The sequence below is a fragment of the Camarhynchus parvulus genome, chromosome 1 (genome assembly GCF_901933205.1).
Source record: "Camarhynchus parvulus chromosome 1, STF_HiC, whole genome shotgun sequence".
NCBI lineage: Eukaryota > Metazoa > Chordata > Aves > Passeriformes > Thraupidae > Camarhynchus > Camarhynchus parvulus.
Genome location: NC_044571.1, coordinates 68,149,466 through 68,212,261, shown reverse-complemented (window position 1 = coordinate 68,212,261; position 62,796 = coordinate 68,149,466). Strand labels below are relative to the sequence as shown.

At 37.4% G+C, this 62,796-nt stretch overlaps 1 protein-coding gene across 2 annotated transcripts; it reads left to right on the top strand.

The window, feature by feature from the left end:
- Window positions 1-14,432: 14,432 nt before the first annotated feature.
- Window positions 14,433-61,670, top strand: B3GLCT (beta 3-glucosyltransferase). Of its 2 annotated transcripts, XM_030954559.1 has the most exons (15): window positions 14,433-14,719; window positions 22,677-22,738; window positions 25,049-25,088; window positions 28,009-28,118; window positions 39,379-39,455; window positions 41,924-42,035; window positions 43,598-43,734; window positions 44,567-44,630; window positions 47,144-47,275; window positions 48,273-48,342; window positions 52,294-52,407; window positions 54,025-54,124; window positions 55,086-55,205; window positions 55,737-55,881; window positions 59,033-61,670. In XM_030954559.1, the coding sequence occupies exons 1-15, from the start codon at window positions 14,632-14,634 to the stop codon at window positions 59,198-59,200; spliced, it is 1,539 nt and encodes a 512-aa protein (XP_030810419.1). In that variant the 5' UTR covers window positions 14,433-14,631; the 3' UTR covers window positions 59,201-61,670. The 2 variants fall into 2 exon arrangements, with proteins under 2 accessions (XP_030810419.1, XP_030810427.1); XM_030954567.1 differs by lacking the exons at window positions 22,677-22,738; window positions 25,049-25,088.
- Window positions 61,671-62,796: the final 1,126 nt, after the last annotated feature.

The window sequence follows — 62,796 nt, the reverse complement described above, 5'->3', positions numbered from 1 at the left end:
CCCCACTTTAATACACTGGGCATCCTCTCTAGAGCTCTTTGTCACGTTGTTGTGGGTATCTCCCTCCTGCGCTGGCAGGCGAAATATGCTAATTGTACGCACCGCTGGCTCCCTGCAGAGGGCTTTTGTCTCGGTGTGCCACAATCCGCTATAACATAAGTGTTCTATTGCCTCCTAGCAGTCCAGATCTAGCCTTTTGTACAGGACCCCCTTCCTGCTAGAAGAGGCCTTAAACTTCTGCATTCCGTACGGAGGTGTGGGGGGTACACAGACCCTGATTTCGGTTGTCAGCAGTACATCCATCACCGAATCAATCCGGTTGGAAAAGACCTCTGCGATCATCGAGTCCAACATGTAACGGAACCATAACAAGCAGACCGTGGTACTGAGTGCCTCATCCAGTCTTTCCTTAAACACCTCCAGGGACAGTGAGTTCACCACCTCCCTGGGCAGCCCATTCCAATATCTAATTGCCCTTTCCGTGAAGAAATTCCTCCTAATGTCCAGCCTCATATGCCCCAGGCACAGCTTAAAGCTGCCTTTCAGGTCCTGGCTGTTACAAAGGGCAGGGAGAGATGATAGCATTCACTGTCCTGAGCGTCCCTGCACAGAAGAGGCAAGATATTTCCACCCCCATCCCCAACACCCCTTTCTAGGAACTGTGATTCAGCAATTTCTGATAAAGCTTTGCTTCAGTGTTGAGTAGCATTCAGCTCTGCTGGATTTTGACCCCACTTGGGGGTGTATGGGGAGGATTTGGTCTCCTAAAATAGTGTTTGCCTGTTTCAGAGACACGGGGCTGAAAAATCCATGAGACCAGCGTGACTAACTAAGGATGCAGCTTCTAACTCCAGAATGAGCTGATAGGTTGGCCTGATAGATGTGTGTGTGTGAGCTGGTGAAGTTTCATGTCCTTACTTGACATGGTAAATATTCATGGTAATGTATTTCCAGCTTTGAATGAGGAGACAGACTTCATCAAAGTATTTAGCTGCTTAAATATCCTGATACAGAAATGCTTAAAGTACTTAAGTGGCCTTCCTGAGCATCCAAAGTCCTTGTATCCTGGATAACACTTCTGTAGAACTTGAAGGTGAAAAACCAGTCTTTTAATTTATCAGTTCACCTGTGTGTCAGCTGTCACCCTTCCTGACAAGAAGTGGGGTACCTAGCATTTTCAGTGATTGTTTAGGAATTTCTGTTCTGAAAAATTATGGACATGCAGCATATCTGGTGGTTTAAGTGTTGCCATAGATGATAAAAGTAGATACCAAACATTCTTTCTGCTTTTTCTCTTTTGTTACAAACTGTTTATCCTTGAATAGAAAAAGAAGAAAACTTGACTGTTTGCCCAGATTGGCAGCTGCTCTCTAAAGGGAGGAAAAGATCAGCAGCGAATTTGGAAGTTACTCTGCTGGCACCATCTCTGATGGTGCAGTGCAGTGGTTGAGTTATGCCTTCAATGAACTGGAATCCCAGTATAGGAATAAAGTTTATTTTTACTCAGCCTAGAGCAGAAGCACATATTGGTAGTGACTCGCTATGTGTTCCCACTGTGGAACTGTAAATGGTGTTGAGGAGGAGTAGAGGGGAGATGAGAACTGTTGAGGGAAGTAAAATTGGTAAGGCGCTGCTAGAGATGGTTCCTATCTCTGGGCCTGGGGCAGCTGAGGCCATGGTGAGGGCTGTTCTGGAAGGACAGGCCAGTGCTGCATGCTGCCAGCAGATCTGTGGGCTGGAAACCCTGTGGCTGTGGGCACAGCCTGCTGCCAGCAGGGACTGCTTTGTGCAGGGATAAGTTTGAATGTTCTGGTGTGAATAAGAACGCCCTGTTTTTCATCAGAAATACAAGATCAAAGAGGCATCAAGAAATGCCAAGACACTGGCTGGCTGAGGTTAGCACACTGGTGAGGCCTGGCAGTGAGAGCACTTGTATCTGTCTGTCCAGACTGATGCTCTGGATAAAGCCAGCAGGATGGAAATCCTTAAAACCCTGATTTACCAAGGGCTGTAGAAATGTCATGATAAGCTTTATTTCAAAAGTCTAAGAAAAGATTCTGAAAAGTCTTAGTTCTTTCTTCCAGCAATGTGGAGAGTGTGTGTGTCTTCCTTCTAAACTAGAAACAGGAAGGGTTACGTATGGACAGTCAATCTTCATGTAGGGTGGGTGGGGAAACACTGTAACCTCTGCTGGTGTTAGTGTTGGAAGACTAACAGTTCAGAACTGAGGCTAACCAGTGTGCTGCCCTTCTTTTTGGGTGTCACATCAGCCTTTACTGGATGTCCATGTGGACAGCAATGCTGGCCTGCTGTGAAGTTTCTGTTCAAGTTCTCCTTGGTCATGTAATCTGTGATCTTAGTGCTGCTGGGAAGGGGAAAGGAGAGTTCTGCTACTCCTGCTTTCTCATTGTTCAGTGGGGTATTTGGTTCTTGCATAGGAGTGCTCTGTTTTAACCTTTGTGGTTTTGCAATGCATCAACTATTGTAGTTTGTTACCAGAATATAATGACTGAGCTGTGTTTTTCAAATTTTTAAGGTTGCCTGGCACATTTAGGATGAGTGTTGCTCAGTTTACCCAAATATTCTCTCTACTTTGGTGTTTAACTTATGATAAATGAAGAGAGAGTTTGGTGACAAAAAGTTGCCTTTGGTGGATTTTTCCTCACCCCTCAGTATATGCAGGGAGTTGAGTTCTCTAAGTGCTCTTACTGTGGCACTTAATGGCTTCTGTAAACATGCCCACATCCTGACCTGGAGAAAAGAGCAATCTGACCTTCTTCAGTGCGAGCAATGCTTTAAAATGGTTGCTGATCAGGCCTTTAAAAATTATTTTCATATTTGATACTGTGGCCTCTACTAGAGCATTGATAAGGGTGTTCAGAAACTGGATTTAACTTGGGAACAGGAGTTATCTCATCTGTTAAACCAGTCCTAGTGTTGGTAACCTGCCATGGGGAGCAGAGATAGGATGACATTAGTGTCTATACAGGGAATGTTACCATTATAAAACATGACCTCAGTCAGCTAGAGGATGGGCTAATGTCCCTGTGGAAGGCCAAGCATAGGCGCTTATTCCAAATTAACATAGGAATCAATTGAGTACTTGAAATTTCTGCTGTGTTGCCAGAGGCCCAAACAGATCTAAAGGACCTCTTCTGGGACAGTAGAGGTGGCATTCTTTGTACATAATCTTCATATTTTAATAGAAACAGAAAACAGGAGAACCCATCCCAGTACAGGCAGCAACATGGTAACATTGCACTCCAAGTAAATAGGTCTCTGTCATTTATCTGGGGACTTTATATATGTTCTCACTTTCCATTTGGGGATTGAGCTGCATTCCAACCAATGCTATTGTTCTAATCTGTTTGGAAGTTGCCTGTGCCAGCTTTACTGCAGCTGCCTCTCTGTAAATGTGAGCAGTTGGCCCTTGTGATAGCACATGCTGGTCAATCAAAGCTTCTGCACTGTTTCTGTCTCTCATCATTTGAGAAGGTCTTTAATGCAACCTAATGAGATTAGGGTTCATTTGTTCCTGGGTTCCCAGCTAAGTTTTAAAAAGGTAAAGAGCATTTCAGGTCATTGCTTATTCCAGAGAAGGACTGCCATTCCTATCAAGCTGTGGTTCTCTGGAAATACGAATTAGTTCACTAGACAGCTCCAGTAGTCTCACCCTTGCGGTACAGTCTGGTACTTCAGTTCTTGCTTTACGCTGATTTTCATGCCACTGTGTTACCACTGTATGGTATTTATTTTCATGTATATAAACATGTTGTAAATCAAGTGAAAAAGAGGATTGTGTCAAGGAAAATTATATGAATTGCCAAAAGTCTATCCAACTGTGTGAGTTGGATCCAACATATGATGCTTGTATTTTCACTTAAATTTTTTTTGTCTCTCCTGCATAGGAAGTGTTAATAATTTCTACAGTATTATCTTTGCTAATACCTCCATTCACATTCTTATCCTTGAGAAAGAGGAAAATTGAAGAGGATATGTCACCAATGTGGTAGTGTAAGTAGCCTGAAGCATAGCAATGTATGGACACTGCTTTCTGAGTGTTTGAAATCTGAGCTGAGCTGCTCAGAGCATCCCTACTGAGGGGAATATCCACTTTGTACAAAGTGCACAGGCTTTTGGGTAAGGCAGATAAACTTAACTTGGTAGATTTATTTTTGCATGCTTCCTGATAAGAGCTTCAGCTCTTGGCAAATTCTAATGAGGCTCTTTGCAGCTCTGGCCATGTGTCAGCACTTGTACACACAGCACAGCATGGACCCAAACCCCAGAGTAACCAACAGGGTGATGATGGCTTTATCTTCCTCACACTCTGAATAAGACTCTTAACCCAAAGAAACCTTCTTAATCTGAATACAAGGGTGTTCCTTTTCTTGTGACTTTTTTCATTTTCATGTCTATTAATAGATCTGTATTCTTATAAAATGTGAGTTAAAATGGAGCACACTTTATTTTTGAGATTAACATGAATTCCTCAAAACCTGTAGCTGTGAATGTTTGCTTTGATGGCTGGGAAACTACTGTTACTGTCTGATGTTGATTATTTGTATTTAGAAAAGCACAAATTAGGGCTGAAATTAATGCAAAGGTGGAGAAGGTAAGTTAAAAGTTACAATGCCAAAGTTATTGTGAAATTCTTAGTTTTGTTCCCTTGGGCGTTTCCATATTTTCATCCTTTCACTTAAACAACTGGATTGTCCCACTGGAAAATGTTAAGATTTTAGGAAAAATTACATTTACTCTTTATTTACTTTGTATTTAATAAACTTAACACAGCAAGGTAGGTGTACCATAAATGCTTTAAGATCCAAAATTATGGAGATTGGGCACATTCAAATAGTACTCAACCTGGAGTGGTCATGAAACTCAAATACTTTAATTTGAGTGATTTTATGTTTACAATTCCCTCATACACTTTTCTCCTTTTGCTTAGACACAAGATGTGTCTTAAATAAGATAATCAGGCAATATGATTATGGTTGAAAACAAAATTAATATAGGTGACCAGCTGAACATCTCTAATAGAAGAAGGAGAGAGATGGATGTTTTTTAAGTAAATATGGAACTAGACTGTATAAACTCTCAGAGGCCTAAGCGCAATTAATAAAATAAATGTACCTGTAAAAGCAGAAAGATTGCAAATCCCCTTTAGACAGTCTGGATTAAAAAAAAAATCAGTGGAGTTTTGACTGGTTTTTGTATATGAAATGAAAGGAACTGAATGTTATTTTTAAGTAGGAAATGCAAAGGGTTGCAAATGAAAATAAGGGATGAGGGGAATGGAGATAAATAAGCTAAGTTATTACTACTTGATCTGATAGCAAACCATCTGGCAATATGCTGCCAAATCATTATGTATCATTTATATGACTCAGTGCTAATTAGATGTGCATGGATTATGCAGACTTCTTGTGCTTTCAACATTGATAGAATGTTTTAAAAATATCACTTACATTATTAGCGTGACATGTGCTTGTTATGAATTTCTGACAGTAATCCAAGCCATTTTTTCACTAGAAAGTATCCAAAGCACTTCAAAGACTGTTCAGATTTTGACTTATTTAAAAAATAGAAACAAAAAAAGAAACCCAGTATAATATCAGGATCTTCTGTCCAGACACTAAGAAAATAATTTCTTTTACTTTTCCAGTAACTTTCAGAAAATCTACTGACTGAGTGGTTAGGCCTGGACAGCATGAAAAGTTAACTAAGTACATAAATATATATACTCTACAGGTTACAGTAAACATGCTTAGAGAGATCAAGTAATAAAGCATCTTTTTAATGTGTGTGTACATTGCACCGCGTCTATAGATACACAAATCAAACATTTTTTTTCCAAAAAGAAATGTAGGTATGCAATTTCCCCACTTTCATTCTCATAAAGTCAATAACTGCCACAAATTGAGGACTACAAAATTCTCATTTGGGTGTGTATAGTACCTCTATATCTATACTTAGAACCTATTAGCAATTATAAATATATGTCTATCTTAAATATGCTGCAACATAAACCTGTTAATAAAATGTATTCTGAGAGTTGAAAACTTCACCCTGTTTTCATATGAAAGCTACAAAAATCTATCGGATGGAAGATGAAATTCTGAGAAGTAAAATGAACAGGCTGAGTGATTAATAGGTGAAATTTTTCAAGGAATGTGTCAAAGGTGGTGCATCTAAAACTACAGTTTATTTTAAAAAAAAATCAATATGATGACAAAGAAATATTATCTGCATTTTGAAAAGTAAAGGCCTCTGAAGGGAACTTGTTTATTTGTCAACTGAACATAAGACTTGGTTGTGAATATGGTAAAAATAAGGCAGCACAAACCCATACTTGCATAATGAATTAGAGAGTGCAAAGAAGGAAGTAATATTTGAAAAAAATTCAGAACATTCTAGTACAGGGAAACAGATCTTAACACAATAATACTTTCTGTGATGTGAGTGCTTTAGTAAATATGCATGACTTGGCATGTGTAGTTTGGCATTTACATTTATAGATTATTTGGAAGAGTCGAAGAGAGCCCAAAGAGCTGGGTGAATGCTTTATAGCATAGAACACATGATCTGCAAAGTGGTATAAATAAATATTTATAGTCTTAGAATTACACAAGAAAGAGGTATATGCTCATTAAAGCATTTTTCTTAATTTCGGAAGAAGTCACATAATGTTCCTCTAGTAGAGAGAGGAGGGCAAAATTCCAAACAAAAGTGAGATGTACACTTTTAACAGTAATTGTCATTAATGATTTCCTGCTGAAGTTTTCCAATATTATAAAGTCTTTATTTATAGTTACAGCCTTTCTAAAAAGTTACTGTCCTTTGAACACAGCCTAGATACATCCATTTATTAAAACTGTGTTATTGTACAAGAATTTTCATTTTAGCTGTGTAATAGTGAAGTCCCTGCACTGCTTGAAACATGCAGAAACTGATCTCTGTGAGAGGCCCCAGCTGAGAGGGCTGAAAAAGTGAGAAAATGAAATAATGAGGGCCTTAGGAAAATGTTGGTAGGTGTTTTGACAGCTTGAATGGATTTACCTGAGCTATGCTAATATTCATGTTACAGAGAATACAAGCTGAAACTAAAATAATATTTGCCTGCTTGGAAATTTACCACATCTGTTAATCCTATGCCTGAGCCAAGCCTTCACACAGAGTTATGATTACTAATAACATTACACACAGCTTGTTGAGTTTGGGGTTTTTTTGTTCTTGGATCAATAAAGGAAAATAAATTTATGTATAACTTCTCGACATTGGGTGGCACCATTGCCTCATATAAGCCTTCACAGTGTTGGCTCTTCTCCTTTTTTCCTTTAGCATAACTATATAAGGCAAGTCAGAACGCAGAACTGGTTGCCTTCTCTCTTCTCTCTCTCTCTCTCTTTTTTTTCCTTTTTAGTTTGATTTTAAGTAATCATCTTGCTTTAAATAGTAACTGATTTTTAACCAAGAACTGATGTTGTGCAGTTTAGGGAAGTGGTGTTTTGATTTCAAGTGCTGAAATGGAAAGATATTCTGTGCAGCCAGACTGCTTTCATGTGCACATGCACCAGCCAGCCTCTGATGGAAGCTGTACACTAATGCAAAAAGCAGGAATAGCACCTGTGTGGTTTATGGTCTTTGATAAAATTCAGTTGAAAACAATTTTTAAATTCAGAGCTGATTTGTGTCTGTAGCAGGGCTGATATATCAGATACCACTATGTGCTTCTTAAGGTGAAGATTTCTCTAGGTTTACTTTTAAGTTGTATTTAGGTCTTTTTAATTGGATCTTGATCTCCTTCCTGGCAGGGACAAAAGCTTTGCTCCCAATAAGGAGACTGTTATAAAAACTTACAAGAAATACACTTTTCCTTATGAATTTTTTCCAGGGTTCATTAAATTTATTGTACAAAGTACTCAGTAGATAACTAACAGTATTTTGTCTTCACATTAATGAAACCATCAGAGACTGCATTTTGAAAGTTTTCTGACCAGTTACACAGCAGTGACTACTGTGGAAGTAGTTCAGTAATGAACCAGTAAAAAGAAATGCAGTTTTTCCATTAATTTTTACTTTATGGCTGTGCATGTCATGGTAATTTTCTTAGGATTGGTTGTGTTTTCTGTAGAGCTGTGTAAAAACTTGGTGCTGCTGTGATAACCAGTGTGCCATACTGCTTGGTCACAAAGCACCTTTTCCAGACTCTTAACTGGGTGGTTTTGATTTAGGACTGTGTATTTTGAGGGTTTGGGCAATGTTTTCCTAGATTATGATGCCATCAAACTCTGAAACTTCTTTGACTTTTGTAGTTTCTCTGTGTCATGTTGACTTGGTGTTGTTGTACTTGAATGGTTCCGTACCAGATGTGTCATTCTGTGCTTTTTTTGATCCAGTTCTGTTTGACTTCCCATATCCAAAGCAGAATGAAAGGGTCCTAAGGGAGCCATTGTGGGTGGACATCATCTAAAACTGCTTTGAGGCTAATACAGGCTGTGATGAGTGCAGTTGCTCTGAAGTGACATCAGGCTGTAATGGCTCCTAAGGGCCACTCCATAACTGAAAACGTCTGAGTGAGAAGTGCTCCAGTTCCTACTGTCTGTTTTGATCACTAAGCTGCTTATCTGGTTAACTATCCCAGCCCTTGTTTCCCCTTACGTCACTGAAAAGGACGAGGCAGATGTCCACCTTTGAGTCAAGACAATCAGAATGCAGAAGTCCTTTTCAGACAATTAAATCTATTTTTATTGCATAGAAGATATTTCATGTGGCTTTGTTCATATCGAGGGATGGTTGTTAGGTGACTTATTCATAAACAAGGACGGTTGGCAAGCAAAGAATTGAATCATTTTACCTTTAATAATGATTGATAAAATGACTTTAAACTGCTGTTTTGCCTAAGTGGGAGGCCTCAACAGGCAGCAAATACCAACTTCTGTTGTTGGTAGTGAGAGTGAGTTTACATATCCAAAGTTGACTGTTTTTGTCTGCAGGTGAGTGTCAGGTAGGTGTTGTCTTTTTCTATTCTTCTCCCTACCACCTCAGAATAAGAGAATCATTAAGCTGGGAAAGAAGTTGTGAGGTCATCTGGTCCAACACCAGCTCAAAGCTACTTCTGGAGTGCCACAATTTTCACACTCTGCTTGTTCAGTGGCATGTGCACACCTGAGCTGGTTCAAAAGAAAACTACTTCAGCTGAAGAAACTGGGTGTTATGCACCTGCCACTGTTTAGAGTGTTCACATCTAAGTATACAGCCCCTTTGCTTCTTGAGATTACTGGCATTAAAAGCTGTAAGATGGACATACCCCAAAATCTTTGTGTCACCATCTTATAGGATGGATTTTTCCAGTGTCTAAAGCCTCATTAAGGCTTCAGCCTCATGCTGGCTGAACGTCTCTAGATATTACTGTGACTGTCTGTCTCTTCCCCTCTCAGGGATTCTTTTTCTTTTTCTTGGCTGCCAAATTGGGATGTCATAACAAGGTTTGAGTTGGTTTCTGAACTATCATGGTTTACAGGTCAACCATAATAAGGCAAAACAAAGTATATGGAAGTTTTTGTGAGGCAAGGGACATCTTGAGGCACAAATCCCAGGAGATGATGCAAGTTAATCAATGCTTGAGTGATCATGATATTTACAGCTCAACAAACCAGCAGAAATGTTAAAGACAAATACATAGCATATTATTTAACCACCCACTTCAGTGTTTCTTGAACAGCTTGCCTCATTCTTTTTCCCTGCCACTATGACTTAGTACATGGCCGAGAAAAGTGGTTGATTCTTACACCACCATTTCTTTTCTTGTAAGAATTACAAGCTGGGGAAAGAAATTAATGTAGCCACTAAGCTCTTTAAAATTTATGGAAGCATTTTGTTCATATGTTCTTTTGCTCAGTTAAATCCCTTATTTTTCATCTATATTTTGACTTTCAGTTGACAAGGTAATATTTCCACTAATTTATTAAAGGATAGGATCAGGTAGTTTAGGACAGATTTTTTGTATTTTTAAATAGCTACATTTCAGCAGGGAAAATATAAAGAGCTCAGATGAGCTTGGTAGAGGCAGTTATGTGTCAGATGGAAGCAGCAGGAGACCAAACAGGAGAGAGCAGCAAGTCTGACAGTTCTCTAGACAAGCTGTTCATTTGACCAAGGGAGTGGGAGACATGCCCTTGGCTTATAATCAAGACTGAACAGCTTCAGTCCTCTACACCTGCCTATAGAATTTTCTCCTTGACTGTTTCCAGTACAGTAGACAGGAGCATCTGATAATCTCATCACCTGAACTCTGGGGACCTGTGTTAAGTTCCATAGCTTGATAGATCTGCTTCTTATCTGTAGCTTGTTCTGTAATTGTTCAAAGATGTGGAAATTCCTGTGTCCTGCCCCCTCCCCTTAGTGCATATATTCTGCCTCTTGGACAACACTAAATGAGCACCAGAGGATATGCTGCAGATGGTATTTTCACTGTTTCTCTGCCAGAAGACAGAGGAGCTGACCGGCAGAGACAGCTAAGCACTCATTACTACCCCATAGGAAAGGAATTGTCTTTGATCCATCTTTACAATCTTGTAAGAATCTGTGGCTGATTGCTTCACATCGAGTGTTTTTCCAAGTCCTTTCTACAGAGTGTGTGATCTAATAACAGCAGTCTCTATCATGAAAAATTGCTTGGTTGAACTCTGTTCCAGGGATTCTTTGCTGCAGCCTCACACCAGTTCTCTATAAAGCTTTGATTGAAGGCTCCATGACTTGGCTCAAATGGAGTCCTCCAATTTTAATTAAGAAAAAGCATTTCCCAGGTTAACCCAGGAAGAAGAGAGACTAAACTCAGACTACACTATGGGCTGCCACAGGGGTTGACTGGAGTGCTGAGTTCCCTCAGTGATTTGGTTGTCAGCTTTACGGCATGCACATGCTGGTACAGCAACATTATCAGCTCTCCCAAGCAAGATGGGGCACGTCCCAAGACTGAGTCATGTTTGGAGTGTAGGGGGCATTCCCTGCTGCTGCAGGTTTCTCCCAGAGAGAGCTGTTTGGAGTGGTCCAAAGGGGACAAGCGAGTGTAGTTCAGATCTGAGTGCTGCAGAGAATCAGAGCTCCTCTGCTCAAGCCCACTGCCTCGTGTTTGACACATGTAGATGTATTCCCAGGGTACCAGTATTTTAGGGTACATAATAATGGACTGGAACTGGCATTGAATAACTGCCTTGAGTAGCTGAAAGCTGAGAATCTCTGTTTCCAAATGCATGCTGTAATTCAAAAAGTAATTGTGTGGTTCTGAACTCATTTGGATTGGTTTTGCTTGTTTCCACAGGATTAGTCATCACTTAAAGTTATGCCCCTCCTTAGGTAACTTCCTGAGTAGGACAGAGGGGTCTAATTGCAGAAGCCTGAGGAAGAGCTGGAACAGAACTTCACTTGTGATTTGCAGGGCTGTCTCTGACAGAGAGGTTTTCTGCCCAACCTATTGAAAGAAACTACAGAAACTCTCATTCTTGGATGAAACCTTTCTCAGATGGCTAAAAGAACAAAGTAGTTGCAGTCATGTTCTCTAACTCAGTAATTGCTCTTGTGTCTGATTCATAATTTCTCTGTTTCCCCATATTATAGTCCTTCCATAGAAAGAGATGACACAGACACCAGGGTATCAGAGGCACTGCTGCAGTGCCTGCACAAAGAGCAAGCTACCTTTGAGCCACAGGCCAACCTTTGCATTTGATATGCATCTTTCTATCTATCTATCTATCTATCTATCTATCTATCTATCTATCTATCTATCTATCTATCTATCTATCTATACCTGGCAGCATTTATTTATTTGTATTTGCAGCCTCCCTCTTTCTAATCTCAGAGGTGAGACAGCAACAGTGCTACATTTGTATTATTAAGGAATTTAAAATATATGTAATACTATAAAGAAAGGAAGCTTGCTGGTGTTTTAAACCTGTATGTTCCTTAACAGAAAGTTCATTATTTTCAACTTTCCTGAGATGGAAATTCTCAGTGGGGTAGTTAGAATAACAAACACAATCTGAGTGTGTAAGTAGAGTAGAATGCAAGGAAAAGCTTTATTTCATACTTCCTCCTCACAGATCTAAATATAAGATTTAAAACACTTAAGTGCTATTTTTCTTAAAAGTTGGAGAACACCATGTTTCATGGTAGAGTTCCATATTTCTTGGGAGTTGTTACAATGGAATTTTTCTTATATTTGTGACAAGCCATAACACTTATTACATCAAAGTAAAAGGCTGGGGTTTTTTTCCCTTACAGACTCGCTGCGTGGAGAAACATTGGAACATGAATATATCTTAACCACTTTGAAAGTGAAAATTCTGATGTTTATCCCAGATGTTGTGGGCATGATCCTTGTGATGCAAGTTCTTAAAGAAACCAGCACAAAAGAGAGAAATGGAAGAAAGGGTGGGAAATGCTGCTGAAACTTATAAGGAAAGTCAAGCAAATGCAGATATACATGTTAAGCAAAAGGGTTCATATATTTTTATATTATTGTAGTTCTAGAAATGAAAGGATAACTTTATGCTTCTCTCTTACTTTTTTCCTGCTAATGATGAGCATGCACATAAAATCAGAAATAGTATGTAAGTTTCTACTTAGTTGGCATCAGAATTATTATTTTTGAGGTCAGTAACATTTCATGAGTCGGAACAGCAACAAGCAGTTGTACTGTAAGGCAAATAACAAGGTGTTGTTCATGCTTGTGCCTCATTTTCCCTTCTCTTGTGATATCAGGGATGTGTGTTTAGAAAATACATAAAGCAGGTTGAGTCAAAGAAGTCTGGCTAACATGTTTCTATTGCAATACTTTTAAATGAAAGTGTGAGGTCTGCTACCAAGTTACTGTGATATAGATGTTCCTGCCTGAGCTTGCAGTGGGAGTGCGCATTTATCACTGTGAAAAGGTGAATTCATTTTCACTATTACTTTCCTGGCATATTTAAGGTCTCCTATTGTAACCACTTGACCTTGAGGAAAAGAATGCCATAAATCTAAAGGTTGCAGTGTTTTGAAGAAAGATCCAAGTTGGGTCCCGTGCTGTTTGGCCTTGCTGGATTAAAAATAGTTCATGGCTTACTTGGACTCTGCACCATTTTTCTCCAGTGAGGTCAGTGCATATTGAATGGTTGGGTTGCTAGGAGGGGTCTGTGTGAAAAGTATTTGATGGGAAAATGTGTAGAAATAGACCTGGTTGGAATTCATGTTCATATGTAGCCAGCATGAAAGGAATTGTTACATAGGGGCACCAGGTGTTACACCCAAAATCATGTTTAAGAGCGAAGAGGAAGCATACCTTATATGTTATATGTCAAGAATTTTTAGTTTCTTGCTACTACAGTTGAAATGTGAAATTCTGATAATTATCAATACAGATTTAATTGTTTCAGGAAAAGGAAAGAATAACATTCCACTGAAAATTTTCTACACACTGCTGAGTTTCTGGTCCTATCACTGCTTGCCTTTTTGAGGCTTCTCTGGGTCTGAAGGACAGCAGTTTAATTCTGGGGTGTATGGAGGAACTTATAGCAAGTTGTTGACATGTGGAGTGCTTCACTAGGACAAATCTGACATTCCCGTGGATGATTTCTTCTTCCTTGGGCCAGGATTCATGTTGGGTCATTTTTTGTTTACTAACAAGGTTTCACATCGTTGCTCTTTCTTCTTTGGTCTGTGGCTCTGTTATATCCAAATTTACTGTCTGTATCGTGACATATATGCACGTTAGAATCTACTTTGTCCTCTGTGCTACCCCTAAAACCAGTTTTGTGCAGCTCCAGGTCTGCATTTCTTTAGCCAAATAGGGTGAGTCATTTTAGCTGTGGAGTCTCCAGCGCCAGGGCTGTGCTCCAGGTCCCATGTCTGTACTCCATGCTGCACCCCATGCTGGCACTCCTGGTCAAACAGGTAGTGTAGGAAAGGCTATCTGAAGGTGCCACGTGCTCTCTTGGGTAAGGGTTTGTGGGGGTTGGTCTAGGGATGAATTAGGTCCCTTGCTTTGGTGGATGAGGTTCCTGTTGGAGTGCTGGGTAACATTTCACAGAATAACAGAACCAATGAGGTTGGAAAAGACCTCTGAGATCATCGAGTCCAACCCACGATGGAACACCACCATGACAACCCCACCAGAGCAGTCTCCTTAGTCGTTGACTCCACCACCTCCCTGGCAGCCCGTTCCAAGGCTGGTGAAGAAGAGTTAACGGCTAAGGAAAGCTGTGTTTACTGGGATTTTTTGGGGCAGGATGCTCACTCCCTGTCCCGGGGGTGGCGGGTGTCCCGTGACGAGCGCCCCGGGAGCGCGGGGAGCCGCGGGAGCGCGGGGCGCTGCCTCTCCCGCTGCTGCCGCCAGAGGGCGCCGCGGCCGCCGAGCGCCTCCCCCCGCTGCCGGCGCTGGCGGCCGGTCCTGCCGGGAGGAGGGAACGGGAAGGCGGCAGCGACAGCAGCAGCAGGAGGAGGGCGGGCAGGCAGGCAGGCAGGCGGCGACCGCGACACCGCCACCAGCCGGAGGCCGCTCGCCCGCGCTCCTGCGGCAGAGGCGGGCAGCCGGGCGCACCGTGCCCTCCGCCTCCTGGCCGCGCCGTGCGGCTCCGCGGCCCCGCCAAGATGTCTCGGGAGCCCGGCTGCAGCCGCTGGCTCCTCTTCGCTGCCTGCGCCCACCTCGTCTTCCTTCTCTCGTCGCTCCGCGCCCGGGGTGAGTGCCGGGGGCCGGGCCGGGACGCCATGGCGAGGTGAAGGGAGGAGACCCGGGACGCTCGGCCCCTCCGAGGAGGGGATGGCAGGGAGGAGGGCACGGAGAGCTCGGAGTGGCGCCGCAGCCGCCGCCGCTGTTTTTCCCGGCCGCTGTGTCCCGCCCGGCGCGGGAGGCGGGCGGGGAGCCGAGGTGCCCCGTTCCCGAAGTTTGTTGGCGATCCGGGCTGGAGCGCGGCCGGGCGCTGCGGGGTCCCTGCGCGGCCCCGGCTGCGGGGGCAGCGCCGGGAGCGCCTCCCGCCCCCGGGCGGGGTGCGGGGCCAGGGGTGCGGGCAGGGACAGCCCGCTCCGGGGAAACCGGCCCTGGGAGCCGGGACAGCTTCGCCGAGCCCAGCGCGGAGCACTCGTGCCTGTGTCTGGGCAGCGCCACACTGACGGAGTGCTCTGCTCAGGGCGGGGGGAAAGGTAAAACCGCCCGCCTGAAATGCCAGCCCAGAGGAAGGAAATATATTACTGTGTTGTAGAGATGTTCTTCGTGTGTCTAGTCAGCTGGGTGAAGATGAAAGGATAAGGATTATTAGAATGTCAGGCTTGGGTTGCTACGGGCTCCTGGAGTTGGGAGCTGTTGGCGTGAGTGTAAGCGGCAGAAGTAAATGTTTACATCTGTTCTCTTTCTCATTATTTCTATACCCGAATATTTCCATCTCTTTCAGCATAGGCTTGTCAGTTTGTTGTGAGCCTTTGGATTTGATGCTCTTCTACTGCTATGGCTTGTGCATCAAAATCATGCAGGGGAAAATTGGTGCTAATAAATCACGTTTCCAGCAAAGTAAAACTGTGATATTTTGGTTTTCCTTCTGCTAAACATTTTTCCTTTCACAGACACAGCTTAGTTTTTGGAGGAGTCCTAATACTTTACAGCTCTTCCTTAAGCTGCACTTCATTCTTTCCAGGATGAGTAGTTTTGCTCCAGTAAGGTACTATAGCACTTCTGATGGCAAACAGATTGTAATCACTGTCAGAGAATAGCAGATTCAGTTTTTCCCATATCTGTATTTATTGTACATGCATAGATACCTACCTTCATGCAGGTAGAAAGCAGAAATGGAAACACTTGTGTTCTTGTTTAGCAGGTCTTGATTAATCCTTTTATGGGATTTATTCACCAGAAGCTTCCTGCAGTATTGTGGTTTTCTTTTGGTTTTTTAATACCCATTTATGTTACAGTCCGTCCTTTCCCAAATAACCTATGCTTTTGAGATGGCCTGGATAGTAAATTTGTTCTTCAAAAACAGAAATAATTTGGATTGCCTTCCACAGAGGCAAGCAGCTTGTCTGTCAGTAGTTAGGTAATTTCATAATTCCATGTTGCAAGTGGCAGCTTACAGAATGGGAAAATGTATTCAGATGATTTTGTATGGAGTGACTTCTAGGCAATCAGAAGGGATCATGATGCTTTTTCTTCTACTGTTTTTGCTTGCCTTTTATGAAGATAGTGGTGCACACAGCACTCCTTTAGCCATTCCAGTGGTTCAAAGTGGTGATTTCAGCTGCCTTCTTCCCATATGTGCCATTTGTGTAAAGAAATATAAGTAGTTGCTTTTATTTTATGAAAAGCTTCAGATGCTGCAAATTTGCTTGCATCAGCCTCTCCTCTTCCTCCTCCCCCTGCTCTCTCCCCATTTTGTGCTGATGAATCTGTAATACAGTTTTATCTGGCTAGACCAGAGTCTTTGATGCTGATAGGGTGGCAACAGTGAAGAAATATTATAAAAGCTTGCATATAAATACACAGAACTAATTTATAGTGCTCACAGGCTGTCTCGTAATGGAAAATCCCATCTCTTTGACTGACAATATTAGTGCAGATATTTTCTCTGCAATCATGTCAATCCATAGAACCTTATGTTCTTTGAAAACTTGTGAAGGGGAAGAAACCCACCAAAACAAAAGTAGGCCTTTCATTAAATTATTATTAGAAGTGTAAAGAAATTCTGTTTTAATTGTTTTCTCTACTGCATACAACGTAATCACTGTCTGTCATTATTTGAAGTGGTTTTTATTATCACAGTTTTGCCATACATTAAGTCATAGAATTGTTACTTTTTTGTAGCTCATTGAAACTGACCCACAGCTCATGGAGGTGGGTGGAACAACGCTGGGGTCAGTCAACCTTGAATCAGACTGTGAAAGAGGAATATAACAGGAGTATTGCTTTTCTGTCTCAGGTGGATTAGTCTGTGAAAGCAAAGAGTTAACTCCTCAGTTTTAACATCCTTGGTACTTCAAGGACATATAATTTTAAACATTTGGAATTTGTTTATGCATGAAAGAGTATTACCAAAGAAAGGATTGCTTCTACATCTCAAATGTGATATGGTATAATTGTATGTATTTATACAGTGTATTGTGTTTTAATGCTGCAGTGTTTACATCCATTTTTCTATCCTGCACATATTCCTGCAGTTTGGTTGCTGAACAATGAAAATAATTGCTGAGTTTTACATTCTAGTGTTATAAGCAAGTCTATTTACTTATTAAAATTTTAATGGAAATAATGGAACACTTGACAAAAATAAATAAGAATTGAAGGAATTGAATAGGAATTCTCATATTACATCTCCAGGTTTTGAATGGATTCAAAAATGTTGTCTAGCTTTTCCAGTGGATTTTAGTCATGCTCTTGAAAAAGATAAGATTGGTGGTAATAAGATTGGTGGCAATATAGAACTTTAAAGTCTTTCTAAAATTTCTTTTCTTATCCTCAGTTCTTGGCCATTTAGCAAAAGGAGGGGAGGACTGGTGATTGTCACGTTCTGCTGCTGTCTGCTTGTGCCAGATGACACAATGTTAATGCACAACGTGTGTTAACCTTCAGAGTACACAATGCGTTAAATAATGAAGTGGCAAATACAAGATTACAGTTGCATTTAAGATGTTGCCTTGCTGTTTATTTTCTGCTTTGGATAGCTTTGTTTGCAAGAAACTGTAAAGTTAATCACCCTGGTCTTTTGGTTACTATGGTAGCTACAGGGCTTGAAGTTTTACCAGCTAGTAAGTTTCTTCTTGCGATGTATTTTCTCTGTGCTCTGCGGCAAGTCCAACTGAAGTATGCTTACTTTGTATTAGAAAACACAAAAGGACTAGGGAAAATTCTGCATTTTTCAAAGGTACCTCTAGTTCCACAGATTGATGTGTGCTGTAGGGAGTTATACTGAAAGAAATCCATTACAATTGTCTGAATTAATAATGATGTTTGGGCATGAAAAGTTACTGGTTTGTTATAGAAGTATCTGATAGCTCCTAGACATAGGTCATCCTTCTTTGTGCATGTATGCCTTGCACACAGCAAAAATGTATCCTTACAGAGAATTTATAGTTTCTGCCTGTGTTGTTCAAGTGACCTGGCCATGAGCTGCATCTGGAGTTAGAATTTTTCTATCAGTGGTCCACTCCTGGGAACATCTTTTTCAGAAACCTCTTGGAAGTGAATTGCATGTGAATGGATTAATCTGAGAGTTGTCCATTTGTGCCAAGGCACTGTATTTTCTACCTACCCTGTTGTCCCTTTGTTGATATGTTGTAGGCCAGATAAATTTACCATGTTCTTTTCCTGCTGCCCTTTTCCCTGTAAATCCTTAAAAGAGGATATTTATTTCCATGCTGAGAGATCTGGTTGCTTAGCCAGAATAGTCTTGGCCACAGCTGACTGCTGAAGACTGCTTTATCAAATTAGATGTGCATAACAGATTTGCCAATCAGGTGGAAGAGTGTTGCTAAGATAAATTCATACAGTCTCTGTGCATGAAAAACTTCACTACTGTTGGGTGAAGACTCTTGAGGCTTTTTTGGTGGTGTCTTCAGGGGTCTGTTAGTCTCTTTTGTGAATGGTTTCTCTGTAGTTTAAAAATAGTCTGAACAGTTCTTGTCTTATTAAAATGTATTAGCTGGAAAGAGTCTTCCTGATATACTTAATGCAAAAGATACCAAGTCATTTAAATGTGTTTAATTGTTAAAAAAGGAGGGGAAGCTGCCTTAGTAAAATCACAGGGAAGAAGAATAATGATATAGCAAGAGACTTTAGCATTCATTGCTTGTATTGGTTTGTTGAATAAATTATATGCGTGAGTGTTGAAATTGCTCTGACAGGGTCAGAGCTGGTTGATTTTCAAGGCTCTTCTCCTACAATAATGATCCATCCCCACATGCAGGAAGGCAGGCAAAGATGGCAGGAGGCCCACATGCACAAACAGGAGTTCCTGACAAAGCTCAAACATAAAAAAGGAAGCGCACAAGAGATGGAAATACAGTCAGGTAACATGGAGACCCTGTCTGAGAGTGCAAGTATGCCATTAGGAAAGCCAGGGCCCACCTGGAGCTGAATCTAGTGAGAGATTCAACTTGTGAAAGGTAAGGAAAAGGGCTCCTGCAGGTGTATCAGCAAAAGGGAGATTAGGGAAAATAATAATGAGCCTTCTTATGAAGGTAGGACAGGGTTAAAAGAAGGACATGAAAGAGGGCAAAGAACTTGGAACCTTCTTTGCCTTGATCAATATTGTTAAGACTCACCTTCAGAAATCCCAGGCCTCTGAAACTCATGAGAAAGTCTGGGGCAAAGAAGAGTTACTCTCACTGGAGGAGGACTGGTTCAGGGAACATTTAGACAAACTGGACACACAGGAGTCCACAGGACCTGATGGCAGGCTCATACAAGTGCTGGTGGAGTTTGACGATGTCAGTGCAAGACTTGATAATATTTGAAAGGTGATGGTGACTGGGGGAGATTCCTCAAGACTAGTAGAATATCACCCTGTTCTTCTACAAGGACAAGGATAAGTTGGCTAGTGGTACCTCAGTCTCTGGGGAGGTGGTGGAGAAAATAATCCTCAGTATCACTGCCAAACAAGGAAGGACAAGACAAACACGTGAAGGACAAGAGGATGACTGGGAGAAGTCACCATGTTTTTATGAATGGACAGTCGTGCTTAACAACCCAACGGACTTCTGTGATGACATGACTGCCTTCATAAATGTGGGTAAAGCAGTGGGTGTTGTTCATCTAAACTTCAGCATGGAGTTTGAGCTCAATCCTGTCTTCTGTAATGTCATAACAAACTGGTGGAAGTATGGGCTATGTCTGTGGATAGTGAAGTGGATAGAAAGCTGGCTGACTTGGGCTCTGATGAGCAGCGTGGTGGCTCCAGTAGGGTTTAACCTTTCATTAACAACAGTGGGGTGTGCACCCTCAGGGAATTTGCAGAGGATACACAATGTGCAGTGGGAGTCGATGGCACCAGCTAGTGGTGCTGCCATTCAGAGGGAGCTCAGCAGGCTGGAGAAGCAGGCAGACAGGAGACTTGGGAAACTGAGTTCAGTGAAGGGAAATACAAAGCCTGGCCTCTGACCAGGAAGTGCCCCATGCTACATTGCACACGGGGGGCACATTGTCTGGGAAACAGCTTTGTAGGGAAGGACTTGAGAGTCCAGGCATGCAGCAAACTGATCGTGCACCAGCAGTGCGCCATCGTGGCAAAGATGGCCAGCAGCCCCCTGAGCTGCACGGGGAAGAGTGTTGGCAGCAGGGCAAGAGAGGTGACCCCTCCTGTCCGCTTAGCACTGGTGTGACACACCTGGGGTGCTGCATCCAAGTCTGGGCTCTCCAAGAGAGACATGGACATACTGGAGTGAGTCCAGCAAAGGACCATGAACATCATTGATAGATTGGGACCCCTGACGGACAAGGAGAGGCTGAAGGAGCTGGATCTGTTTAGCTTGGAGAAAAAAAGGTTCAGGGAGAAGCTCCAACATGTAAATACCTGGTGGGATGCAATAAAGAAGACAGAGCCAGACTGTGGTACTTAACAGGACATGAATCAGTTTACACAAATTGAAATACAGGAAATTCTGTTTGAACATAATTACTTCTTTCTTTGGTTTTTGTTTATTTCATTGTTTGGTTTTTTTTTTTTTAATCTAAGAATGAACATTGGAAGAGGTTGCTCAGAGTTTATGGAGTCTGTTGTAGGAAATAATCAAAACCTAACTTAGGACAAGGTCCTAAGGATACAGTTCTGGGGGGTTGAACTAAATGACCATTAGGGATCCTTTCCAACCTCAACAATCTGTGGTTCTGTAATACCAGGATGAGTAGGTTGTTTAATTAATATCCTGAAGAGCTTTATCTGTGCTCTCAAAGATGTGATGTGAAATAGGTGATCTGATTATTGTTTGATTTGTTTCAAAGACCATGTGTGTTAATATTTTATAAAGCTTAGGAGCAGTGTGGCATGGGTTATTGAATGCACTCTGGTGACAGAGGCAGCATCTCTTGTCAGTCACAATTGTCTTAGGTTTCATGTGTCATTCCTCAGGTGCATATTAAAACCTGAAAATTAGGCTTGTGAATAAGCTGAATTTATGAGGTGACACGTCTTCAGGTTAATACTACATAATTAATACATTTCCTGGAATAAGGATGTTATGTGTTGATCTTGTAATTGGGACTGTGTCAAGAAGAAGGTGTGGATCTGGTTGCTGTAGGGGAAGCTACTCCTTATCTGAATCTGTAAATACTGTTATATTGGGAGACAAGAAGGAAAATGACCTTGAGATTTGCTCACTTGGTTAGACCCTGGTGCTTTTAACATGCATTCAATCCTTGTACTGGCCACTCATTTAAGAGTTGTGGGTCCCTTCCAAGTCAGAATGTTCTGTGATTCTGATTTATGTCCACCATGAGTCTGCTGTGTTAGAATGATTTTTGCGATGTCTGGATCTAGCTGTGTGATTTGAGATGCAGGGTAATCAGGACCTGAGATGTCACTGTGAACCTCAGCTCCTGGACACTTGATGAAATTTGATCTCCAGCTGGAAGAACATAAGGATGTAGGTGTTCAGAGATGGGGCACCCTAGACCCAGGACAATCTTGTCTTGCTGTCCTATAGTGTAGGTTTCTAGTGCATCAAGGGAATGATAATGGCCAACAATTCACTCTGAAGTCAATTTCAAGCAATAAATAATTTAAATTTGTCGTGAGACAATCCACTTGAATCTGTTTTCTGCCCCAGTTTTTAAGAAAATCATCAATTTGACCATGAAGAATAGTATCTTGAATTCCTTCCAAATTGTAACAATTTGCTTTCATTTGCATCTCTTTAGTGATTTTAAGAAAAGGATTTCTTGAGAAGAATCTTAGCAAGGCTTTCTTATGTTAAATGGAGCTACTTTTAGACATGAGCAGGCTGAGACAAATTGACTACATCAACAGCAAAAAAAGTAGCACCAGAACCCATTTTATGATTAATTTTTCTAATACAAACCAGAAGTGTATGCAAAGGGTGGTGTCACTATAAATAGTTTAAGATAATGTTACTTCTGTGCAGAATAGTTCTGTGGGGTCCCCGTTCTTTTTGTAAACATTTATTTGGGTCTCATACTTTTACAAGTTTGAATGTTGTTTAAAGGTGGCTGGCATTCAAAGCCTATGATGGGCATCTTCACTTTTGATAGAAATTTCTGTAAGCCACTGTAAGTTTCTGTGGTTCCAAGAGAAGCCTTGGTAATCCAAACTTTAACCTAAAAACAGTGCACTGCAGGTCTCCTGGGTGGTAGCACATTAAGCTGTTACCAAGTGAGCTACTGGACTGAACAGATTTTTTTTTTAAGGGATTTATTTGCCTTGAAGCCAAGAAAAGTTGGCTTCATATCAGAGTGATTTTTTTTTTTCAGTGATGGTATGGGACTTGTCAGGCAGCAAATATATAAATTCTATAAGAATAGACTCTCACGTTCACAAAGATTATTACAAATACAGTGTGATTTAATGTGAAAAATCTACCTTTTTTCAGGTAGGGAGAGAGGGGGGTTGGTTTTTTTGTGGTGTTTTTTTTTTTTCTGCAGAATTTTATCAGTTGTTAAAGTGAGCTCCTGTAATATGAAAGAAGTCTATTTTTTCTTTCAGCTTTTGCTGTAAGTGTAGTTTCTGAAGGTGCAGAAGATGAGACTGAACTACCAGTGCTGCAGGTAATAAATTTTAATTGCTAGAGCAGGAACATTTTACAGACATTATAAAATAAACTGGAATAAACCTGAGCAAAAAGCCTAATATCTGTGGCATTGATTATTTTAATTATTGACTTCAGTAGTACCAAATTTCACGTGATGTCTTTCTGTTCTGGGTCATATAAGTTCTTAGTGCTATTGCTGTTGAGAAAAGTTTTTGAGTATATAACCTTTATTAATTCAAAGTTTTTCAGTATATAAACTCAAAATATATAAAATTCAAAACTCAAAATATATAAATTCAAATTAATTCATTTTTCTTCCTTCTTGGTTTTGTTAAATATAGAATGCATTGAGAGGGAAATGGCTGCCACTCTGCCAAATTAGCATTATTACATATTACCACTCAGGTCACGGCTCAAGCAAAGCTCGTGTATGAAATTTCAAATTAACCAGATGAGGAGAACTAATGGTCAGAGCTAGCCCTAGCTTTAAATAGCATCCTGATTGTTAGGTGTGTATGCATGTATGTCATTTCACAGACTTCTGACTACCATTTTTATATGAGTACATATTTGTAACAGATATTTGTGTATGTATAAAAGAAATTTAAGGGAGGAAAATAAAAAAACTGGAATGAATCGATAGTTAGAATCTATAGCTGCCATTTAGATCTAGTGATTCGACATCAAATACAATAGCAGTGTAGTCAGAAGTATATATTTCTAAATAATTTTTGGTTTTGATGATGATTGCTGTAACTACAGTAATTTTTCTAGGTGAAAAATATCCCTATTGCAAACTGCTGATCTGCCACAGTGTCTGGAAGACTCTGTTGTCATTCTGTTGTCATTACTGATAGATTGCTGTTTGTTAAATTCCATGGCTGTCTCAATCCAGCTGTTACCTTCTTATATAGGATATAATTTATGAAGGCTTTCGTAATATTTTAGATTTCAAAACCTCCCCTCAGATGAGATCAGAGGTGCTTCCTAGACCTCTTCAGGCCAAAATACCTTTTTTTTTCCTTTTTTAAAAAAAATAATATTAACAGGACTATAACAGGCAACAACTGTTTTGTGTTTTAATGAAAGTAGTTTTAAATATGGCTTACTCTTCACACAGTGTACCACAAAACACATAGGTTTTTGTTTGCATGGAAAATCAATATTCCTGTGTTTTTTCTGATACAGATTAGCTTTGAATGTTAACTGTGCTATATAACGCCAGTGTTGTGTATAGATATCAAAATAAGTTGATAGTATAACACATATTTTAAACTTTATTGACCCAGGCAGCAGGAAAAGGATCATATGAATGGATGCAGTTGCAGTAATTTTTGGAAAGGTTTTACAGATGGCTGCCAGGGAAGTTGGAGCTTATTCATTTCAGTGTAAAAGTCAGAGGAAAGATCATCTGATGCAAGTAGAGCTAAAAGGATTACATACACCTGATATTTAAAAAAAAGGAAGGGGGCTCAGTATTTAGAAATAGAACTTGTCTCAAGGGTAGGAAAACTATGTATGAGCTTATTACTGAGGAAATGTATGGCATTTCTTATCTAAAAGTCTTAAAACACTGGAACCAATATAGGTCTTACAATATTCTTATGCAATTAGTAAAGATGAGTTTGATTTTCATGTGGACAAACCAAATCACTGGAGTGCTGTCACCTGGGATAAATTGTGCAACAAATGAAGGCTCTGTTTTCCTTCCTACTATTTTCTAAGGCAGTGCATAGATACCTGATGTTTGTCATACCTGAGTAAATTCCAGTGGAGTCATGCTATGTGCAACAACCTTTTGATATTTGTCTTGATATGAATTGCATTTGAGTCTTCCTTTAAGAATTGATAGAAGATAGATTTGATAGATAGAATTGATAGATTCCTTTAGGTTTGATAGAAGCTTGATAGTAGATTAAATTAATAGTGTGTTGGGTTTTTTCCCCCACACTGAACAGGTGTGTTTTTATTGTAGAGCTCCATATTCCAAATCTAGTGCTCAGGAGATACATAATAAAGAAAAAAGACACTGTTAGTAATAATTTGAAGAGCTCTGGTATAAATTGAGTCATGGAAAAGCATTTTCTCTTTTTTTTTCTTAGTCTTACTGTATTTTCTGAGTAATAGTATGCAAGCATATAGGATATCTCCTGCAATTCTTGATGATGAATAACATTTTATGTTATTTTTCATATTAGTTTTTGAGTTAAAACCTCTGTGTATAATTTATAATGTGATGAGTGTTTTGACTCCCAGTGTGCTTCTGTAGAAATATTTGAGGCTTTGTGTATATTCTTACTTGGTTTTTTTCCTTTCTTTCTTCTAGAACTCTGAAAAAAGTAGAACAATTAGTAAAATAGGCAGAGGTAAGTAGAGTATAGGGCTGTTTCACAAATACTTTTTTTTTTCTTTTCTTTGTTCATGTAGTCTCATCAAAGAGAAAATTCTAAATCTTTGATTGTACTTGCAGTTCTTGTAGTTAAGTTTTCTGTGCACATGTGCACTTGCAATGTGAAAAGGATGAATTGCTTTTTGTAGTGCACTATAGTTTAAAATAAAATGTTATGATACTTAGCTGTTCTTGTAACAATTTAAGATGAAACTGAATTTTCCAAGGCTATTGGAAATTGCTTGTAAAAAATTATAATTACTTTGTAATATCTAGAAGCAAGTATTTAAGAAGCGCGTCAAACATTGATAGGTAAAATAGTGGTAAAACCACTTCTTGCTGCTGGACAGGTGATGAATAATGAAAGTAAAAATTCTGCAAGGTTCTGCCTTCTCTGAAGGCCAGTCTGATGTCCTTCTGGCAAAAAGTTAACAGACCTGACTTGCATTCTCTGCACTGTAACTGTGGACTTTTCACTCTGCTAAACCCTCAGGACTTGGCTCTTCTTGTTCTAAAAGGACCCAGCTTAATTATGTCTGTCTTCTGGCATTTCCTAATGTAATAGTTGTCAATGCTCTCAGGGTATGAGGAGCACTGGAGAAAGTAAAGGTTTTGTGGTGTCTTTCCTATTACTACTGTTAAAAACATGTAGTGGATTAGATGAACTGCTGGTCTGATGCAATACATCATTTTTTCGCCTCTTCCTAATAAAGTTATTTTGGTTTGAGGTTTGGGTTTTTTGGTTTTTTTTAAGGTCTTTCAACCCATTTCTATAGGTAAAATGTAAGGGCTTTAACAGAATGTATTTCTTAATGGTTCCTAGTTCCTCTGATATTTCATTCTTCTCTTTTGAACTATTATATACAGATCAGTAGCACCTTTGGAAATTAATCTTTCAAAAGACTTCTTTCTCTTGCTTCATTGGCTGTTTCTCAGCTTGAGAAACAATTGAGGTGTTCAATATTGTAACTATTCTCTGTTGACATTTTCATACACTGAATATGTCTGTTATTAACAACTTTACCTATAGCACAGGAAACTATTTCCATTTGATTTAATCATCAAACTAGATGTTATCTCACTCCTAGAAAGAATGCTAATGTGGAATATCACAGATGTTGTTAAATGTACCATAAGTGAAACTAAGTGTAGTTCAGATGCTTCCATATCTGTAAATATACTGGTACTAAAACAGCAATTACTAAAAACAAGGTAGTGTTTGCTTTTTGTCTCTGTAGGTGTTTTTGGTGTTGTGCACGTAGGTTTAGCCCTTTGACTCTCATTAGCATCAACAAAGTGTAGTTTCAGTTTTCACGCACTGATTTTAATTTTTGCACAGGAAATCCAGCAAAGATCTTGCTAGGTAGCAATTAGTTGCTATTCAGAAGTTTTTATTATGCATGGGATTTTTAAGCAGTTTGTTTGGTGGTTCAGAGCATGAACACTGTTGATTCCTACACTGTGTGGGAAAAATGTGAAATGAATACTGATATCTAAACCAATGCTTTTTCAACCTCTGTAATATAACACCAGAAACTTCACACAATTTAACAATTGTCTTGATGAATAAGCTAATAAATTGAGGGAAAATAATATTGAGGGAAAAGTAGAAAAACATCTAACTGCAGCTTTGAGCTATCATAGGTCTAAATTAACAAATAACTGTTCAGAGCAACAAAGCAGTGAAATCAATCCTCAGGTGTTGGACATAGCAATCTTTTCATAACCTTAGTGCAGATATTAATGCTCTTTCTGTTCACAATGTTTTGCTTGTGATCCTTCTTCATGGGCTCAGTTTTACTCTTTTTCCTTGCGGTTACTTCTTTCCTTCTTCAGACTTTCCTTCTTCCTTGTTTGTTTGTTTGTTTTTTTAAATGTGATTTTGTTCCTTCTTCTCCACAATTTTCAACATTCTGTACAGATCTCATGGGCATTAGTTTCTTTCCTTGTGGCACTGTCTCAAGTTATTATATTCTGAGTTTCCTGGTACACTTTCTACATGGTATCTGTAAATTTCAGCCTTTTGTGGCCAAACAATCCTCCTCACTGATTAGTTAAAGGTCTTGAGTGGGTTAAACAGCATAGATCAAACTTGGTAAGAGTTATGGAAAAGGCATCTGTCCTCTTCCTTTTATTGTCTCATCCTTTGTTGTTGTCTGCTGTGCTCTGCTTCTGAATGGGATCATATCTTCCTGTTTTCTAAGATTTCCAAGTATTGAGGGATTATTCTATCTCCTATTAACAAGAAAATTTGGCTACCTGCTTCATCATCTACTTGTATTTCACAATAGGCACTTTTATAATCCATAAATGTTTGCAAAGCTACTTCACTATCTTCTTTTAAATTTCCCTTGGTCTTCTCTCCTGTTTAAACTTTTTTGTTATGATGCCCTTAAACAGTGTGAAGACACGTGTGAGATATTGGTGCTGTCATATTAGATAAGAGTATCAGCTCAGTGTTCTTGTGTGTGTGCCTCTCCGCCTGATGTTTGTTTCTGGGTAGAGTTTTAAACTTTTTGTTTGGGAAGCAGCTTTTCTGTTTCATGTTCATGTGTTTCCTGGTGAGGGGAGATGCTGGTCTGTGAGGAACACCTTTTAACTCTGGTTACAAGGAGTGCTGGTGTCTTGGAGAAAAAGCAACCTCATGAATGTGACTGCTGTTAACTGTTGCACGTCTTCCAGTCATGCCATGCTCTTTTAAAATGAATCTGGAAAAGGGCTGGTTTGGATTTTTGTGTGTGTGAAATAATGCCTTTTTGCTATTTCATGAAATATTTCTATAATTAAAGTATTACTGTGTAATAGATTCCTATGTACATCTGGGTTCTCACTAGCTTCAGAGCAAATCAGAAAATAATTTCTTTTATCTTTAAATCTTCTTATTTTCTTGCTTACAGAATTAAAAGGAATTGTATTTGTCATCCAGAGTCAAAGTAATTCTTTTCATTCCAAGAGAGCAGAAGATCTAAAAAGAGATATTTTGAAACAGGCTGTAGATCTTGGAAAGGTAAGTTGAGATAATAATAAGTGCACCTTGTTATATATTCTGTTGCCGTATTTTACTAAAAATATTGGGGTTTGTTGTGCCTTTTTTCAAATCCATTCTATTTATTTTCTAATTGCTTTCTGTGTGCTTATAAGAAAACTATTTCAGTGGTTATTTACTTATTGTACACTGTGATTTATCACTACTTTAATTTCAACTATCAACCTTTTTGTGTAACAGCTGTTTTTGTTTCGATGGCATTTGGTGCAAAAGGGATAAGAAAGACTTGGAAGAAGGCAGTTTTTCGATATGACTATAGTGTGTTTACAAAGAAAAAAAGATGCATTCTTTATGAAGTGAAAAACATAACAATGTAATTATTAGTTAGAATAATTTTAGATATTTTAGAGTATTTTAATGGAGCCAGTGAATGTGCTGTAATGTAGATTTTGTCAGAATTCCATTGCACAGCTGTGACATGGTGGCAGTAGAACAGAAATGTGTGTGGACAGTAAATTCCTAAGGCAGGATTCCCACCTTCCTGCAGCAGCAGTTCTCTACACCTCTCTTTTCCCTTCCCTAACTATTCCTCTGCAGACTCTCCCCTTGACCTGCTGGTGGGTCACACTGACCTGAGAGCTGCTTGTTGTACTTTACATTCTAATGGGAAATTTGATTTGTAAAGCATAACCCTAGAAAAAAGAGGTTTTTAAGAAACTTACACTGAAAGTTCGGTGTGCATAAACAATGCTTTATTTTCTTCATGTTTTATAAATACAGAAAAAATTAAGAGTGGCTTACATCCCCTCATATGAAATAGCTTTCTGTGAGGTTATTTGACCTATTTTTCATTTCCACATTCTTTGTTGTAAAGGAAAAAGAAATCTGATATAAATTGTCTTATGTACATTAGTCTTGTAGTGCCTAAATCAGATTGCTGGATGTTTTAGGCTTCATTTATCCAAGCTTATCAAACCTGTTGTAATTAAATCCATTCTAAACGCAATTTTTCATCCCTTAATGAAATCAGTCATGTGAACAGCCTTTGTTCTGCAGAGTTCTGCTCTTTCAGAGTCCTCTTCGGAATTGAGACAAGTGTTCAGATACAATGTGTGCAGAGAGGATTATGGTGTCAGTTGTTAAATCCGAGGATTTTAGCTGAGTTCTGTAATTGATGTTGCAGAATATGAGTAATAAAAAGTTCAGTAAGTAGAAGTACAAATGGTTTCAGTGGGGCCCAAATATAAGCATGTTTTGTGGGAAAGAGGCGAAGTAATTTTGTAATCAGAGTTATACCTGAAATTGACCTGGCTTCTAGAGACCTTTATTGCCTATTTGAGAAGATGCCTTTATGGAAATGCTGAAATGATGATGCTTTTCCACTCTTAAAGTTACCTCTTGAACAGCAGTCATGGTGTCTTGAGAGAAGCAGCGATGGCAATCCCACCAATAATCTTATATCTGAAATTTGGGAAAAGGGGAAAGCCATCAGTGTATAAGAAAAAAAAATGTATGGGCATAATCAGGAGGTTCTTGGTACATCTTGATTGTTTTGGTCAACTCACAATGCCACTGTGAGACACTCCCCAGTAATGCTGATTATGGACATGGGGCAGATCATCTCTGCAACCCTGCATATCAACATTTGAAGCTGGCATTTTTCACTGCAGAGAATACACATGAAATTAGTTTCAGGCAAAAAAGTTCAATCCTTGTGTTTTCAAAGACAACTGCTGTATGAAAACAAAAGACTGAATCATCAGGTTCACTCCTCTGTTGTTACAGGCCCAAGCAATAGATGTTTAGTCCATAAGGGTTCATTAGTTATTTTCTGCTAGTCTGAAATGAGAAATGAATCCAACTGCTGGATTTGTGTTACTTCATTAAACTAGCACATATGCCTCACTTCAAAATGGATTGAGTAACTGACATTAATCTTAACAAGTGATTTGTCCATTTATTTTCTTTCATGGTGCACTTAAAACATTTTTTTAATGTGAAACTAATCTGTAATCCCAGTCACCAGTAGATGTCAGTATTTTGTTCTTGCTTAAAAACATTTTCCCTAGCGATTTATTGAATATTAGCCAAAACTCTTCAGTTAGAATTTAGCAATGACAAAAATTCATTTCTGTTTCTACCAATCTTCTTAATTTTTTGAGATTATGGAACATTTAACCTCTGTAAATTAGACCTTCATAAGAAGCACCAAATAAGAATAAGGAAGCTGTTGGGAGTGTAAAATGGTAATATTTGGGACTATGCCCTTTCTGTCTAAAAAAGTCAAAATCAGGATTACTTTTTTGCTATTACTTTCAAAATGAGAAAAGAGGTAAAATAAAGTTTTTGAAAAATTACCTTTTTAAGTAATGTTAGGTAGTTTAGGTGCAGTCAGTGCTTTTTAATTTCCTGTGATTGTTTAGAAGACAAAAGTCTGTATATTTCCCTATGAAAACTGGTCTAGTAGAGTAGGAGATGTTTTTTGCTTTGGGTCCTGGAGGGTTCTTGCATTGAACACCCTTGGCCAATTCAAAAAACTATAACTTTTCCTGAAAAGTCTAAAGATCAAATGGGGTCCTATTAATAATGTTGTGGTTATAGGATTTAGTGGAAAAACTTCTTTTTCAAGGCAACTGAGTTATTTTTAAACTGATTTGTATATTTAGATAAAATAGATAAATTTGCTTGAGACTTTTCAAAATTAATGCCATAAATTCAATGCAATCCATAATATACCTCTTGCTTCAATTTTCAGTTACTTGCTCAAATTCAGGACTCTAGTATGAAAATCCTGTTTACTTCTCTCCCTCCTGTAATGGCTTCCCATTTCATGGAAGCCACTTTTCAGCTGAGACTGATCAGGCAATTCATTTTTTTATCCTGCAGTTTTAACAAGATTTAACAGATATTTAAGTGAGGCGTTGGGCTACATTCTGACCTTCCCCTCCATCTCTGTGTCTACAATAATTTGTCTTTATGGCAAGGTTTTCCACCATATCTAGATCAACCCTATTTTTTAAATTAAAACAGGCACGTTTAAACATCAAAATTTCTCATATTACTAGATTGATTCCCTTTGGTTTTCTGTGTAAAATAGTAGTGTGCCCTTTATTTCCTTCTTAGCAACAACTTTCTCTTTTTTTTTCCTACAAGGATTTATTCATTCTTTTGTTTACAACATCATGCGCAACTTTAATATTTACATTTATTTCCCAAATCTGTCCATAAAACTACACTTTTATTATGTGGGGAGAGCTTGCAGTATAAAACCCTAATAAGAGTGTGTGTTTAAGTGGTCAGTGTATGAAGTTCCTATTTCTACTTTTTTATCCATGTTAGCACCTGTGTTTGTTTTATGTTATGTTACTTATTCTGCTTGCATACATTGCCCAGTATCAGTATGCTCTTGGTCACTTTTCTTTGTTTTTCTTTGTAATGCTTCATTCCTTTTAGGATTTGCATTTTAAAGTCCAACTGCTCATTCTGGGGCTTCAATATCTGGGGGCTCCTGTTGTGAAATGCTTCTATACTCTCTTTGTAGAAAGGTGAGGAGCATTCAAAATAAAACCCTTTGAAAGTGGTCCAGGAAAAGTGTACAAAAGATACTGCTTAGTTTGGAAAATGTATTTCGGAGTTGTCTTAACTCTCTTCAAGGTCAGCTTGCAGGGCTTTACACATTTGAGTGACTTTTGTTTTATCTTTGCTTTCCTCCAGCTGTTCTCCTAGCTTTTTGCTTTAATTGTTTGATCTTTGACTTTCTAATATGCCCTTGCTTCTCATTCTGCAAAGGTACTGGCATCCTTTTGACAATTGCTAGGCTTTGTTATCAGCAGAATTGATGCCTTGCTCATTAGCTGTTGGAACTGTAAAAGTTACCTACAGTTTATATTGGAAGGTGAACAGGATTGTTTTCCTCTAATGGATGCTCAGCAGATTTGAAGGAATTTGTGGCAGTCGGATAATTCTGCACTAATGAGATCTTTTAAATGTTTTAGCAGTGATCAGTGGGCTGCCCTCAGCCCTGCCTTGCACATCATAGACCGTTTTTATATCACTGCTTTTACCAATCAAATATGTGATAGCTTCCTTCACTTTTTTAATGCAGAAAATAGGACCTGTCACCTCACAGAGATGTCTTGACATGTCAGAGCAAAATATAAACAAGAAATTCAGAAGTTTAAAGTGCTTTAGGGTAAATGTCTCTCTCAGCCCCTTCAGCAGCAATTTCTGCATACCTAATAGGATTTGAACAAACCCATTTTACTAAGGTATTTCTTTTCTTAGTAAAGAATAAGAGATGCTATAAAGAATAAGAGATTGCTTCTCCTCCACTGTTTTGGTTATATTAAAATTGCTCAGTCATCTTTGAATAGAATGCTGAAGTATGCATGAGACTAGAATTACTAAATCATCAGATTAAAATCATTACCTGGTGACAGTTGTTTTGTTGTTGTATATTCTCCTGAGCATCTATACTTGAAATACATTCACCAAATTTCTTGCCTTGTGGAAGCTTTTTTCTGCTCTCCTGTTCCTTCTCTTCTTCCCTAGTTAAAATAGGTACATTAGATTTACTTGGCCAGAGCCTGTTGTGGGGAAGGGACCTGCTCCCCCATGGATCACACTGATTTAGCTTGGGAGACAAAGGTCTCAATCTTACTGCCAGTGAAAGATGCTTCAGGCTTTCCATGAATATAAATCTAAGAATTTAAAGAAGCATCTGAACCCCTTAAATTGCTTTATTTCATTGCTTGAATCATAGAATCATTAAGGTTGAAAAAGATCTCCAAATCATCAAGTCTTTGAATACCACCACACCCATTAAACCATATCAGGAAGTGCCACATCTGCTCAATTTTTTGAACACTTGTGGGGATGGTGACTCCACCACTGCCCTGGGAAGCTTGTTCCAATGCCTAATCACTCTTTCAGTGAAGAAATCTGTCCCAATATCCAACCTGAAGTGTGTTTATGCACTAGTTGTGATTGAGAAAAAATTTGCTTTTAAGTAAAAACTCACTTTACACATGAATATTATCAACTACAATACTAAAATCCTATCTTAAACACATTCTAGACCTTACTTGGACCAGGCAACATAATTATAGTGGTTCATCTCTAATATTGGCTTTCCTGAATAATAGCTATGTACTGTATACCACACATCTGTCTTTCGCATCATTGCATTTATTTAGAATTCTTGTAAACTGTGAGCTGTGGAGAAAGTATTCCTCACTGCTTTTTATTCACTCAAGTGAAGAGCAAACAAATGGCACTTTACTGCAATATGTTGTTGTCATCCTAGGCTAGTGTCTTATTATACACATCTGTGGTAGCATTTATAATAAGCACTCAAAACTTTTCCAGATTTTTCCACACCTTTTTATTTGTCTTGTTACAAAATAAGGTCTGATTGGTTAATTTGCACACAGTACTTGCTGTGGTTTTTTGCACACAGTACTTGCTTTGGTTTTTTTGCTCTTGATTTGTGAAAGCAGGGTATTTGTGAAATTTGTGAAAGCTGTGGCCTTTCACTGAACTCTCTGAAATTACACATAATATATTATGAAAACTCAGTTCTTTTTTAAAATGATAACCGGGCATCTGAGAGTAGAAGAGAAGTAGAAATTCTCTCTAATGGAAAATAGTACATTATACTTTATTACTTTGGGCTTCCTGAGGAGCAGCGATTATTGGAAACTGTGCCTTATTAGAATCATGGGTTTTGTTGTTGTGGGAGTTTTTTACACCTTATTGTGGCCTTTCAGTACTTAAGGGGGGCTTATAAAGAAAGAGGGGAACAGACTTTTTAGAGAGCCTGTAATAATAAGGAAAGGGTAAAATTTTTAAACTAAAGGAGAGTAGATTGAGACTCAGCATAAGGAAGAAGTTTTTTACAGTGATGTTGGTGAAAAACTGACAGTTTGCCAGAGAGTTGGTTGCTATCCCATCCCTGGAAACATTTAAGATCATTTTGGTTGGGGTTCTGAGCAACCTGATGTAGCTGAAGGTGTCCCTTCTCACTGGAGGGGCCTGGACTAGAGCTTTAAATGCTCCTTGCAACTCAAAACTGTTCTAGGATTCTATGAATGAAGCCTAAAGGAAGAAATAGAGCAGGAAATCAAAAGGACTGGACAACTTTGGAGAAGCTCCTAAATAACAGACGTGTTAAACAGAAGCAAAGTTCTTTTACAGTAGTAATGTATAATAGTACTTTAAATCATCCATGGGTTTTATTTGAATGGGATTATTGAAATAATATTTTATCTTGGATTCTTGGAAATGAGGCTCTGATAAAATTGATATTTATGTCTTTAAAACATGAAAAATAATTTAAATATGTATTGTAATTTTCAATATTTAAGGAAATTGTTAGAATATAGAGAAGATGAAGTGTTTGGTACAATGTTTGAAGCTGGAAATTCCCAGTAAATTGTCTGACCTGCTGGGCTTAGAGGTAGAAGATTTGCTATTACTTTCTTTTACTATTGCTATTGGTATTACTTTATTTTAGAAATCCTTCAGGATGTCTACAGAATTGGCATGTTTCTGAAAATAAAGCTGTAGGGAGACTGCAGTATGTATTCCACAGCTCTACTTTGTCAAATTAGTCGTAACAGATGACTGTAAGAGCTTGGCTTATTTAACCTCCCAAGGGAAGGCTGAGAAGGTAGGCTAGCTCTGAATGTGTCTTAGGATTGATTACTGAAAAGAAGATAAGAGAGGAGGGAAAATGCTGTTACGTGCTTGAAGGGTATGTAGAGATAGGAAAACATTTCTGAGTCTGGACCTGTGCAGTTCAGCAGAAGGGCTCAGGGTTTAGGTCCCTACCCCTCAGCTTTGGGGGGAGTTTAAAAGGCAGTTTAATGAGCTCACAAAGCACAGAGATAATAAATGCAAGACACCTACAGATATGAGCAAACTGGACTCATTAGGAGCAAATTCCTGTACCCTACTTTCTTTTTCTCCAGTGTATTACAAGATGGCTTTTTGCTCTGCTCAGGTGACTCAGTAATATAACAATGAACAGATTACCATCGTGTTTTGCATTTCACTGCAGTTCTGGATCTGTTTCTATGCCTTACTTGCAAAATCATCTCACACGGGACATATAACTAATAGTGCTGAGCAAGATCTAGTGTGAGTTGTGTTCTAATAAAGTGTGTTCTCACAAAAGAATACACTTAGGGCAAGGTTTAGTTATGCTTAGATGAAATTCAGTGAACTACTTTGTAGGAAAACAAAGCAAACACAGTTCTGCTAGAGGATCATGGAGGATGTGACCTAGCCTGGAAATCCCATTTTAGCTGGGGTGGATCTCTGCCATCCTGGGTGCATACAGAAGCCCATTTTGGCCTTGTAGTCTATGAAACCATAGCATTTCATTTTGGTTTTACCCTGTATGGTTTTGTTCTTTTTAAATTGCACATTTCTCATATAGGATTTGGTAGATTGATATGAAATTCCATGTAGTGCAGAAAGAATACAGATACTTGTTTCAGGTTAACAATTCTCTTACTTAGTTCTTAATTATTTTATTCTGAATTACCTTTTCTTTATTGGATATGCTAGTTCTCCAAGTCTTTTTCATGTTAATGAAGAGAACTTTCAATATTTAGATTCAAAAACCAGAGTTCTCCTGATGATTTAGTGTGAAATTGATTGTGTCATTCATACTTCAGCTTGCATTAAAAATACTAGATGATTTTAAGGTACAAATGAGGCTGTGTGAGTCTGTGTCTTTGGAATTGGCTTGAAAATGTGGATCTAACCCCTTTATTCACACTTAGTCTTTCATTTGTTTAACGTTTGCCATTGTCATCTGCGACAGGTATTGCTGATCTTACTCTGCTGATAGAGTAGGTGGTATTTGGAGTAAAAACATCTCATACTGTATTTCAGACCACAAGCAATTCCATTTCTTGGTTTTGCTTTTTAAAGTCAGCTCAGTTGTGTAAGTGGAGAGAGTAGTTTCTCAGTCTTCAAAAAGTGGTTAAATTATGTTATTTAGATTGAGATACTTTACTTGTGTCATATGTAGAATGTTGGTAAGTGTGAAAACACATGTGTTTTGTAACTGTGGAAACAATAGTTTCAAGCTAGAATAACCAGTGAATGCAGTAAAGGCCATGGATGCATTTGTAGGAGAGTTTTATGAGATAGACAGAGTGTGCAAGTTACATTTCATTACCTTGACTGCACGTGCCCTTCCACTCCTCAAAGCTGACACCAGATATGTTTTGCTTTTTTGTTCTGTCCTTGTACTGAAGATGGAATAAATAAAATGAATAGGTCAGCCCAGTTCCACTAGGTTCAGAGTAAAAATTAGAAAGGAAAAGCAGCAGAAATGCTCCAGTGTTTTTGAAAGTGGCTGTTTTAGATCTCTAGAGTGTGTTTTAAGCATCTCCTTTATTAAATTAGAATTAATGCATGGTTAGAGGTGAGTGGAAGGAAAGGATCCTGCAGGACATGTATTTTCATGTTTTAGAGGAAGTTGGGTAGAGAAAGAGAGCAGGTTTATGAGAATATCAAAGAGAAAAGATACCTTTTAAGAGTATTGGATTAGCTCAAGAGAGAGTGCTTTTTCTTTATCATCACTCCTTTGCTCTGCACAAAGGAGATAGAGTATAATGGTACAGCTACTTAGATTATGTAATTTACTTAATATCTTTTGCATGGGTAAATGCTGCTTTTATCTAAAATTAATCCAGTTTCAGCCTTCAGTGTGATAGAGATGCTGAGTATATTATTAACTACTATTTTCTTTGTCTTTTGTGCATGAAATACATGGCTTCCTACAAATACTGGCAGGTTTTGTATGCGTGTAAAAATAAATGTTCTTGTGAAGACAGAGGTCTACCCTTTTATCTTCCTGTCTACAGCCCCTTAAGTAAGCATAATTTTGTGATTTTACCATAAACTTATACTAAAAATAAAAATAAATAAATCCAAGTAAATAAAGTCAATAAAGATAAAACTATACCCAAGTAAATTTTACCATTTTCACATTTCAGTGAAATACAAGGTGTTGAGAATGCTATGATTAAGATTTGCCCCTTCCACTAAAAGCTCTGAACTTTTGGTTTTTCAGTAAATTTTTCATAAATCAGAAATGTTGTTTTTTGAGATGCGGGTGAATATCCTGTTACAAATTGGAGTTTTGGCATTGTTTCTTTTCAATTTGGGTCATTCCAATAGCATAAATCCTTATTTTTGTATAAGGTTAATGCACTCCTGAGAGACACAGTTATTCCTTAGAGCAGTAGAGATTTTTTTTTCTTTAGTATATGAAATTTGGAGGTTTTATGTATTTCTAGGTGATGTGCTTAACTGCACTTTAAAAGGATTTAAAGTAAACTTTGACAGAGTCAGCAAATAGTGTAAACTTTATCTTAGAGCTTTTCTTAGAAAAGAAATTATTTTTGTGTTTAAGTGTGAATTTTATGTTAATGGCATCATTCACAAAAAGCATTCATCAAGCAGGAATGTTTGGCACATGCAAGGCGTAAGTGGAAAAAGATTAGGTCCTGGAGAGACAGGTGCACCCCTACAACTCATGGTCCTCTCTCTGCCTTTGGGAACACAGACCTCTAAATACAGACACACAAAGCCTCCTGCCCAGGAGTTAGAAATGTGTCACCATCATATTTTCTGGAAAAATCCCTTTGCCTAGGATTCTTCTCCTGGGAAGTTGAGAAGTCTCAGAGAAAAAGGAAAACAATATAATCTCATTTGCTTCTCCTGTGTTTTGCTGCTTTGGAATGTGGTTGGAGATTGTTTATCCAACAGATGGTTGTTTCATTGGTTTCATGTGAATTGTTTTGACTTAATGACCAATCAGGGTCAAGCTGTGTCAAGGCTCTGGAAAGAGTCACAAGTTTTCTTTAGTATCTTTCTAGCCTTCTGTCTGTATCCTTTTAGGATTCTTTAATATAGTTTAATTTAGTATTCTTTAATATTATCTAGTATCATAAAATAATAAATTAGCTTTCTAAGAACATGGAGTCAGATTCATCATTTCCTTCCTGCCATGGGGCACCCTGCTAATACAAGAGAAATGGAATTTAAGGAGAAGACAGGACAGACTGCAGTGATCAGAGCAGGCCATGGCAAGACAAGTGTCCTGCCCAGCAAATTGTTACAAGTGACCACCTCCCTTTTTTCCCTGTACTTACCAATGGTTTTTTCCTCCTTGGCCTGGTTTCAGCTAGGATAGGGGAAGAGAGGGGTTGACTGAGCAGCTGTGTGGTGCTTAATTTCCAGCTGGGTTTAAACCACTCCTCAAACACCATGATCCCTCTTTTTCTGACCTTGTGCCCTTTCCTAAGCATCTCACGTGAAGTTTTGTGCCAACCCAAAGTGCTGTTCCCCTGAATGCTGTGGTGAGTCCCATGCTCCTGTGGGCAGTGAGCCCCTGTCAGGCTATCAGGTGAGCAGGGAGTCTCTCCCTTGTCTTTAGCTGGTGTCACACCCAGACACAATGATGCTGCAGTGGGGGATTTGACTCACTGATGGAGTAAGGTACTGCCTGTGTATTGAGGGATGTATCTGCATCCAGCTTTCCACGTGTATTACAAATTGTGCACTTGGTTTATCAGAAGGCTGTGTTTAAATGGTGTTTTCTTGGAAACTACCTCAGAATTCTAGCTTATCTGCTAGACACTGGGATCTGCCACATCAAAGAGGTTTCGAGTAACAAAAGAGCAAAGGAATTTTTGAGTATTTTCCTTTGTAGAAAAGCTTCTTTGATCTTTCAGGAAGAAAAAAATGCTAACTCCTCATTTTGATTTTTCTGTAAATCCATCGGGTTTTGTGATGATGTTAGTGTGACGAGCCAAAGCTCAGCTTAAAGTAAAGAGTGTTGGAACTCTCACTTAAGCTGTGTGTAATGTGATTGTCCAATGGAAGCCTTTGTAGAAAACCCTTCATTATTTATAAGTATTTCTTCATGGGATTTTATGGTATGGCAAGGAGATTACTATGATCTATTGATTACATGGGTTCTTACGCAAAGCATTGAATTCAAAGTCTGTTAGCTTTATAACTAAAAGACAATTACAAAATTACACATTGGAAGAAGCACTATCCTTAACTTGCAGTTCACCTTGTTTCATACCATCCTAAGTCATCTATTCTTCAGGGCTGCTTGCCAGTCAAAACCTAGTAACTAACTGGAAAACTAATTAGTTGTTCCAGAATAATTTTTTAAAGATTGATTGATGTTTAGGAAGAAAGTACATATAATTCAAGTTTCATGGGAATATTTGTATTTTTCTTAAAGGAATTGCCTACGGTTCTGCTTATTCATCAGATCGACAGACATGAAGGTGCATGGACAATATTGCCATTAATGACAGAGTAAGTGTAATGAATGCCAGTTATTTTCAGAAATTTTTGTAACCAAGAATATATGTATTAGTTATGCAGACCATTTTTTTCAGAAGCAAAAATTTTTAATGAGTTGTAACTTTATATTTTAACTTTTGTACTGTACTTCTTATTTTTTTGTTTTATAGAGCAGTTTTCTGATAAATTTAATTAAATCAGACAAGCTTATTTAAAATAAAAGAACAGTAATAAGAGAATTTAACTGAGCGACAGCCTTCTTCAAATCACTGTGCATTTTAAAATTATTAGGGAAGTAAGCTAGTCTAAAGAAATGGCATTTTTAAATGTGTATTTTTCTATTTGGTCCCCACTTCTTACAGTGTAAGGTGTGAGGTATTACAGAAATTTTGATCTTTCAGATTACTTGACTGAATGAAGTGGAATAAATGAAAAAAAAATAGATCATAATACTTGTTTTGGGTTTTTATTGCTTATAGAGTTTGTAAGAGGCCGTATGTCTCTCTAGTGAGAAGTTTTAGGTTTCAGTATCTTTTTAAATGCTTATATGGCAAATTTTCGTATTAGTATGATCAGAAAAGACAGGCAGTCTCAGATATATTTTCTTTGTAGTCTATGTAGATGGCTCCAAGGAGGACATGCTGCATTTACATTGTAGTATCTTGCAAAATGTCAGGAAATTGTTTTAGTAATCCTGAACTTCCATGGTACTGAAGACTATCTTTTGCCTGAAGCTTGCATTTGAAATCTGCAGCCTACTGAGTTTTAACTTAGTTAATATAATTTATTAGATGTATTCAGGGTGAGGTTTTTAGGTCAGAGTGGTTGCAGGACAGGATGCTTTTCCTTCTGCTTTCCATTACTTTTTGTGTAGAAAAATGTAAATAGTGCTTGTATAGCAGCTGTCTGTGAGATATATGTAAACTGTGAAAAATAGCAGAAGAGATTTGAAGTAAATTGAAAACTGGAAGATGATGTTCAAGCTATCAATCATCTTCCCTGCTTAGCTCCTGTTTCAATGACCTTGTGGTTCCTCTTCTGAATTATTTATGTCATGGTGACAGGGTTTACAGATACAGCTCTTTTAAGATAGCAAAACTAAAAGAAAAAATACAAATGCTCATTTGTGTGAGAAAGCAGAAGAAAATTATTTAGAAATCAGAAGAGGAATCTTAAGTAGAGGATTTCCATCTTGAGATTTCTGGAATATGAGTTTCCTTGTGTGTACTGTTTCACTTAGTACTTTTGGCAAATGAAGACATGGAGTTTCGAAGTATGTTGATGTTTTGAAGTTTGTATTGTTTTGTTTTCTCAGTGGACAAAAGAGGAAGAAGGGAGTTCAGGCCATCCTGTAGCAGCTGATGATGCTTTTAATTGTGGTATAAGATGCATCTATATAAGAAAATTGCTTCCAAAGAATAGATTTCTCAGTCCTGTAGCTGTCAGCATTTTTAAGGAGGTCTCTAAGCAGTTGTGAAAATTTTTAATTTTTAGTTCTTGGACACAGGTTAAGTTGGACAAAATATTTAATTTCAGAAGATACAATCTGTGGATGTCTCATGACACAGTATCCTTACTGTGCCCCAAAGGCCTGCTACATTTCATCTCAGTAATCGTGTTCATTCAGCAGAGAAGAAATCCCTTTTTTAAAAATTACCCAAAACAGGATCTTACCATGGTATCTCCAGGGTCTCCTTGCAGTCTGAACTCCAAACATTTGTGCTCTGAAGTCTCCATAAGACTCTCTTGGAGACCTTAAGTACTTAGCCTTGGGAATCATTCCCAAAAGCCATGCAAAGGAAACTGGAAAAATAAATATAGTAGGCTTTTTTTCCATTAGGATATTATTAATTAATATGACTGTTTTGATGAGTAGTGGAAGAATTAAGGCTAGAAGAACAGAGAAACAGGGAATGTCATTTTTTCTGAAGGAGTCAGGAATCCTGCATTGAGATTATTGCTATCTTTGAGTAGTCCCTTCAGTCTGTACAGTTTCACTGTACTGGAAAAGCTAATGAGGTTTTTAGGTCAGGAATGATCAGTGTCCTACAGCTGTGAGAAAACCTGTCAGTAGGCATTTTGATGATTGTTGCAGTGCTGTTACATTTTAGATGGCCAATGGTGAGGCCCCTCGGAAGAAGGGAAAGGTAACTAAAACTACTGTCTATGGACTTCTGAATTCATAGGTGGCTGTTAGACCTGTACATTTCTGAATGGAAATTCTTTACGTATCTCCGTTCCCTTCTTTCTGGAATAACTGGTTTTTTTATAAATAGATAGCAGCAGAGACAGTATCTTTATCCATTCACAGTAGTCCTTGGATGTGTAATTCTAAATCAGTAGTAAAATTTTCTGTGTAAATGTGTTTCTGTGTAAATGAAGAATTGATGGCAAATTATTTATATTTGGGGAATGTGCCTTGAATGTGCCATTTTTGTTCATAGGCCACCATATTAGTGAAATGTTTCTTTCTTTTTTAGCTTCTCTGTTACCTATGGTAGGAACTCCTCATGGATTTTCTTCTGTGAAGAAGATACAAGAATACAGGTCATAAAACTGGTAGAAACACTCAGAAGATTTGACAAGTCTAAGGTGAAATAAAAATTTAGAGATTTGACTTTCTTTTTGAATGTGATTGAGTGTGTTTTGCCAAATGTTGGAAAAGATGTGTCCAAACACCTTAAAACAGGGGTATAGATTTCTGTTGCTGAAGATGAGAGCAAGGTATTTAACATGAAGCAGTTCAAATGCCTGTATAGCTGTTGAAGAACTGTTAAAATTGAGCAGAGAAACCATTTTTTTTTCTGTGAATAGCCTGAAAATTATGTACCATAAATAAAAAGATTAATATCGTCTGTTTTGCAGTCCCTTTTCCCCATTATCCTCTCTGTTATAAATTCTGATTATCATCAGACTGGATGACTGATGCTAGTTTGTCTCTGATGTAAAATAGTAGGGTGTTTTCCTTGCATTCTGTTTCTGATCTGCCTTGGTGATAAATATTCTGTACCTATTGGAAAAAAACAGCACCAAAAGACTTGCAGAACAAAATAGAAGTATAGTCACCAAGGAGCAAAGCAAATTTGGCAATGCAACTGACATGAAAGGTGCTAATATTTAAATTTTTCAGTGTTCAGAAAAAAACCCCACCTTGGTGTCAGTCCTTTGCTTGTAATAAAAGAAGCCAAAATCTCCTGTGTGAAATATATTTTGCTTCTTTATTGTAATTCTGCTTTAGGACTCACTTTAGCATACTTACTTCTTTTTCAGGCATATGGCCATATGTTTTCTCACAGTTCTTTTCTAAAATGATAATAATAATAACAATTTGGAGGTCTTACCTTTTGAAACACTTGGTCTTCAAAACGGAGGACTGAATATATTAAGACCTTTGGAATATCCTTTTTTTTTTGTTTAAGAAACATCTACTTGTAATTGATATTCTCGGAATAGAAACATGAACATTTTTGTTCGAGATGCTGCCCTTTTGCCAGGTTTACTCTCTCCTTTGCATTACATACAGATTCTAATGAAATAACAAATTACATTCCAACCCACAGTAATAAAAGGAAAATAAACCACTTTGCTTTTGTACATAGTAATTGTCATCTTAGTGTAACAGTCCATTCCTTGTTGCTAACATACATTAGTAGTCCATCAGATACAAAATTCAAGGTGATTTATATCAGAGCTCCTTCAATAATAATTTAAAAGTCTCAAGAGTTTGCATAATAAGAAAAAGGTGGTATAGAGGTTGCCCAGAGAGATTGTGGAATGTATTCAAAACATGACTGGACAGAGTCCTGGGCAGCCTGCATTGGGTGACCCTGCTTGATTCCCAGGGATTTGGATTAGGTGATCTCAAGAAGCCTCTTCCCACCTCAGCCATTCTATGACTCTGGGATTCAGTGTTCTTTGAACAGGTGGAAGCCAAGGCATGTTCTGGAGTTTGAAAATGCCTGTATTTGATTTCAGAGAACAATTTTTAGTTTCATTTCTCACCAAGTACAATTTTTGTCCAGATTATTAATTGTGAACAATGTGCTTCCCTTGTTTTTGTTTTCAGGTTTTCTTTATTCAGCATGAATGCAGTAATCAACTTCACTAAAGGGATGCTGTAGATGAACAAAATTGTTTCCTATGTTCCTTTGCAGGAGTGGTTTTTAGGTAAAGCATTATATGATGAAGAATCTACAATAATTCACCATTATGCCTTTGCTGAAAATCCTACAGTCTTTAAATTTCCGGATTTTGCTGCTGGTTGGGCACTTAGCATTCCACTTGTTAACAAGTAAGAATTGAATTTTAAGTCACTTCCCATTTATTTTCCATTATACTACACATTCCAAGTAGAATTATTATAAACACTTCAAAATTAAACAAGAGTGCAGAAATAGATTTCTGTATCATTGCTGTGCATGTGATTTATTTTGCTTCACTCTGCCTATATCAAGTAGCTGATAGTTGTCCAGTACTAGCTGTTTGATTAGTTCAATTCCATATTGTAATTTTAAGAATGTATTCTCCCCCAGACAGTAGTTTTATTCTTGGGTAGTAGAGTGGCTGCATGGCCCTCTGGAAGTGTTTCTCATGCTGTACAGACAAACTACATATTTATTTCTGCTTAGACTCTTAGGTGCTTTCAAATGAGATTTGAAAAGTTCATAGATTTCAGAAGTTGAATGGGTCTTACCATAGCAAGGATCGATGTCCTCGTGATTTGAAAAGTCCTTAAACACTATGCTTTGAAATACACAGAAAGAGAATGTTGTCTGTAGTTTGAGATGCTGATCAATACTGAGCTTCAGATGCGCTGCTGCTTTTAATCTGTTGCAAATTTTATGCCAGACTCTCTACCTTCTCCAGATGAGAACTTTCTTCTTGTGTAGGAAGAATGTATCAAAGTGTATGTCTTGAAAATTAATGTTAACATCAGATTTTTCTTTAAAAAGGATTTATATGATAAACATAAGTTGCTTCTCAAGGCAATAAATACAAAAATGTGATTTATTATTATTTTTCCCCTTACTTGTGGTCAGTAGTACCAGCCACACTTTCCTGCATGCACTAGTGATTGTTTTTTTAATATGTTTGATTAAGTTTCTTAATCTCTAATTGCATAGGCTTGCAAAGAAGTTGAAGAGTGAACCACTCAAGTCAGACTTTACAATAGATTTAAAGCATGAGGTAAGCTGTGGTGTGATGAAAGAAAAAATGGTCTCAAAGTTATATATTTGAATGGTATTGAATCATAATGGAAATAAGAGATTATTCTTAAACATTGCTAAAAGATTTGACTGCAATGGCATGTTAGATTTCTTTTCCTTCCTTTAGAATATTGCAATACTTTAGAACTATATTTTAAGCATAGAAAAATTTATTAGTGAGCTTGCACTCGTATAAGAATGCATGCATGGTTGTATACATTAAGGTATCTTCTAAAGATTGCTCTGTAAGGAAGGAGAGAGACTTCCAATTCATGAACCATAAGCTGAGGTGAGTAGTAGCTCAGTTCTAGCCAGCCTCACTTTCTGAATCAGACTCTCAGAGATAAATATGGTGGGGTTTGCATTAAATACTCTGAGGAATCTACCTTTGTGTGAACAAGCAGTGCTGCAACTTGCAGCTTGGAAGTCTGGAAAGACTTCTTTTTGTCTCTGGTATGCAGCACTTCCAAAAGATTGGCAGAAGGTATTTCAGACAGTGACTGAAAGGAACATGAGAAGGAGGCTCTGAAAGAGTTTCTGTGCTACTTTTTTGGGGGGTTTTAATTTCTTCTGCATTTAAAGTGTTTGTGCTGTCCAGGGTTTTGTACTGTCACCAAAGTGAAGTTCTGAACCAGGGGTTCAGAAGTAAGTGGGATGAATCTGGAATAAGCTTCTGGCCTGAAATAAGAATATGATTAAGATTAGGATAAGGAATGTGAAGAAAAAGGAAGGAAAGAAGAATGGGATTAAGATTTTGGCCTGAAATAGAGTGACCCTGAAGTAGTTTTATTTTAACACTCCCGAAAAGCATCTATAAATTGTTGTTCTGGTCCAGAAAACAAAAACAACTCCTTTACATAAAACTACTGCTGCTTTTCCAGATCTCATAATGTTCATAAACCTCCTCATTTACAATATAAATCTATGGTGTATTTATAGAGTATAGATATGTAGCATATTTAAATAAATTTGGGTTTATGCAAAACCATTCTTTTATATAGATCCCCCCTCATTTTCTCAAAAACAATTGCATCCTTCAATCCTTCTCAGCTTTCATTTTGCTGTGAGAAACAAGACAGGAAGCTGTTTTCTTCCTCTTGTTAATTTTTCTGAATGCAAGACCTTGGGCTTCACAATGTCATTTTATTTTAACTTTATTTTTAAGACAAAATCATTCATATATTCCCAGTATTCCAGTCTACCTCAGCACTAAAAAGTCTCTAAATATGTTGTCATAAACAAAGATCATTAAGAGCCCCTCCTTTATGTGCCACAGATTACTTAGTAAAAAACAGTTGGTCACTCGACCAACAAAATTGCTTCCATCCACTTATTGTTCTGTTAGCAGGTCTTTGCATATGTTTTATTTCAAATTTATTGCTATTGATAACCTACTTCAGCCCTGGAGTTATTCTTTCTGCAAGTCTCATGTCTCCCTAGAGACAGTTTCACCACCTCATTTATTTAATAAATCACCATCTTCTCTGTCTTAAATATTTTTTGTCTACGCTCTTCTTGTGTGAATCAAGATTGACAACAAATCAAAGAATATAATCTGTTGTTTTTTATGGTTGTGTATAATGTTAAAGTTTATAAGAAATATTTTAGTTTGAGGGACTCCTAATAACATATACCTCTGGTCTTTGGGATTTTATTGTGCTCTGCATCCTTTTTATTATTTCTTTTTTGTTTGTGTTACTTTACTACTTTCCAAGTACCTATTCCTTATATCCATAACATTTATATCACTTTCGTATCTTGCAGATGTGGTAAAGTGTCTTTATTGCGCTGCTGCTCATTTGTAGGTTGTTGAGTAGACTTTTTGTAACTGTAAAATATATGGCATATTCCCTGATGCCTATTCAAAGCTGGAATTGAATAACGAAATTTTTTGTACATCTAGCATTAGGTCTGAACTAGGACTAAGACTGTTTTTGTCTTCTTATTGTAAATATGTTTCCATTGTTTTAGTAACCTTGTGTCAGCCTATGCTACAACCCAAAATGGCACTCTAACCTCGCTTCTGAAATAAAATAGCTTCACACCATTCTAAGGCTTTCTATTGAAATTTCACTTTTCAGTGGGAAATTTTAGCACATTGTGAATTTTCATAACCAATTAACGATACATTACAATTGTCAAATACTCTTTGGTTGTCTAGGAGCATTGCTTCTTTGTTGGTTCATGTGATTGATATTAATTCTGAATAACTGAATTCTGAACTAATACAGGTTTAATAGGTTAAAGGACCCAGGAGCACAAGTATTGTTCTCTATCCTTCCCGTTGGGTGGAGTGACAGGAAGAGCCAGCAACCAATACCTGGCTCTGAGCATGGTACCACTGGCAGAATATGGAGGAATTAGTTAATCAACTCAGGGACAAATCTATACCATCCCATATCTTTCACTTTTCTTGTTAATATGATTTCTTTGTATGCTCTGAAAATTTTTATTTAGTTTAATTACTGATATAGATGTTTCCAATTTTGATAGATTGCCCTGTACATTTGGCAGAAAGGGGAAGGACCACATCTTACTCCAGTGCCCGAGTTCTGCACAGATGATATGAATTCGTATAAGGTTGATCACTGTGCAACAACATTCAGTAATTTTCTGCCACTTTGTGTAAGTACAATATTTTAAATACCAGTTGGTTAGTAAAACTCTTACTAAAACATATAATACTTGAATTAAAAATCTCAAAACTTGAGAAAATATTTCTAAGTAAGCTAAAAATACCCCAACAAAATAGTTTGTTCTGACATTTATCTAGGATGTATTTTGGATATGCTTTCAGGCTTCTGTGGCACATTATATTTCCTGGCAACTAATATTGTGTATGCTTTAATGAGTCTTTATACCACAATGTTTGGTTGGTGCATGATCTATAAATTATTTATCCTTACACTCCTTATACAGTGAGATACTGAAGTATAGATGATCTTTTTTTGTTTGTTCCCCACAGATGGGAATCTAAAACTTGTTGAGGCTAAAGATAAAATGTAATATAGTATTTGGTGCCTTAAAGTACAACCCATCTCTTCCACCTCTAGAAGATTACATTTATTATATTATGAGTTAAGTGTAGCTAGTGGCCAGAAGGTGTTCCATGCTTCCAGGAGAGCAAAATTCTAGGTGCCAAAAAGGATAACAAATCAAAGTGGTCAAATGGTTTATTACCAGTTGAGAAAATAAAAAGATTTCTAGTGTGTATCATTTAAGCTGGTTTTTCCAAATGTGATACAATTTGTGTTCTCATAGTGACTGATTTCAAAGAAATTAGGAAAACATTCTTTTTCAGATTAATAATTCTTAGTTCAAGTTTTTCTACTCACGGTCTTTTCCTAATGATAGGTGTTTGAGTTCTTGTCAGAGTACTACATCAATGGAAAAAATTTTCCAAGAATGTTATTTCAGGAATTTTAAACAACCAATGCCTTTTTTTTTTTTTCAAGATATAAAAATTTACTTCCTGGTGTGTCACGAGAACACTATTCTGCTTGATAGGCTATATAATGAAAAGATATTTCCTGTTTTATTATATGTACAGACATACACATCCTATAAAATACTACAGGCACAGCCTGGACTTAAAGGATTATTTTTTGTTTTGTTCATATAGGGAGAGCCAGTGAATAAGGAAGATGTTTTTGTTGCTGTAAAAACATGTCGAAAATTTCATGGTGACAGAAGTAAGTTGTTGCCTGGTCAAGGTAGTAGTTCTATGCAATATAGTTCATAAAATGAATATTTAAAAAGCAAGCCGATATATGCTGTCTCTGCAGCTCTTGGGACTAAATGTTTGCAAAATCGACTCAGAAACAGGAAAGTTTTGGAATTTTAAACAGCTCATCCTTCAGGTGGAATCTCTTTGCTGTTCAGAGTCCTCAGGAGTGCTGTTAAACATTTAAGATTAAAAATGGTTTCATCATTAGTCACTGTTGGCAAAAAACTTGGAATTGAATACCTAAATTAAGACATGCACAGGATTAGCTGATATTGTTGTAAATTGGAACTGTTGCAATATGAATTAATACAGCAGCTATTAATATCCTTCAGTGAGTTTCCCAGATAATTGCTTCACTTCTTTTCTTTGTGCCAGCAGTGACAATTGTGCAGCTCTTTGCTGGCTGACTTAGAAATCTGAACCAGCTGAAAGGTCCCTCATCTCCTCCTTCCTTTTGTCCTGCCCTCCTCTCCAGTAAAAGGTTGAGCAGCTTATGCTGTCATGTTGCTCCTAGCTGTTCCATGTGCACCTGTACTTTATAATGCTTGGAATGGGAAAATCTGTCACTTCCAGAAATCTGGTCATACGTAGTACTTTGTCCAACCAGTGGCCCAAATCAAGAGTGTGTGAAACATTATAGCATGTTTCATCTGGAAGTTCATCTGAAAATTGTAGAGTTAAACAAGCAGCTGTAGTCACCATGCTAAAAACAACAAACAAAAAAACCCTTAGTGCAGCCCAACAAGATACACACAGTGAGCATTAACTTCCTCCTCAGAGGCACAGAAAACAGACACAGAGAGACTCTCAGCTTCTGCTAAGACACAGTAATGCTCAGCTAAGTTGAGGGAGATCAAGTCTCAACAAAGCTTGGAAGGAAAAATTCCAAATCCAGCTATTGAACGGAAGACATTCCACCTACTTGATGCCACCTACCAGTCTCTTCTAGTTTGCTTTTAGACATTTTGTTACTAAGGAAGAGATTTGTTTCCAGGAATTTGCTTGAATTTTGTGTGCTCTTTAATACTCCAGGAGCATAATACTCTCTCCATTAGGCTTCGTTTGTTTATAAGCATAATTTAAAGGGATTATAAATGGCAAAAAAATGAAAATCAAGTAGTTGGTTAGTAGTTGTACCAAATTTTGAGGGTTTTTTGCCATACCTGTTGTCAGAGGACAGGATGAAAGTAAAAGATCTTTTCTTAACTAAGTCTAGTTAAAAACAGGTGGGATTTTTTAATAATAAGATTTATGGAATTATTCTCTTAATGCTACTGCACCTGATGAAAGCACATTTGTAGTGTTTTAGTCATGTAATTTTTAGGTTATCTTTAAAGTAGCTTTTGACAAAACAAAATTGACTGTCCTGTAATTGGAGTTCACTGAAGAGGTCTCCTTCCTGGATCCATGTTAATTTTTTAACATTAAAATTTCAAAAAAGAAGAAAAAGAAAAAGAAAACCTAGGAAAGTCAGAAAGAAACATAAGGCCTCAAAAAGATAGCATAAACATCTTTCAAGAAACACCTGTTGAAGACTGAGGAAAATTCTTGAACTTTCCTCACAGCTTCCAGTGTTATGCAATAGAGGATAATCTTACTCCAGATTTTGAAAGATTAATGGATGCCAGCTTCAGAGAGCTCTTTTTACCTGGTAAGTCATTCTTTATTGTATGCCAAAAACTACATTAATGCAGCACTCAGGCTTGGAAATTGATGTGCTTTTAAAAGCAGCTAAATTTTACCTCAGAATTGACTTCAGATACAGCTCTCCTTCTTGCACATACCATCTGTAGTTATAAAAGAAATTTTTAAGACTGCAAACATGCATCAGGGTTCTAGAAAGAGCAGAAATAAAATGTCATTAAGAGCTTAGAGCTGACCTTTAAATATCTCTAGTGGTATTCAGATTTTGGTGTGATCACAAGTATTAATACATGTTGATAAATATTTGCATCATCATCTAGTCCAAAATTTCAAGTAGTTTTCTTTGGAGGATACAATTTGCCAGAAATTACAAAGTATTGTGGGATTCAGTTTACAGTTGGCATTAGTCTGCATGGTTACACATCCATCAAGACAAACAAGGGAAAGAGAAGGATGCTTTAGCCAACAGCCCCTTGCTAGAGCTCTTAACAGAGATGAGACTCAACTCCTTGCTTCAGTAAACTTTTCTTCTTTTATAGAGAGAAGCGGGGGGCTCCACCAAAGAAATTGAGTCTGTAATTGCAAATATTTCTGTGTACTAAAGGACCCTGCTGAGTTTCAGGTCCTTGTTTGGAGAAAGATAAAACAACCTTCACAGGTGCAGCTCTTCTGCCAGGGGAAGTTTGGATGCTCTTGTGTATTTGTGATTCTTCTGTTCTGAAGCCTTTAATACTTTCATTGTTTTTGGAAACCTTTCTCATTTTGTTCTGTTGAGAAACATTTTTAAGTAAAACATTTCAACAAAATAAGAAAATAATTTCCTGCCCATACATTTTTTGTACATAATTCCTTTTTGGATTTTTTTTTGAAGAAATGAGAATGCTTTTAAGAACTTTTAAAAGTAGTATGGACCATTGCAATATGCTACAAAAGTGGTTTTTTCTTTTCAAAATATTAAAGTATTTCCATTAGTGCATTGAGTTCTTATTACTCTGTCTTTACACTAAAAGGTAACTGTTATCAAACTGAGTGTTGATGAATCAAGAGTAATAAATTCTGTGTGTTCAGAGTAGTGGGAAGTGAGCAGCTAGGTAGTCAACAAACATCAAATTAGGTGATGGATGATTCTAGCAAGGGGCTAAAGGGAGTTGTTCATAAGCATCAGGGTTGTATAGCAGCAAAGGGAAGTTATGGAAATATTTCCTCCATTTGAAGCACTACCTACTACTGGTGAGACCTCTTGGATGGTGTCAGCATAAAGCAGAGAAGCAGTAACAGCAGAATGCAGAGTACTTGCTCATCTCAGGCCCGACCTCCTCACTTTTAAGATGGAAGAGACATCATTATTTCAATCTGATGGTTTTCTTCTGAACACCCTGCAGATGGTTGGGTTGGTTTTGTGTTACTCATAATTTATTCACTTCTCAATGTAATGTAAACACTCATGGCATCATTATTAGAATTTTGTGTGATCAATTTTAAAAGCTGATGTGAAATGGCAAACTAGTAAGAGAAAGAATTTTTTTAGAGAAGCATTAAGCAATCCTCCTTTGAATACAATCTCTCCATGGGATTAAAATTGATTGTATGATATTTACAAACTACACTATACAAATACTTCTTATTTATAAATGAAACAATAAATATTTATAAGTTTGTAACAGAAATGGTTATAGAATGTCCTGTGAGTGTGTCTCCAGAGAAAGGTGCTTTGGAGCATTAGTATGATGTTGTTGTCAGATAGGATGTGTATAATACCAGTAAAGTATTTCAAAAGGTACATTTGGTCTGTTTCTGATTCAGAATATGTTACAGACTTTACAGTTGGATTAAAATGTGCCATTTTAATACTGGAAGAAGGACTAATCTCTGATAGTGTTCATGCTGATGTGTTCGTACAATAGCAAGTGTAAAAGCAGAATTCCATACTTTGGTTATGCTTTGGTTGGAAAATGTAAATATCACAGATTTCAATCATTATTATTAATAGTAGTATCATGAAACTATAGTCATATTTTAATAAATCTTTTTTTATCATTTAAATAAAACTGTTCTGACTGGCTTTCATAAAATTTTAATTTTTTTTTCTCTCTAAATATTTTAGGAAAGAAAATAGAATGGACATTTAGACTCATGATGCTGTATTTGAAGCAGCATTTTTATTACCATGTGAAGAAATGTGGCTAACAAAATGTGGTTAACATGAATATTTGGATCAAGTATCTATTTTAATCAAGTTCCTTGTGTTTGAATGCCAATCATTGTTTTGCAGTACCAGTTGTAAAGCAGACCTGGGAAAGAGAAGCTGCCCTTATTGAATATTACAGTGATCATGCAGACATCTCCATTCCTACTATAGACTTAGGCATACCTAACACTGACAGAGGTGAGCTTTTGTCAGTTTTGCACAAATGACTGACTGAAGAACTGAAGTTTTATGGATGATATGTGTCTTTCATGTCAAGTATGTCATGTAGAAATTCTGGTTTTCTCTAGCACATATGTGCAGCCTAAACTAAAAGAATGCTCTTCACACAGGAAATGGATGGAGAGTACATTCAGAGTCCCCCTGTGTAGATAACATGTTCTTTTAAGCAGAAACCTAAATACTGAGATTATGGAAGTGTGGTATACTGATATACTCCGAGAGAAAAAAAATGGTTTTATTACTTGGGGTAAGAGTAATAACTCTACAGTTATTTATGATTTTTCAGTGGGATCATTAACAGTGAAGAAGACATAAATTTATTTCAAAAGACCTCAGGCAGTGCCAAGTGGTTACTAAGCATAAACTGCTTGCCATATGGTGTTCAGATATTATATCCATGTGCCTTGCAGGTCTTGATTTAAGCACAAAAACTGAATGTTAGGATTGAAACACCTTTCTATAGCAAATAACAGGCATTTAAATCAATTTACTTTGTGTTTAAATATAAAAAAGGCTATGAGTATGATGACTTCCTTGAGTTTATTATTTTTTATTTTTTTCTTTCATTTGATATATTGTTCTTAGGCTGATATTTTATTTCTGTTACCTTCTGAATTATAAGTGTTGGGGCAGAATGGCCTGTTAGCCTTATTTGACCCACTAGGTCAGTTGTTCTGACCTCTGGGTTATTTCTGCCCCTTTGTTGTGTCTCTTAGAGGCAGAGAGAGCACAGGCAGGGATTTCTGTGGGGGCAGCAAGCCTGCTGGGCACACATGGATCAGTGCTAGGAGCCATGCCCAGTAGTTCTAGTTGTGCCAGGAAGCTTCTGCATTTTTTTGTAGAGTATAATATAGAAATCTTGGCTTTAATTTTGGATATGTTCAGATATCAGTCTGTGTTAAATTTACAGTCTCACAAAATCACCAGAGCAAGGACTTCCTTCATGTCTTTAGCATAGAATTACTGCATTTTCGCAAAGAATATTTTAACTAAAAGTGTCTTCAAATATAATATTGTTATTTTGAGTGGTTGTTTACGAAATGTAATATTGATAGCAGTAATTACTTTAGACAATCAACTGTGATGAATAAAGACTGATTGAAATGAGGTTTGTCCAAGATCTAAAAAAGACTCAATGGAAGTCTGAAACTTCTTGTTTCTCAGGTCCTGCTTATTCTGAACAAAGGTGTTTCAGTTCTGCACTCCTAGCAAAGGGTGTCTTACCTCCTGAACTTCCTTATAATCTTGTGATAAATGTTCAGACCTTTCCTTGGAGGCAGTGATCAGGACCCGAGTTGCTGGTGAGGAGTACAGTAGATTAAAATAGATTTCAATATTTCTGTAAAAGCAATGGATCTGCCTGATGCATCTTGAAATGCTATGACAGTGTCTTGGAGTATTTTGCAGAACATTTGCTTCTATCATAGTCTCCTCATTTTTACAGTTCTTTAAATTAAAAGTGGCAGTTAGTCCAGTATTGTTTAACAGCTTGACAGATAGCTGGAATAAGTCTTGTTTTTAATTTAATTCCTGTTTTATTTAAGTATATATTCCATTAATTTGTCTTCTTTTTAGGTCACTGTGGGAAAACTTTTGCCATTTTGGAAAGGTTTTTGAATCATACTTCTCCCAGAACCCCTTGGTTAGTTGTAGTGGATGATGACACACTGATAAGGTATATATTGCATTACTTCAGGAGCTGCCACTGTTTATGTCAATAAGAGATTTAGCAATATTCACCTATTCTTTGTTTAAGAGATACAGCTATTTTATTAGTCATATGGCTTTATATTACTTGAAGAAAAAAAAATTGTCACTTCCCATCAGTATTCTTTTAACAAATATTAAAAACTATGTTGTAGCCTGGTTAAAACTGTGCATATCAGTGTTATTGTGTGATCATATAGTCTGATTATACCACATTTTGTGATTCCTCTGTGTAGGTACGTTTGAGCTGATAGGGTTTAGTCATTTGCTAATAACCTTCCTAAGATGTGTTCCTCAGACAAATGTGTCAGAAGAAAGGTTCCATAAGCTCAGGTCAGTTGTCCAAGCTGCCCAGAATGGTGTTTTGGAACTTGTATTTGTTGGAAAATTAGATCCCATTTTCATAAAACTGCAGCATAAGCAAAAAAAGGGATAGTGAGCAATGTGCAGGATCATGTGGTCATGAACAGTGGTTCAAGACTTTACATTAAATCATATGACAGAAGAAGAAACAGTGAGAGGATGTAACTGTGGATAATGCAACATTCATAAAACTAAATCTGCCTTTTCAGTTTTCAATTTGTAAATGTTCATAGATAATTTGCAAAGATCATATTGCTCGGAAAGTGTCATTTCATGTTTTCTCTGAGATGAGATGCAGTTCTGCTGACAAACTGCCTACTTAAAAAAATACTTCATGCTAATTTGTTCATCATTTGACCAAATTGTACAGTCATATCTCATAGTAAATTATCCATCATAAATTTCTCTTTAGCAATTAGTATCTCTGGGGCAGGTTTTTTTGGGTAGAATTTCAGAATTTCTCCTGTCATCTTTGTGCTATTTAACAGAATACTGTTGAGGGTAGCAATGTCTGTTCCAAAATGAATTTTTACAAGACTTTTTTTTAATGGCTTTTCATATTACAGTATATTCAGGCTCCGAAAATTGCTCAGCTGCTATGACCCAAATGAACCAGTATTCCTTGGAGAGCGTTATGGCTACGGCTTGGGAACAGGAGGATACAGTTACATCACTGGTGGAGGAGGGTAATTTATTTTAGTTCCTACTAAAATCTATATTAGTTCCTGTTTTGAATGCAAATGTTTTAAATTACAACACAAATAATGTTGTAAATTGTGTTGTAATGTGATGTTTTCCCCAAATTCGTTCAATTTACCTCACACCTTCTGTGTAGTGACACATGCTGGTCTCAAGCCCCCAGCTCTTCTCCCTTACATTTGAGTAAGATTGAGGAGAACACCCCATTTGAGTCCAGACCAAATTTAGAAGGAATCAACTGTAGTAAAAATGGTGGGTAGCTAACTTATTGTTGGAATAACAACAATGTGTATAATTGGTATAATTAGTTTCCAGTATAAAAATGAATTATCTTTCAGGTAAATGCTTCTTGCACTATTTGTCAGTTCTGACTCCTTAAATTTTGAATTTCAAATGTGTTGTATCAGATGGCAACATTCAGTCTTGCAGTTTTAAATAATTTAGCAATATTTATTAATTACAGATATTTGGTGTCTTTAGAAGGTTTTATACATTTCATGTGCTTTTTTGTTATTCAGGATGGTTTTCAGCAGAACAGCTGTTCAGAAGCTGCTTGCTAGCAAGTGCCGGTGTTACAGCATGGATGCACCTGATGATATGGTCCTTGGGATGTGTTTCAGTGGCTTAGGAATCCCTATAACACACAGTCCACTCTTTCATCAGGTCTGAGAGCTATTTCTGAGTATTAAAAATGTATTTCACTTTTTACGTGTACACATAAAACAGTCATAAATATTCAAATTCCATCAATATGTAGTAGCACTAACCAAGATGCTGCTGCTGCTTTACCTTGATGCTCAGCAGAACGAGACTGATAAAATAAGAACATTCTCTTTCTTACCATGGATTACTACAATGCTTTGCTAGTTTATGTGATATTTTAGCTAACCTATAACTACATTTTATTAGAAATGCAGGCAGAGGTGAGGATTTTGAAAAAGAAATAGAATTAGGAGCCACATGATTTGAATAGTTGTCATATGTCCTCTAAGGGAGGAAACCTACAACACAATACTTTTTTATGCAGGTAATGGAGAACTGAGTGTAAAATTTTTCAATAAATCCACCTGCTCTACTTCCCTGATTTTTCTATTGATTCAGTATTTACTATTCTGAAATATCTCATTATTGAAGATATAAAATATGAAATTATTGCTTTTATGGTGGATTCTGAAGAATGGTGTAAGTACGATAAATTTCTCTGTGCTAGCACATGGGAAAGAGAGCTTACAGAACATGATTTTCATGTGAGTTTAGGAAAAAAGGGCTGGAGTAGATTTGAATCTTATTTCTATCTCCCACAGTATTTAACAGGCTAACTGTAATGTCACAGTGGAAAGCATGATGCATTGAGGCCTACAGAGATTTTCTTCCTTGTAAGCTAAGTAAACCAAATCCTTCCATGCTATGAACAAGAAGTACTAGAGATTTTTTTTCCCAGACAGTGCACAACTTTTTTAAAAGTCAACATTTAAATCAGTGTAGTATTTGATGTTTTTCAGGTGTCAATCTAGTTGAAAAACCAGGAAGATCTGCATATCTGAATATGAGCTGAGAATAAGATAATAAGCTTCTTGAGAATTAGTGAATTAGTCTGTAGTTCAAAGCAGCTGTCAATGGAGAGGGGGAGTTTCTTATTTAAATTATCAGTTTTTCCTATGTTAAGATTCCATTTCTGATTACATTTACTATTTAGAGAAATGGGAAGACTGAGAACATGCTATTCAATATTTTAATTCCTTTTCCTTATAAAAAAATATCTGTTTACTCTCCTGTTTTGTTTATCATTGCTTACTCTGCTCAATATAGAAAGAAAACAAGTCATGCATATTATAAATTCAACAGTTACTGAATAATTTTGCTTGCACAGCTGTTAAAAAAACCCAAAACAACAAACCAGCCTAATTAAAGGAAAGTCAGAACAGAACTCATTCTCCAAAATTGTAAGAATTATTCTTATTGAAAAAAGGACTTCCTTGTAATACTTAATAGTGTGCATTTGGTACTGAATCACTTTGAAAGTGAAATCCTAGCAGTTTGATTTTCCACACAGAAAATTGCACTTGACTTCTAATTCATCTTTACTGTTGCTTGTAACAAATTGTAATTTAACATCCCTCGAACAAAAATAACCTGTGAGGGAAAACCACTGAATAAAAATTGAATGTTCTTAATCTACTAAATCCACTGTTGTGCAAAAAAAAATTTAAAATGAGAAAACCAATTTTGGATTTTCCATCAACCATAAAAGAACTTTCTAAGGACTTGACTGAAATATTATGATGTGTGATGTTCCTTGAAGTATGTGAATCTAAAATTGTGCTGAGACAAAGATTATGAAACAGAAGCAAAGATACCTTCATTCTTGGAGTGTCTGTGATGTGTTTGCTCAGTCTTACTGGTTTGCTGCTGCCTGCTTGCCAAGGTAGATACATATTCTGTAACCTGTTCCAGAGGTTTTTGACATGATCAGACTTAAAGAGAGCAGGAACCCTCCCATGTTGAGTAGCAGCCAGAATTGTTGTCTTAAATAAAAATCTGGGCTAAAGCAATATATTTGGCTTTTCTAGAACACCAAATACAAATTTTAGCAAAAAAAATTAGTTATTAGAGTAGGTATCATTATTTTAGAATTATTGAAACACCAGAATTTTGTCTATAGCTTAATAAAAAGCTGATTCATTTTCACACAGCAAAAATCTTTGGTCTCAGATATGTAAAAACTATCTCTATCCAAAATAAATTCTTCAGGTTCTTGAAGCCTAAATGTTCTTCAAAGTGTTTTTCAAAAGTTGTGAGGGATACAGATTCCCTCTTGCTTTCTCCAGTGGAATTTTTAAAAATAAGCACTCTGTGTTTTAAATATCAGAATTTAAAAACCCAAAATGCTAAAAACACATACCCAGATTTCATAGTGTCAAACTCTGTTGCCTGATTTTATGACTGTAATGTATACAGAACTGCATGAAGAATTCGTAAATACCACCATAAGTAGGTGAAGCGTGCAGTATTGAATCAGTTACCAGCTTAGGCATCAAATCAATTATTTGTTATCCAAACAATTCCATTTTCTTCTTGTTTGGTTTTTTTTTCCCTAGATGTAAAACACAAATGTTTGCCTTCCATGCATTTTTCTTACAAAACCTCTAATGGCAAAATGTAGTTGTTTTATGAGGGACCACTACAGGTGGGAATTTTTTATGTAATGATGCACTCAGTGTCATTGAGCTGCCAGAGAAAATGAAATATATGTGGAGCATCAGGACAGCAGCTGCATCTTGTAGCTGTGTTGTAATTCTGTCTGGTTTGATATAGCCTGATAAAGAATAACAACACAGTTTCCTGGCACCACAATGTATCCCATGTTTGGAACCTTTACCTATCATAAACTCTGTATATTTTGGCTGCTTATTAGAATCCTACAATCACAGTGGCAGTGCTGACAACTCTTCTTAGAAGAGGAAGAGAATATAGTTTAAAATAATTTTGTCATTATTGAGCCAAAACTGCATACTTGAAAAGATTTCATACCAGCTACACTGTGTTGTCACTTGACTTCTGAGATAGTGGCTATTTCATCCTGAGAAATAGGGCATATTTAGTATCAATGTACTTCATTCCTAGCATGATGACTGCAGTGTGAGTTGAAGATTTAATCTAATGGTTTGTCAATAGAAGCCCCTTTGTTACCATCTTGTATTTTGGCACCCCAGCACCACATTGTTGTGTCACAGGGGCCATTGAGCAGTGCTATCTTTTTAAAATTATTACTGATCATTAATACTGGTGCTTTTGCTTTATTCTTCCGTCTTAGGCAAGGCCAATGGACTACCCAAAAGACTACCTTTCTCACCAAATTCCAGTATCATTTCACAAGCATTGGAATATTGATCCAGTGAAGGTGTATTTCACATGGCTGGCACCAAACACAGAAGAGTCAAGTAATGGAAAAAAAGTTGGATATAACAGAGAGGATTTATAAGCAGTAGAAGAATGTAAGTGTTAATTACTGTTCTACGGCTGAGAGATAGTCACTACTGTGATTTTTGTTTTGTTTTCACGTTGTTCATCTGTTCATGACATAGGAAGACAGTGTTTTGTTCCTGTTGGTTGCATCCCTTCAGAACAATGGAAGAAGGCACTTAAATGACTTTTGCATTCTTTTCCTCCACTTGCTTTCTTTTTAGAATGATTTTGGGGTTTGTATACCAAGGAACTTGACTCACATTTAAGTCTTGCGCAACTTTACCTGTGTTCTGCTTTGGACTTGGTTCAGACAGCATTCTGTTCCTTTGCTCTCTCAAAAGCTGAATTTATGTATTTGGGAGCCTAATATTGAATAAGAGTTGAACATCTGTTCAACATCATCTCTCGCTGACTTACAGAAAACAGTTATCTAAAAGGTTCTGGAACAGTTTCTTGATAAATCTTAGAGGACACTTGACTTTTTTTCTGCAACCAGGAGCTAGATTGTGTAAAGGTTGTGCTCCTTATGCTCATTTCTGATAGAAATACTGTCCTTTGCTGGAGTAGCTGGACCAGGCATGAAACCACTGTTGTACCTTTTAAGTTTATTGGCATTTGTGTGGAATGTCTTGTACAAAATGGAAAAAAAGGTTAAGGACAGGGATCTCTTAGGTGGCCACGGGAGGTCACTGTGGCTCTTTTAGAAACCCAAGTCTCTGTGCATCAATTTGGCAAACATATAAGTGACTCTTAAGGATTTTTGCAGAACTAACATTTCAGTATTTCTGATGCGTGCATTTCAATAGCATATGAATGCTAGCTTTAAAAATTTTGTAGTATCCCTAATTTATATCATCAAGATAAGTAATTTTATGCATACAACATGTAAAGTGTGATTCATATTTAAAACGTTCTTGAATTTTTTTTAGTAATTCAGTTTTGTAAAAAAGTTTGTACAAAAACTGGCTTTAGTATGTTCTAAACTAATTTTTATATTGTAAGACTGCTTCTTTTAAAATTACAGTATATGGCACTTGGATGCTGTTATTTAACTTGGCTTGCTATATTGTAACCAAATACAGGGTCTTAAAGCCATACTGCTGAAGTAATTGGCATTTTGGTTCCTTTTAGTAGGTTAAAAATTTATTCCACTCCAAAGAAAAGCAATAATTGCTCTAGAGTCGAAGTAGGGGAGCCACTGATTCCTGTCTCGGTAATCACCGAAGTTGTATAAACATTTGTTTGTGAATGTAACTTGTGGGTTTCTAAGCGTTGAATAGCAAGCGCATAATCATAATAGATTAAAATTCCAATTAAGAAAGAGCAATCCATGTTATGTCTTTTTTAGTTCCCACTACCAGTGCCTTAAACAGTAGACATTTTACTGATATCAGGACTATGTTCTATGATACCATTGGTGAATTGTTAATTGTGTTTACTGTTTAGAACTGTGAAAGCTGAACGCTGAATAAAAGCATTCTTTAACCTTTTGTGCCTTCTTGCTCTTTGCAAACCAAGTACAGGATTCTTTAAGTGCCAGTGAAGTAAGTTCATCGCCTTAATTGTAATTACTGTCAGTTTTATTAAAAGGCAGCGTAATCTTTGGGGTTTTTTCATCTTCTGTCCTGACCTCCATATTAGGTCGGTTTTCAGCCTCTAGTTTTGTTCAAATGAAAAATGCTGTTTCAATGAACACCTTGTGATTGGGAGCCTTGATGCTGTCACAAAACATATTTCACTATCAAATTCTCCAAAGGTCTTGCAACTCAGTCCAGTCAGGTCCAACTTCCAACTGGTGATATTTAATCTCTCCTTGGGCCCTGTGGAGGCAGACTAGATCAACAAAAGATGATTAGATTTGAGTCCAGGCTATGTTGTACATGTAGACTGCTTATTTAGATGTGGGAAGTCATTGACTCATTGATTGATTGCTTACTTTTATTTCTAGTTTGACAAATGGACAGTAGCTGTCCTGAAGTCCATCTTTTCCCTTGCTGTTAGCTCTGGGTTTTACTGCAAGGTTTCTGGAGGTATTAGTAAGCATCAGACTTCTGATTTTAGTCTCCATAGTTTTGAAGGCAACAAAGCCATAATTTGCTCAAGTATTTTTCCCCCAAAACTCTGACTTTTGAGACACTGCAGCAGCATGACACAAATGACCTTTTAATCCACCACCTAAATAAGATTTTTTCAAGCAAAGAATCACAAAGAGTTTATATAGACAAGACATGAAGTCTTCTATGTGAACTTGAGTTTTAGAAGACTCAGGATGACTGTTACTAGCTGAAACCTAAGGACAAAACTGTGTGTTAATGAGCCTGAACAGTACTAATGTTTCTAATGAAAATCAAGTGGATTATAAATGGTGTGATGTTAAAGAAAATTAATTGAAGTGGCGTTCACAGCTCACTTGGTAGCAGGCAGATTTGAACAGGTCTGCAAAGTTGATTGACTGGTTGAAGTTTCCTTTTCTGGGACATTGCAAGGTTGTGGCATGAAAAATAAAATCTGGGAATCATTATTGACTATTTGTTTTTAATGTTTATAGCATGAAATTTTTCCATGTATTAAGATCTTTCTTTCACAAAATTATTTTGATAATTGGTTTGGTTGATTCATCTGCCAGGAGCCAAAAACCCCCTTGTGCCTCCAATAGAGCAGATATGTAAATGAAGAGTGATGAAGTATTTGAGGCCCACATTTGATCATGAGCAAGAAGGAGGACTGTGCATCTATTCTGACTTCCCTACATCTGCACATGGTCCAAAGATGAAGAGACCTGAAAGGATCTGACTTTTCTCTCTTCCTCTGTGGTTTGGAAAATGGGCGGGAGTCTTGAGGCAGCTTGCAAGCTGGGTAACTTCATGTTTGTGCAGGAACACTCTGCCCTGACACCAGCTCTGATGGCTGCTGGCTGGAGGGAGGCATCCAAATTGCCTTATTTTCAGTTCTTTAATTTCTCATGGATTTTATTATCCGTGCTGGAACTAGAATGTCTCAGCTGAAGACCTGAGACACCATTCAATGAGATTCCTGGAAGGTGAGATCAACACTGTGTAAGACTGCCATAATTATTTACTGTGAGCACCTCCAAAGCCAACAGTGCCAGTGCATTACTAAGAAACATGGAGAAGTAGTAAGACATTTTCTTTTTGCAACACTGTAAAACTCTGAATGCTTTTGTGCATTGGACACCATGATAATAAATATGTTTGAGTTTGCTTCAATGCAATTGCTTCTTTTTGTTGTTGATGTGAAACTAAAGGAAAAATTTAGAATTTGAGCAAAATACTCCCTGAGGATGTCACCTCATCACACATTGGCTGAGGAATCTAAGAGCACTTGACTCTGCTCCATTAGTGCTGCCTGGTGTAGCTCTGGCTCTGAGGTCCCAGCTCACATCAGCATGGTGGCTTCACCCTCTGTACTACCCCTGTACACACATTTACTGTGTCAGTACAGAACAAATTCACCTCCCCTATCACACTGAGGGGTTTTTCTTTAATTAATTGTTTAATTCAGCAAAGAAATAGATTTAATATTGATTTGTAGACAACTAATTTATCTGTTTCAGTTTATGATGCACAATGTGCATGTAGAAATAATAGCTTT

Coding starts and splice junctions, on each gene's coding strand:
- B3GLCT (XM_030954559.1), top strand. CDS start 14,632: ATGTCTCGGGAGCCCGGCTGCAGCCGCTGGCTCCTCTTCGCTGCCTGC. Junction 25,089..28,008: donor AATTAGTAAAATAGGCAGAG/GTAAGTAGAGTA, acceptor TCTTGCTTACAG/AATTAAAAGGAATTGTATTT. Junction 54,125..55,085: donor GATGATGACACACTGATAAG/GTATATATTGCA, acceptor TTCATATTACAG/TATATTCAGGCTCCGAAAAT.